This window comes from Melitaea cinxia, chromosome 26, assembly GCF_905220565.1.
Source record: "Melitaea cinxia chromosome 26, ilMelCinx1.1, whole genome shotgun sequence".
Classification (NCBI taxonomy): domain Eukaryota; kingdom Metazoa; phylum Arthropoda; class Insecta; order Lepidoptera; family Nymphalidae; genus Melitaea; species Melitaea cinxia.
In genome coordinates this window covers 2,741,341-2,802,288 of record NC_059419.1, presented here as the reverse complement: position 1 = coordinate 2,802,288, position 60,948 = coordinate 2,741,341, and the positions used below count along the sequence as shown (strand labels likewise).

At 33.5% G+C, this 60,948-nt stretch overlaps 1 protein-coding gene across 1 annotated transcript; it reads right to left on the bottom strand.

The window, feature by feature from the left end:
• Positions 1-835: 835 nt before the first annotated feature.
• Positions 836-25,690, bottom strand: LOC123666405 (forkhead box protein P1). The gene is made up of 16 exons (XM_045600499.1): positions 25,670-25,690; positions 17,278-17,366; positions 16,101-16,203; positions 15,261-15,467; positions 14,679-14,790; positions 14,308-14,424; positions 13,821-13,929; positions 12,913-13,085; positions 12,054-12,131; positions 10,495-10,571; positions 9,607-9,708; positions 8,197-8,330; positions 3,069-3,144; positions 2,742-2,833; positions 1,520-1,668; positions 836-990 (listed from the first exon to the last, which is right to left on the bottom strand). Exons 1-16 carry the CDS (start codon positions 25,688-25,690, stop codon positions 836-838), a joined length of 1,794 nt encoding a protein of 597 aa, XP_045456455.1.
• Positions 25,691-60,948: the final 35,258 nt, after the last annotated feature.

Below are 60,948 nucleotides of genomic sequence, written 5' to 3'. Positions count from 1 at the left end.
CTATGCGTATTTATATTTATGTACCAATAAATCCTATGACAGATCGATATCACTACTTATTGTTCTTATTTGTTTATTACAAATAATGATTATACAATTTTAAATATTGATATGGACCTTTTAAGGTTAACTATCGTTGATTGGTTGATAACTCATCAAACGTTACAACTAACGCTTACCACTAATCTCTAACAATTCGAAATATTTAACTTTAGCTATTCAATTAAACCTTAATCATTAAAAAAAAATAAAAAAAATAAAACATTAAAACTATAATACTTCAAAAATCCCGTTAAAACCGGGCAAATAAGAATAAAACTGAAAAAAAATATATTTGGTTATTCCTAAATCGCTTTTATACTTTTAATTATAAAAATCCAACAGTGAACACATTAAAACACCGTCCGCTAACTTGAAATAGAGCTAAACCCGTAAATATAAATTGTATTATATACTGTGATATTACTCGCTACGCTACACTATCGATTACGCGAAATACGTCCATATTGTAATAACCACAAAAATCACTTCGTATTGCTATAAATTCAGTTCATAATATCTCCATCACCGTTCATAATTTCTCATCAACTTTCATCACCGTTCAGAAATTTGAACGATTATTAAACGATCGATTTTGAAACCGATCGTTGTTTACGAATATTATTCGTATCATTACAAACGGTGATAATAAACCGTTTAAAATAAAAATAGTATCACTTAAGATGTTTCACGGTTCATAATTCGATCGAAACGATTTTGTATATTTCAGCCTCTTGCAAATTCTTTGTTTAGGTTGTCTAGACTTATTTTTAAGTCAGAATTATTTGGGTTTTGTTTATTTCTCAGATCTCTGTTCGTTGAGGGATAGATTCTCAGCTTCGTCCTTGATATGAGACATAGAGGCACGGTATCGATCCTCTGAACGATAGTCATCATATGGACTCGTTTCACTGGAGCGGTTGCTAGACGATTCCTTATTGTTTTGGTAATCTCCTGGGGACAAATAATTAATTAATACTTGCTTTATATTATGAATTTGGTTGTTGAATGTGTCCAATCTAAGGAATAAGGCTTAAGTGTGAGACAAGAAAGAGATATCAGTGGTAGATCAACAAGAACATAATAAAAACTACAATTTTAAATAGGAATAAGGTAGTTAGTAAACAAACGTATAGCCTACCTAGTGGTAAGCTATAACCGTAGCTTATAGACGTCTGCAATACCAGAAGTATCGAAATCCTGTATCTGCTCAAATATATATATCCTGCTCAAAATCTGGAGCAGTCCAACTGGGGTAGTACCTCGACCTTCAGACGATAATACTGCTTTCAAGCAGTGTTGTGTTCATGTGGTAAGTACGGTGACCAGGGATCTTGGAGTGAGGGGGGGGGGTTCGGTAGCTTGGTAGCGCATCGTAAGATGCTTCTTGTGTTGCAGACGTCTATAAGCTACGGTAATCGCTTACCATCAGGTGAGCCGTACGCTTGTTTGCCGACACATTTGTATAAAAATGTATTACCTTTATTAGAGTAATCTGAAGCTTGCATCTCATTCTTCAGATTATATAAGTTGGGCTTGATATCCTGTGCGTCGTTAGCGCTCAGATCTTCAGCCTTAACGTCGTGAGACGAACTGCTGGTTCCATAACCGTTCATTATCGGTGGCCGACTGTGACTAGAGATGTGAAGATTATTAATAAATAGAAAAATGTATAAAATATAATACAAAAATATAGCTAGGTAAAAGCAAGAGGCATTAATTTTAACTAAATGATACAATATCTTAGATAATTGAAGAAAAAAACAGTAAAATAATATGAGAGCAGTTGTTTTAATATTTTTTTTTAATTTAATTGTAAACTTAATTTGTGCTGTGTGGCTACGGCACTAAAGAATTTAGCCACCCCCTCTCTTCCCGTGGGTGTCGTAAGAGGCGACTAAGGGATAACAAGGTTCCACAACCACCTTGGAAGTTAAGAAGCCGACCGATGGCGGGATAACCATTCAACTGCTGGCTTTGAAATACACAGGCCGAAGACGGGCAGCAGCGTCTTCGGTGCGACAAAGCCAGCGGTCACCAATTCGCCTGCCCAGCGTGACTATGGGCAAAACACATGAGTTCACGTTGTTTTTGGCGTAAACTTGTGGAGGCCTATGTCCAGCAGTGGACTGTATAGGCTGTAATGATGATGAAACTTAATTTGTGTCCAAGATCAAGGAGCTATTTAAAAAATCTATAATGCATAAAATGTTTTAAAATGAGAACAGCTTTTGTAGCACAAAGCAAAATAAACAATATAAAAACACTAAACATAATTGAAATAATTTTGTCATTATTGTTTCCAACAAAAGAAATATTTTCCTTAATACTGATTCAATATCAAACGAAAATTTTTATGCAATAAGGAAATATTTTAAAATGTGCAAAAAAGAATAATCTTTCAATCCCAAATTTATTTTCTTCAGTAGACAATACGATGTCTACCCCACTATATGACACTTTTTTTATGATAATTTATTTAACCGGAAAAGTCTCTTCTAGGGATAAGTCCACATTTGCCATCAACCATACATGTAATTTTCTGTACACCAGTATTAGTGTATTAAAGTATATAATTATAAGAAATGGCTTCATGCGATAAGGCCGCCTTTTGTACTCTTTCTTATTTTAGTAATTTATTTCAATTTCCTTTTCTGGTATGCAATGGGGAATATATTATTATTAATAACAATGAGCAGTACCTGTAGTCTTCGTGTGAAGATGGATATTCCTCACTTTGCATCATATGATCATCACTGGACATATACGACAGGTTGCAATCTTCCATCATACCCTGGAATTGGATTCCAAACTATTATTTTTAATATTGAAACAATCCATTCCATTGATTCCATTATTATACAGATAAACATATCTACATCCGTCAAAAGAAAAAAATACTTTTGTTTAATTTGTAATAACTTTTACTTAAGAAAGTAATGTGGGTTTAGAAATTATGTTTTAACTGTGTTAAAGTTTGGAAATTCGCAAAAATATAGTTTTTTATGTGAAATTTTTAGTGTTCATACCTGAATATTCCTTTTTAACGCTTCATTGTAACTGTGAGGACTCGTCATCATGGGCGGACTTTGAGCTCCCAAAAACCTGCCGTAAGAATAATTAATATAGCAATCGTAAATAAATAAAAATATATATTTCAATTAAATTCACTGATGTACTTTTTATATAGAAATTTTAATTTTAAAAAACAAAAAATAAATGTATATCATACCCGGCCATCAGACCTTTGAAAACATTTTTCGAAATAAAAATTTTAGTGTCGTCTGTACTAGTGTAAAAATTGTGAAGTGTAGAATTTGGAAGATATGAAACCAATTAGTCTGTTTGTGTAAATTATGTTAGAGTCGTTCAATGATGAGTGTGTGTGTGTGTATAAAGATAAAAGATAAAAAGATAATAAAAGAGATAAAAAAAGCAAGCATATAGAAAAAAATATATGATAAAAATTCACTAAAACTAGCATGCGACGAAAGTGCACTTGCAAAAGCGAAGCAAATACTTACCTTGATAGGGAAACATGCGAGAAAAACATTGGGATAGCGATATTATCACAAGACGTTAACCTTACTTGGATATCCAACGACGATCTTCTTTAAAATTTAAATTCAATATACATGCATGTAATGATTTCCATTGAAATAAACATGATGAATAATCATTTGACGTTTTAATAATACGCAAAAATCAAAAATGTATCAGTGGTACAGCAAAATATTATGATTAAAGCTAATTAATAATATCATTAAACTGTGATGTTAAAAATATATCGCAAAACAATCGAGTTACAGCTTAGCAATCTAATTCTATGTCTGTGCTTATGTATCGATAAAAACAAGACACATAATATACATCTAAATGGTAACGTATACGATGATATATAAACACACACAGCTATATTCACTAATTTGTATAAACATGTGGATCTAGTTACATACTAACATGACATAGTTTGTTCTAAGCTTTAACATGACATCGTTATGATCAGACATCGAAACTAAACGAAGCGGAAAATCATCACATATTCGTGATAATTTTATCTTCGGTTTTATAATTCACATACATGAATAACTATTTGGACGCGATCGTCCAACGATTGTCGCCAGAATAACTCATGTCTAAATTGATTCCGTTTTTAACATAAATATAACACCGTTGACTGACTTATATACTTCGTATATATAAATTTAAGCGAGATGATTTAAAGTTTAATCACTATCTGTTCGAGATTCAGTATGATTTTCTTTTGAAAAGTAACATTTCATTTTAACACTCTCAGAGACTTGGATTTTTCATCCCGCTTTTGTACCGTGCTGAATAAACGAATTGTCTAAAATGGCGATATTACACGGTGCAACCAAACTGATTCATTTTGATTGAAAGATCGACACGAAAGTATTTATGATGAAAAAGAAATTTATGATTTACGATGAAAACAGAATTTAAAACTTTTTAAAAATTACCTTAAAACAGCATTAACTTAAACTTCTAGAAGACGGTTTAGTTAATGCGATAAGAGATGTTTATCTCTTGTTTTTCATTGAATGACGGTCGTCAAAAGTAATATAGAGTAAGACTAAGTAAAGTAAGTAAGAGTAGTATTGTTTAGTGATTGTAGTCATACGCGAGTCGTCGATGGTTCAATTTGGTTGTTCCGCGACAGCTGTGCAATATCGCCGCAACATTGCCGCAGTGTCGTTGGACGGTCGCAACTCGTATGCGCGGCCCTTACTGTGGGGGGGTGGGTCCCGGCGAGGGCTCATACTTCCTGGGCCGGCCGCGGCTCAGGTGCCGTCTCTTCACGAATTCCGCGTCATCCACCATCCAGAACGAGCCGAAGTCATCCTCGTAGCGCACGAAACATTTGTGCAGTGACAGGTTCGTCCGGATCGCGTTCTATAATTCATCTATGTTTAGCACATGTAAGGAAAACATTGTGTCCAACCGCTCGATACTTGTAGCGATGTGCTCCGATCGTACGACACGTTCGGCTGTGTTCGGACACGTTTGGTCGCGTTTGGACAGGTACGGCCGCGTTCAGAGGCGATCGGAGCACATTAGATCGTCGTCGAAATGTCGATAACATGCAGGACCCAAGGTGAGAAAACCCGGGAAAGGAAGTGGTAGGAGCGAGGTTAATAGGCAAGCCAGAAAAATATTATTAATCGTTGCGCTGAAATCCACGAACACACACATAACGAACCCTAAATACAAATATTACAATCACGTATTGTAACGTCGTAAGCGATATCGTGAACGATGTGTCGGTTACAGCGTTACTTACAAATTCAAAATTAACTACACAAATAATTACAAAATTTAAAAATCTGAAACGAGAAAAACGTTTATTTACACAATAAGAGTTAAATACATAACTAGATTAGATAGAAAATATTAAGAAGAGATTAATATGTTTAGTATATTCTGTATAAGTGTGAAATGTTCACTGTATTTAATTTAGTAAAATTTTAGTTTTCAATCAATAATTATTGATAAATTATGTTGTAATTTATAAAGCTTGTGTTTTGATAATTTTATTGAAATAATTTGTAACGTTCAAAATATTTAAAATTCTATTTTATATATTTCACAGACCAGTAAAAATGTGACAATTTGCTTTTTATATTTATGATATTAGCAGTGTCGGTAACTTAATTAGTTCACGGTCGATACAGTACTCATTTGAAATTACAATGTAATTTTTTTATTCAAATGATATGAAAAAAAAAGAATAATAGTCTTTTTTTATAGATGTGTTAAGTTTCTAAATTGTTTTTGTTAAAATTCACTTTTTACTGTGTGTATGTATTATATTAAAAATATTTTAATTTTGTTTTCTAAAATCATGAAATGAACAATCAAATGTGTTTTTAAAGTCGATTGTAAGTTGTTTGTAGTGTAATTTTTTGTATAGCATGTCTCAGTTATGAAATAGAGACAAATAAAGTGCATATATAAAGAGTAAAGTGTCTCTTATATTATGTGAGTGAGCAATTGCTGAACAGTAAAATATTAATTTTCATATATTTTTATTTTTAGATTTCTGAAATTAAATCCGAATATCTAATAATTACGAGAATAGCAAAAGGTTTCGTATAAGTAAACAGGTACAAGCGTATATATTTAAATATAATTGTATTAGTAGTAAATGTAACGTTTGAGTGAAGTCAAATATGAAGTAATGTTAATATGAAGTTTGTATGGTAGAGTTCCGTGTGAGTCTTTTGTGTAATATTGAAGTATATTTTAAGTGTATCTTTGTTTTAGTATATTTAGTTTTTAAATGTAAATTTAACGTCCTGCGCTGGCAGTATTTGTAAAGGTGTGGACTGAAAAGCAGCTAGCAGTTGTAAGCCGGGTCTACGATATTTTCACCATTTTTTTTAAATCTCTGTAAATTAGACTTTATGAAATATTTTTATTCTTTATGCTTGGTGTATAAACGTCTTTATTATTATTATTTATTGTAGTACGCAATGTAAATGTTGGGTTGTTCTGTACTTGTGTCAGTGTATTTTTAGTAATTTCGTGTTAAATTGAATATGACTGCAATGTGTACACGTATAAATGATAATAATGTTGAGTGTGTTTCGAGTTAAGCGAGAGATAACATCAGTTGAATGCATGTGTAGTGTACAGTGTGTCATGATACGTGTAGTTTATAAGCAGGTATGAAATGGAACGTAAGAATATGTTCAGTGTAATTTTTTTGTATGAAGCACAAAGCTTCGACGTCGAGTATGGTAATTTTAACGGGAGGAGTATATGACAACTGTAATGTAAATTGTGGTAAGTGTTCTTATGTGTGTATGTGATATGAAAAGTTGCAATTCAATCAAGAATTTAAATATATAAGTGAATATGGATTTGTGTGAATAGTCAAATTTGTCATTGTGTAAGAAGTGAGTAGAGTGTGTTTTTGTAAATCGAGTTTGTGTTAGTAGTAGTTTGTGTGTGTAAGAAACAAGAAGAAGGTATCTATGTATGTAAATAGTAAGTAGTCTTTGTGTGAACAATAAGTTGAGTGTATTTGTGTATGTAAATAATAAGTAGAGTATGATTGTGTATGTAAAGAATAATTAGAGTGTGATTATGTATGTAAATAATAAGTAGAGTGTGATTATGTATGTAAATAATAAGTAGAGTGTAATTGTGTATGTAAATAAGAATTAGGGTGAGTTTGTTTGTGTAAATAATAAGTTCAGTAAGTAAATTTTGTGTATCTTCATGTATTAAGTAGAATATATGTATGTATGTATAGAGTGTGTGTAAATAGTATGTTTCTCCAAAGGTAAGTATTTTGCGTAAAGTGTTTAGTAAGTAAGCTGTGTATCTTTATGTGTCAAGTACAATATGTGTGTAAGACGTAAGTAGAATGTATCTGTTGAAAAAATAAGCAGACGGTTTGTTAATAATAAGTAAAGTGTCTATAAATAGTATGTTTCTCCAAAGGTAAGTATTTTGTGTAAAGTGTTTAGTAAGTAAGCTGTGTATCTTTATGTGTCATGTGCAATGTGTGTGTAAGGAGCGAATAGGATGTATACGTGAGTAGACAGTAAAGTGTGCGTGTGGAGCAGCAGGTGGAGCAGTAGTGTAGAGAGCAGTGAGTAGAGTGCGTTTGTACGAGTGAGCGGGATGCGAGTGCGTCTTTGTGTGTCAAGTGAAATGTGTGTGTAAGGAACGAATAGCATGTATACGTGGGTAGATAGTAAAGTGTGTTCATGTGAGCAGCAGGTGGAGTAGTAGTGTAGAGAGCAGTGAGTAGAGTGCGCTTGTACGAGTGAGCGGGATGCGAGTGCGTCTTTGTGTGTCAAGTGAAATGTGTGTGTAAGGAGCGAATAGGATGTATACGTGAGTAGACAGTAAAGTGTGAGTGTGTTCGCGTGAACAGCAGGTGGAGTAGTAGTGTAGAGAGTAGTGAGTAGAGTGCGCTTGTACGAGTGCGCGGGATGCGAGTGCGTCTTTGTGTGTCAAGTGAAATGTGTGTGTAAGGAGCGAATAGGATGTACACGTGAATGGATAGTGAAGTGTGTGAATAGGATGTACACGTGAGTAGACAGTAACGTGTGAGTGTGTCGGTGTGAGCAGCAGGTGCAGCAGTAGTGTGCAGCAGTAGTGTGGAGTGCGCCGCGGCAGTACCCGTGCGGCGCGTGCGCGGCGCGCTGCGGCCGGCGCTTGTAGAACTCCACCTCGTCCACCGTCCACACCGCGCCCTTCACGTTCTCCACGCGCATGAAGCACTTGTGCAGCGACAGGTTGTGGCGCACCGCGTTCTGTGCGCACTCATCCACTTTATACCCGCTCGGCCGGACTGGCGCTACTTGCGCTACTACTACCGGCCAACTGCAGTCGGCCTCGCTAGGCTTGGTAGTTTAGATGTAGCTTAGTGCTACAGTTTACCGTGAGAATAAAAATTATCCCGTATTTCGTAAAAATTGTTATTTGAATGAAATACCACTAATTGTATTTAAGCAAGCCTAGCTAGGCGAGACTCTACTTGTGGCACTTCCGGCCAGCTGCAGTCGGCCTCGCTAGGCTTGGTACAGCTTAGTGCTACAGCTTACGTCGTGATTTATACCGCGAAAATAAAAATTATCCCGTATTTCGTAAAAACTGTTATTTGAATGAAATAGCACTAATTGTATTTAATCCAGCCTAGCTAGGTGAGACTCAGCTCGATTGCCGGCCTAGTTATAAATAAAAAAAGACTAGACGTTATTATGACTAGGCCGTAGGTGTAGCTTAATGCTACGGTTCATGTTACGTGGATGGAAATTTGAAAACTTTGCTCCGACGTATTGAATTTTCTTTTATTCAAAATCTTTATTTGTCAAGCAATTTTCTAAACTTAAAATACATATGTATTTTTTATTATGATTGAATAGCAATATACGAGTTTACAAGAATATAATAAATAATAATACATTTATATATTGGTTGAATTTTCAGTTTTCATTGACTTAAGATGTTCTTAAATACGCCTTTATAGCTTTAATGTATTGTAGTGTGACTGTTGGCCCCAATTTTGATTCCAGTGTATAAATTGTATTTCACAAATAAATACTATTTTGTAGTATATTTTTTGAAACTAATATTGTTTAATATGGAACCGTTCATTTAAATAATCATAAATTACTTTAAGAGATGTATCGATTATTTTTATATTATAAAAGTAGAAAAGAAGTATTTATATTCCAGTTGTAAATATACGAATGACTTTCAAAAAAATCTGAAATATTTTATACGTTTATTGTAATAATTAAGGTTAGGTAAGACGTGATAATATAACAAATTTCTATTAAAAAAAAATTACCTTTAAATTGTTAATAATTATACTTGACAACCTTTTTTTAACTAACAGTTCTTATAGCACAATTCAATGTTTAAAGCTTGTATTGTATTTACTAAAATATATTGTCAACTAACTACAATTTACCTTATAATTCTGCAGCGATGTACAATTAATTTTTTCACAATATTAATACAGAAACATTTATGGGAAATTTATTTGTTTTACCATTTTTTTTGTAATTAATTTGATAATCTTACCTTCCAAGTAGCTGCGTTGCGCCTAAAGTAGCAGAAAGTTGACTGGAACCAGTTGTAGATCTCGTTCAATGTAAGCTGCTTGTCCGGCGATTCTATTATAGCCTGGAAATTTATTTTATGTTAGAAGGCATTTAGAAATACGCCTTTTTAGCCGAATTCAAACAAAGAGATTTTTTTTTTTAATTTTCGCTGATTATATGTTAACGTTTGATGTTTTTGTTTATTGTAATTTTGAATATTTTTCATGGGTTTACCAAATCGACACACTTGTTATAGGCTATAATAGTACCTAATTACACACCATTTTAAAATGATTTACATCGATCACTTAAACATACAGGTAGTAATGTACAGAGGCTGTGTGTGTTTTTTTTCTTAATGAGTTTCATAGAAACATCTCATCTTAGAAGAAATTCTGAAACATACATTCAAACACTCAAAGCGTAGCGGTTTAGCCACTAAACCGGATTCAAGAGATGAGGTCTTACCTGACAGAGACGTGAATAGGCTTTAGAATAGACAGTTCAAAATTAAAGCGTCCAAACGAAGATTAAGAAAAGATCTGGTGTAATTATGCGTGTGCCTGAATATCGACGGTCACGGGTTCGATTTCTGCTCGGAGTGGATATTTGTGTGTATATAAATTTTATTTCCGGTCTGACTGTTAGTCCTTGTGGGTCTCCCCACCGTGCCTCGGAGAGCACGTTAAGCCGCCGGTCCGGTTGTTATCATGTATAACTGATAGTGATCGTTGCTTATAGTAGGGAATATATCCGCTAACCCGCATTGGAGCAACGTGGTGGATTAAGCTCTGAGGCCTATGCCCAGCAGTGAGATATTACAGGCTGAAGCGTAACAAAGACAAATTGAACAATATTTTATTTATACCTGTCGGATGAGTGAAGCGTATGTAAACGGTGGCCGGACATCAGCGGTCTTATAGAATTCGCGATTGCGTTGGATCTCTAAAAATATAATTAATTATTATATAAAAAATAATAATTTAATTGTAAAAGTCACGGTCAGCTCATTTACGCCAGAAATATAGATAATGAGTATTTATATCTATTGTTATCTATATATATTTTTGGTGATTATATTTTTAAACTACAGTTTTCCTTAAATTTATATTATAATTTATTTTGATGGACCAATAAACGTCATAGTAATTAATTATTTCGTTAAACAGACGTTATTTCGACATATTTAAAATTATAAATTCAATTCCGTTTGTTTGACTAAATTAAAAATATATATTTATTATTATAGTGCAAAAACGGCGTAATTCACAAGTTAAAGAACATTGAAACAATAAGAATGAATATTATTAACTTTAATATAAATTAGTTTTCCTATACATGTCCTTTGTTTTTAAATACGTTTTCTGAATATATGTTTACCTTGTTGAACATCTAATCCAGCTCTCTCGAGCATATAAGGAAGACCTTAAGACAGAATTAGGTTTGAATTTTAGTTCACCAAATTAGATGGATACGGTTTGATATAGAACACTTAGAAACATTACAAAACAAAGAACAGAACACTGCAGAAATAATAAGAAAATATAAAAAAAGCGCGTTTTCCTAAAGAGTATCCTAGGCAACACAGTGTCTTTCTGACACTGTCTAAATCGTCTGCAAGACGGATTAAAGCCAATAATAATAATAAACGAGTGTTCTTTAGACCACACGACTGAAGTAAAACTTCTTTAGTTGCCCTTACAGTATGATGATGATGATGATGATGATGATGACAGTAATATACGATACGTAACTCTGTCTCTTTCTATGTTCACTAACTTATATCGGCCTCGCCCGATCACACTTTTCGTAACGCTTTCGTTACGTATTCACTTACTCTCCAAGTCGAGTGTGCGTAAATAATAATAATAATAATAATTTTATTTCAGACAAAGTCCATACAATCAAACAGCATAATACAAACATAATTAATGAAGAAACAGAGAAATAAAAGAAAACAAAAATAAACATATGAAAAAATAAAACATAGGATATTTATATCAAAATACACACACATATACAACATTCATAACCGATTAAATAAAATTCATGTCAATAATTTAGTAATGCCAGTAATAAGACAACCTCTTAAATTAAGTAAAGAAGTTTTACTACAAAAATAATAATATTGTGATTGTGCACTAGAGCGCTCTTATAGATCTCAATCAAGTTTTCTTCCATTGTTTTATTTGTTTCTTTTGTGGTGGAGTTACAGTTATTAGTTGGTGCATAAGCACATTAAAAAAACTAAATACGAATATTATGTAAACTTAAAAAACAATTTAAACATGATGATATAACAGAAAACTTTAATATAGGAAATGTGAAAGAATAAGGAAATCAGGAAAATCGTGGACACGTTGTAAGCGGAAATGGACAAAACATTGGAACGTTTTAATTTAAAAAAAAAAAAAAAACAAGAATTACCTCCAGCGATGGCAACACCGGATTTGTCCGATACACGGCGTCTCACCGGACCGGGGGATGCACCTTCACTTGCTGGGCCTGGAAGAAAAATTTACAAGAATAATTTATATTACTGATTTAGTCCAAGTGTTTGATTATATGGATGAGCATGTTCTGAAGACACTTTTAATATTATGTCATTTTTTAAACTTTTAAATATCTCTTATAGAGTAGTGCAATTATTGTCACCTTCCATAAATTTGACAAATAAAATTTGTGGCAACATCTGGAGTTCCAAATATTGACAGTCTGACCCTATCTATTGTCATTTGGTACCTTAGTTACCGGTACTTTTGGATGTTCGAATTTTAGTAAATTTGAAATTTTCACGTTTTGGCTGTCTCGTGCGGTATTATCGCGTCAAGTCCACGAATGTGCAAATTCCACAATATGAGGGTGAATACACACAGGTGCAGGTTCCAAAATATGAGGGAGAATACACACAGGTGCAGGTTCCACAATATGAGGCAGAATACACTCAGGTGCAGGTTCCACAATATGAGGGAGAATACATTTAGGTGCAGGTTCCACAATATGAGGGTGAATACACTCAGGTGCAGGTTCCACAATATCAGGGAGAATACACTGAGGTGCAGGTTCCACAATATGAGGGAGAATACACTGAGGTGCAGGTTCCACAATATGAAGGAGTACCCCCCACCTGCAGCTGGTGCGCGCCACTCACCGTGCGGCAGCTTGGCGTGGTGCGCGTCCCGCGCGGCGTGCAGGTGGCGCATCATGGCGGCGAGGCGGTCGCGCTCGCGCCGCAGCTGCAGCTCCAGCTGCGCCCCCACCTGCACCTGCTGCGTGCGCCACTCACCGTGCGGCAGCTTGGCGTGGTGCGCGTCCCGCGCGGCGTGCAGGTGGCGCATCATGGCGGCGAGGCGGTCGCGCTCGCGCCGCAGCTGCAGCTCCAGCTGCGCCACCACCTGCATCTGCACGCGCGCCTGCGCCGCGGACCGGTCGTCCAGCGTGTGCGCGCCTTCCAGGTGCCTGTCGGGGTCGAGGCTCATTCATATTAATGTTACATTGTTTTGTTTTTAATTTTATGCTCAAGTCAGCTAATTCTTTTTTAATTGTAGTTTAATTTTTTTTTTATTCCTTCTGCTTTTTGTCTCGTTTACTATGTCTAATGAATTGGGTTATGCCTGTAATATTAGATGTAAGAAATAAAATAAAATAAATAAATAAATAAGTATTTAACTCCTATTCGTAGTTTAGTCTGACGATGCGTTGGTGTCGCGGTCACAAAACTGGCTGCTTCTTCTGCTGTTCGATCCCCGCACAAATGACGAACATTCTAATATGATACACAGGAGAAAATTCTACTTGGGCCGTTGAGTATAAGTCGTTAATTATAGATATTATTGTTGTCCTATTTCTTGAGTACAATTCCGATCTGTACTGCGTCCAGTCAACGGCCACATTTGACATTTTGCGTTGTTTAGTTTTACTTGACGCAAATCATCAATCAAGTAGCGATAACAATTTAAGATTAATTTTGAATTTTTGGCTCATTTTAGATTCATAAAATTCATAAATAAAATAATCAAAGAAGTAGAAAAATTTTTTACGACTATAACTGAAGAGAACAAAATTAAAATACGCCTACCCTAAAAAACTTTGTCGAATTCATCGGATTTCATATTTTGTTACTCAAATATGCTTCAAATGTTTTTATTTAATAAATCAAAAAATCAAATTGAAAAGTGTCAAACGTATACTTACTTAAGGAAAGCTTGGAAATCTTCAGCCAGAGCATCACATCCGGGCCATTTGCAGACGCCGCGCCCGAACAATGGGTGCTCTTCTATTTCACTACCCCAGAGCATTAAACCTTAAATATATTTTTAGAGTCAAAGTGTGATCAAGCCAAATCGTAAAATAAAACGATTAAAAAATAAGTTCTACAGTTAAATCAATGTAATAAACCAATCTAACCAGCAATATCTTAAGGTTTGTTATATTAATTTGAGAAACAACTATTGGAAAATCTATATTCTCGATTCTAGTAAAACAATAAGACACTGCAATAAGAGTAACCGTAGTGAAAAAAAAAATCTACTCAAATTGATATTTGACTCAGATGATCTGGTACCTACTATAGCTGATGTAGGTCAGGATCTCTGATAGATCAAATGAAGAATGTACAATGTTAGTAAATCATAACTCGACTCTCGAATCTGATAATGTAGTGTTACTTGTAAAGATATACCTGGAGGAGCATTAGGTGGGACCGTCAGAGGTGCATGCATGAGGTATTGTCTCTGCACCGCCTGCAATTGTTGAACTAGTTGCTGTTGTTGGGCACCTATTTGTTGTTGTAGAGAGCCTGTGCAAACAATCAAGTAGACAACATTATAGCGAGTCAGTCAGTTAATGCTGTAGAGCCTATGCTATCAAGCAAGCCAATATTATAGCTAGACATTCTATCCTGTGTGATCAAGGAAATAGTCATCAATATGGTCAGTTAATCAAATAAACTGTCAACCAATCGAAATTATCAATCAGAAAAAAAATCAATCTCATGACGAGAGATTTTTAAAAATAACGGTAGTGTGTAGTTACGTATTTCAAGATAATTACCAGGAGAACTGTCGGGTGGCTGCAGATGGGACTGTGAGAGCAAATTCAAATTGATCTGATCTTGCAGTCGTGATTGTTCCAGCTGCCGTTTCGCAGCTTCCGACGACATATGCTGGATGGAACAAACCATGTACTTCATGAACAGTTCGAAATATCGGATATTATATTTTTTAATTATTTTATTTTATTTTATTTTATGGTATATATATGTTTTATATGGTAAAAGTATTGGAAACTCTTGTTATTCATTTTAATTTACAGTATTTTAACTGTTTTATTTTTATTGTTCACTTAGCTCTGTTTCTGATAGCAGTGTATTTTTGATTCTTAAAAAGACCTAAGCAAGTTTAGTATTGGCTTTATTTATCAGACATGGGTATGCAACAGCATTTTAAATATTATTCTTTTTTAATTTATTAATATCATTAAATAGTTGCATAATGATTACACCTAAGATTAACATGATAAGAGATTACTAAAATTGTTAAAATCGACCAGAATTATGTCGATGGTCGAACACCAATCCACTATAAGACGATCGTAATAGAAGATTCGAAAGCTTATTTATTCCTAAGATCTCACCTGCTTCTGCATATGATGCTGATGAAACAGACGTTGCTTCATTAACGCCTGCAACTGGGAGTGTTGGTCCAATAGTTGCATTGCGAGAAGATCAGGTGCAACAAGTGGGAGGGGCGATCGTGGTGGAGCACTGCTGCTTCCAGCTGGAGATACTGGCGCTGGACTGGATTGGGCCGAACCTCCAGTTGGCGAAGTCGGGGCTGATGCCTATGGGAAGGTTATTATAGTATTCAAATTCTAAAACAGAATTCCACGATATCTAGAATTCTCTAGAAATTAGTTGTTTTGTTAAAAAGTTGCTGCTTACAATTAATGTAGTAGTGATTTGATAGAAGAACTTGATAACCCCTATTTTAAACCGAAATGTAATCGATTACTTATCGATACCTACCTTATTTATTTTAGGTATAACGTATTATTCGAACCTTCGATACGACTTTCGAATGATAATATATTTTTTGGTGTAAATAATTTAAACCTGGAAAACAAATATAGATTTCAAGTAATGCACTAATCCATTCTCATACTTCATTGGTATACCTATGTATGTGTTTTGACATAGAAACTAAGGATAAGTTTATTTTTAACTAATTTCAAAAGAGATTCTTTATATATTGATCTCCATCTATTTTGACGTGTGTTTATCTTTAACATATGTACACCAATTTAAAATAAATTGTTTCGTTGGAATAGTCATGTATGGTCCCCCACTCTTAAAAAACCTTAAAGATGTGAAACTCTGGAGGATCAGGAAAACTCTTCAGATTAAGGAGGTAAAATCCCAAAAATGAATTTCTTGGAAGTCAGTTTCTTTTAATGATTTTCAATGGGATTACTTACGCGTGCGAGTGAGAGCGGCTCATTGCTGGGCGGCGGGGAGCGTCGCGGCGGCGAGCTGCGCCGGCGACGCCGCGCGTCCGCCCCCCATCTGCCGGTCTCCTCCCTACGACCACACAGTAAAAAAATCTTATAACATACACACACGATCATCTATTCCTACGGTAAGCAGCTTAATGTCTGTGTTATAGGTAACAGCCAACTGTTACAGCTACATTTTTTTCGATGAATATACATAGAAATGATACATACATAAATAAAAATAAATATGACACCCAGACTCAGGTGGGAATCGAACCGAAAACCTCTGGAGCAGAAAGTAGAGCAATAAATATACTTTTTAAACTAAAATTAGAAATGGTTAACAAATGCTGTAGGTTCATATACACCAGTATATGGTAACCACCAGGGACGAAAGCTTTATATGCTCTATAAAACACGACGGGGGCACCCACACACGGACCACCTAAACGACTGCTTGCATTTTAGGAGGACTACACACACCACTTCCCCAGAATGATCACCATCAATAATTGATTTATTAAAAAAAAGTATACGAAGAGCAAAGAGAGACCATTCTACCACTATGTTAGATCACCTGCAGATAATTCTGGTCACAAATGAAGCAACGCAATATCGTTATAATTCATACCTATTTATATAACAGTCTAAGAATCTTTTATTTGCGCCCATTTTGCATAAAAGTAAGTTATGAAGTCCATATAAATAAAAATTAATGTCTAGATAAACTTGTATTTTACTTTTTTACTGTCCGATATATTCACGAAAAAAAATATCAACACTTCAGCCTATCGCAGTCCACTGCTGGACCTCCCCAAGTTCGCACCAAAAATGAGCTCGCGTGAGCTCATGTGTGTTGCCCATAGTCACCACGCTGGGAAAGCGGGTTGGTGACCGCAGGGCTGGATTTGTCGCACCGAAGACGCTGCTGCCCGTCTTTGGCCTGTGTATTTCAAAGCCAGCAGTTGGATGGTTATCCCGCCATTGATCGGCTTTAACAGTGCCAAGGTGGTAGAGGAACTGTGTTACCCCTTATTCGCTTCTTACGACACCCACGGGAAGAGAGGCATTCATTCTTTACTGCCATAACCACACAGTATAAAAAATATGGTAGTACAAAATACCTAGGGTCCGTTGGGAAGATAAATAAAATTGTAACCTGTCTAAGCAGCGGTCCAGCTCGAATGCGTTGAGTGGCGGCGGCTTGGCTGCACCACCCGGGCTAGAGTTCAGTGCCGGCTCCGGACCCTGGAAACAATAAGATTAAATAATCGCTAGAACCACACGTCTTCTAAGCTATTTTTAAGTTATAATTTTTATTAATTCGGCCTATTCCTGCTGCTGGGTATAAGCCTTGCTCTACATCTAAGAGAAAGTTCGGAGTTTAATCCAGCACGATACGCCACTGATATCAGGTGTACAATGTACATGATAACAACCGGGACCGACGGCTTAACGTTCTCCCCGAGGCACGGTGGGGACACCCACAAGGACCAACAATCAGACCGGAAATTAATATTTGTATAAACACAAATATCCACTCCGAGCGGGCATCGAACCCGCGACTGTCAGTGTCTAGACATCGCGAACACAGCACACGCACCATTACACCAGATCAATCTTAATATTAATATATAATTTGGTAAATACAATTATGTACTTAATTATTCCGCAGTATTACAACACTGACCTCGTGACCTTAGCTTAAAATACACCAATGAATTAAAATGAACTACTGTCATCTAATTATACTTTTTACGATTCGTTTTATTATTCTTGACGTATACAAGAATTCAGTGTCGCTCGCCCAAACAAATATATTTATAATAATTATACTCGTAATATAGACTTCAATTATATCACCTGTTGTAAATTCTAGTTATATTTATTAAGGTTGTCACCTGTGTGTTATTTCTATAGTTGTATTAATATTATTAAGCGGAAGCTTTGTTCGATTGAACGCAATATTGTCAGGAAGTATTGGTTTGATTTGTAAAAATATTTATAACATTACTACCAATTCTTATGTGTTCTTGCTACTGGAGGAGAGCACCAATGAACGATATTACAAAACGAGGTTTTATTGCTTTTAATTTTTCGAAATCATTTATTTTATATTTCGAAATTATTTATTTTATAAACGAGCTTACTTCCGAATATTTTCCGTGTGTAGGATTGTGGAATACTAGTTTTGACTAGTTTTAAAAATTACTTACTGATATATGACATTTCTATGTTTAAAATTAAATGGCAGCCCTATAATAAGTAATAAGAAAAAAGTATAGTTAATATGTTATTGAAGCGGGCAGCGAGACATAAACATGTTTGCACTATGAGCTCACTGTTTTGATGGCTTGTGTAAACATGGACTAGCAAGTGTTCAGTGTAAACTATTTTATGCGACCATTTTTAATAATAATACACGTATATGTTATATATCAATTACATAGTAGTAGAAGATATTAAATCTTGTATAATTTGTTTGAGCGTGTTATGAGGTTATCAACCCCAAGTCGCAACGACTATTAAATAATTAGTAAAAAAACGGTTCAACTTTAACATCACTTGCACACAAAAGATTTCCGATCAATGTTATTTGGATCGATTTTTTTTTGAGTTCCAATATCAAAACCTATTAAAAATTGAAAACTATATCTTAATTCTAAGCTTATGCTTCTATATAGGGGGGGGGGGGGGTTAGAAATTATTCGGTGTTACTTTTCAGTACAATGTCCAAAAAGACAATAACCGCCATATTAAAAAAGTCTGGCAGAGATTTAGTAGCAGTTAGGATCCGTAGATTTTGACAGCTATGAAACCTGAAGTCAAGTAAAGACCAAACCCAAAAATCACCCGCCCTGAGTAGTGGTGCGTGTGCCATGTCGGCGCTTATACACCGGCACTAAGCGGATTCGTTTTCCGCTCGAGATTGATATTATTTTACAAATATTTCTTTCTGGTTTGGGTGTCTGTTCTTGTGAGTATTCCCACCGTACCTTGGAGAGCATGCCAAGTTGTCGGTCCCGGTTGTTATCATAAAAACCCAATAGCGATTGTTACTCATAGTAGGAAGTAAATCCGTCAACCCGCAGTGGAGGAGTGTGACGGATTAAGCTACAATCCTTATAAAATTCACCCAACTAATGCGTAGTGTCAAACTAATGATTTCACTAAAACAGTCGTGATAGTGCTATCTGTGCTATCCAATAATAGGTCATTCTGCTGACCATGGGACGATTCTCCATCAAGAAGAAGAGTTAACACTTAATTATCTTGCATCAGTTTTTTTCGAATGGTTCAAGTTTTTTCAACAATATTCTCCATAATTTAGTATGAGAGGAACTTTAAGAAAATTTAGTGCACAAAAAACTACGTGCTAAACCGTCTGTTTGTGATGGTATGTTCAAGTCTTTTATCTATAAGGTCATTTGGAGTCACAAATATTAGAAATCTATATAAAAATTTGCATATGTTGTAGACGTAAATACTGGAAATGGACATAAACGCTTGTCAGCCTGTAACATCCTACTGCTGGGCATAGACCTCTTTTCCTGTAGGAGAAGGATCAGAGCTTAACCACGTTGCTCCAATGCGGGTTGCAACCGGATACAAAAGATATACTTATAATGTAGAGACTACAACTAAAAGTTTCTCTGTGCAACAAGGGTATTTAAAAGTGCACCATAATTTTCTTAAAGTGTAAAGCCGTGGTAAATTGATGGATTTAGAGGGCGCCCATGTTCAGCTGTGGAGTAAGGCCGATGAATGGATGTATAAAGGTCAGTTTTTACTTAACTTTTTGGAATACTATAAGAAATGAGCCTTATTACTTCCAAATAGGTTTGGATGTGTGATATGTCAAAAATTCATAAGTTGATAATTTATGTAGTTCGAATAAAAAGTTACCTAATTAATTGATAATATTTAATTTCATGCAATATACAGTGAATATGTATGTAAATTTTCTTTCGTCTTATCAAAATAATTATATTAATAGGTACACGTAACAGTAATTGTTTGTGTTATAAAATACTTTTTTTTACCCTGTTCATTTCTAACTTTATGGTATTTGTTGATACAGAGCGATAGAGTATAGACGATACTCGATAAATAGTTTAGTGAAAATTATAAATATCTTATCACTACGGTTCTAAAGATTCGAAAATCGGAAGATAGAACGAAGGGTCATGTCTTATTAATCAGGATCATCATCATCATTACAGCCCATACAGTCCACTGCTGCACATAGGCCTTCACAAGTTTACGCCAACAATAACGTGAACTCATGTGTTTTGCCCACAGTCACCACGCTGGGCAGGCGGATTGGTGACCGCAGTACTGGCTTTGTCGCACCGAAGACGCTGCTGCCCGTCTTCGGCCTGTGTATTTCAAAGCCAGCAGTTGGATGGTTATCCCGCCACCGGTCGGCTTTTTAAGTTCCAAGGTGGTAGCGGAACTGTGTTATCCCTTAGTCGCCTCTTACGATACCCACTTAATCAGGATGCAAACATGGTTTTCACCAGCATTTTTGTATAGTTTGATTATGATTGTATGAAGCTGATAGGTGGTGAAGCAGCATGAGGTGAATCACGCATATCTATATCTAATTTATGTCTGCTGAATCCTCTTTTGCCGGTATAGTCGTTGTAACTTACAGACTAACTGAAGCCGGGAGAGCACTACACTACTATAGTTATATGACGTATTCGAAACTAGGAAGCGAAGGTTCTAGGTCTTCTTACGAATCCAAAGAACATCGTTTATCTATGAGACTTGCAACGATTATCTAATATTTTTCAACGAACATGCAAATTTAATTTATTTTATATATACGCTTCAGCCTGTAATATCCCACTACTGGGCATAGGCGTCTCTCCCCATATAGGAGAAGGATCAGAGCTTAATCCACCACGCTGCTCCAATGCGGGTTGCCGAATATATTCCCTGCTATGAGTAACAATCGCTATCAGGTGTACATGATTACAACCGGGATCGAGGGCTTAATGTGCTCTCCGAGGCACAGTGGGGAGATCCACAAGGACTGCACAAACACCCAGACCACGGCAGATACCTGTATAGCCAATACAAATGTTTGTCATGTGTAGGGATCGAACCCGCAACCGCCAGCACAACAGGTACAATCCATGGCTGTAACCGATGCGCCAACGCGACGTCGCGAATATTAATTAACTAAATTAACTTATTTATGTAACTTAATTAATTATTTAACTAAATTAACTTATTTTGATATAATTATAACACTTATGTACTTTATTTTACTCGCGTGTATACTTTATACGAAATAATTTTACAGTTGTGTTTATTAACTTGGCTGTAGACACAACAAGGAAACATACAGTAACATAACGCTATTGTTGGTTTTTTTTTTGGAAATTCCACAACAACGGTCTTGAAATTAACGTTTTATTGTTTTTGGAACATTACATAGGTATAAATAAATTACATTTTTGGTAGGAAATTATACATGAAAATAGCGATGTGGAGTTAAATTTGTTAGACATCTCCATTCGTTAAACTAGCATTAATATTTAATAGTTATGGCTAATGTTCCTTTCTGTTATGAGCCATATTTTAATGTACAGCGTAGAAGGCTCCATGCTTATGCTACTTCAAAATGTAGTAGTTACAAATTAATCTTTAAATAAATAAACAAACGCTTCAAATTCAACGGCCGGCGGGCCCCCGTAGAATTTTCTCCTTTTTCCGGAAACACACAGAATACACAAGCAGAACCGCATAGCCACGTAAAACATTTATATGGCCAATACAAATGTCTATCGCGAGCAGGAATCGAACCCCCAAAATTACCACGTAATTGGGGAAGATGGATGAATGGGTTTTCTCAAATAATCGTATAGCACGTAAAGGAAATGATTGTCATCATAGGCACCTGACAAAGATCTTTCCTTAACCATGGTAGAGAGTACATAGGCATATAAATGCCAACTGTCGGTGCCACAGTGTGGTAAATTAAACTCCGACCCATTCTCAAAAAACACATACACACACACATCAGCTTATCGCAGTCTACTGCTGGACATAGGCATCCACAAGTTTGCGCCGAAAATGGCGCGAGCTCATGTGTTTTGCCCATATTCACCACGCTGAGCAGGCAGGTTGGTGGCCGCAGGGCTGGCTTTGTTGCACCGAAGACGCTGCTGCCCGTCTTCGGCCTGTGTATTACAAAGCCAGCAGTTGAATGGATATCCCGCCATCGGTCGGCTTTTTAAGTTCCAAGGTGGGTAGTGCAACTATGTTATGCCTTAGTCGCCTCTTACGACACCCACGGGAAGAGAGGGGGTGGTTATATTCTTAATGCTGTAACCACACAGCTATAACAAAAAACCACTCGCGATAAACAATAAAATGCGAGATATTTTTAAAAAATTACCGAGCAACTATGAGCCCGTGGATGTTATACAAAAAAAAAAATTCTCCTTTAGGTAGGAAACCTTTGCCCAACATTGGGAAGTTTAGAGGTTGATTCAATATAGTTAAATATTACTTGACGCTCTCGAGGCGTCACGGGTTCATGCGTTAACGATCCCGTGGCGCTCTATTATGATGACGATCACTGACTTGTAGTAACTCACTACCCAGTCTGGCACGTTCTGACTTTCTGTTTTGGGAGCCCCTTGGTCGCCGTCTGAAGGTGGGGTTAATGCGTAATAGCATTTCCCAGCGTAAAATTGTAAATAAATTATTACTTGACCTTCATTAAAACATAGTAGGTACAATATTATATAGTAAGTTTTAATTTTAGATAAATTATAAAACTGTTTTATTTCTGGTTTTTTCGCGTGCGCTCGTGAGTTTGATCCCGGCTCATTACAAACATTTATATAGACCATACAAATGTTAGTCGTGGTTTGGGCGTTCGTACTTGTGTATTGTGTTTCCGGACTCCCGAAACATGGGAAAATCATACTGGGAGGCGTTGAGTGTAAAGCGTTTACTACTATTATTTAATACTAGCTGTGCCCGGGACTACGTCTGCGTGGAATTTAACAAAAAAGTTATTGTTCGGTTATATAGTAAATAAATTTCTTAAATAAAAGTAGCATAATTTACATCACATATCTGCCAGTGAAAGTCCCGTCAAAATCGGTCCAGCCGTTTAGGAGATGAGCCGGAATACACAGACAGACAGACAGACAGACAGACAGGTAAACATTATAAAAAATGTTATGTCGGTATATGTACCGTATCGTATATCCACATGCATTTAGGTACGTTATTTTAATGTTACAAACAGACACACAAATTTTATTTGTTGATATAGATTCTGAGAAATATTATCTCTACAACGGGATTAATATTTAAATAATATTATAAAAATATCAATAACAATCTCGATATTGTTTGTGTGACACACGATATCAGGGCAGCACGCACGTTTCAAGCGACGTTTAATAAACAAATACAATTTGCTTACACCGTACTCGCTCCTATGTCACGTAGGTCACAAATAACTTAACGTGATTTTATATTGAATTCATTTTTCTAAGAAGAAATTTTTACGTGAAATTTTAATTTCGCTTATATCGTGGATTTCTTTTACGGAAGTGTAAACAATTGGTTATTTGGTCATCTAGATGTTGTTTTTCTTTTCAATATGCATTTACTCAGTATCTGATTTTGGACAAATGCATATTTCCGCTTTTATACGTCTTACTGTTTATTTATTTATTCTTTATTGTACACCACAACTACATTTTAAACAATAAACACATAAAAAGCATTTACAGACTGTGAAGTACAATGGGCGGACTTACGGCTATTTAGCCATTTCTTCCAGACAACCCAACTGTTACTGTTAGCTTGTAAAGAATGTTTTTAACATTAATGGCCGCCTTTTGTACAATTTTTGTTAAGGCGATATAGCATTAACTAATTAATAAACGAACGATTGAGTCTTATACTTAATTTACAGAAATTTTGTATTTAATTATTTCAAGACGTTACTCATAACTGTATTTATAATGCTCAACTAATGAGCCCCTTGTCTATCAACCTGAATATCTGACAGTTACAGATAAAGTGATTAGTGAAGTTTAATGTTCAGAAAAATATATCATAAACTGTATCTGTCAGATATCGTCATACGTTTGATAGCTTTATCAGTAACTGGTAAAATAAGCCCTAAACTGACCAATGACTTGTGTATAAAGAGCACCACAAAAATAAAGCGCTGGAAACGTCATCAAAAAGATGATAATGCGTTAATGTATCTACTATGACATCCTGTTATGACAAAATAACAAGCAAGTCTAGACATACATGGCACATGCATATTATTCTATACTTCACAGAAGATGTCTTTGCCAAGCGGAATATTAGGAAGCTTTCAGAATATTGCACTATGCCCTGTCAAATCTGACTCATTTTTTCAGAAATTTTTTCATTTACTTTCAAATCACTATATCAGTACAGGGTGCATTTTTGTACGTGAATAAGCAAATGTTTTTTTTTTTAAATATTGATTTAAATAAAATGTTCGATTAGTTTTACAATATGAATATTTAAATATTTATAAAATGAATTATTCATTTAAAAAGGAATGAAGTGTATTGTATAATTTTGGTAGGGGAGCCATACCGAGGATTTTGGGAGTGACTCGAGCGCGTCAGAATAACATAATGTATACTAGCACTTCGTGCAGCACTTCAACCATACTTGAGCCCTTTATATAGAAAGCCTTAGTCAATCTATCAGATCTATTAAAAAAATGATTGTTAGAAAAACTCAAGTGTGTCAGATTATTATGCTTTACAGACGCTTCATCTTGATGTTCTCGTCGTACTGACCCGAAATCTGACAATTATGTAGAGAAAATCCCTTAATCTGATGGCCTAAAAAAATCTTTCTATTTGCACGGTCACACCAAATCGGCAGATTAATATTTTCTGATATAGGAAACACGTAGGGCGTATGGTTCTTTTTAGGATCTAATCTTCACAATTAAATAGGCTCCCTAGTGGCCTTCGCTACTATAACTACCTTAAGGTTTTGGAACAGGGAAATTTTTTGTTAAAAAAAGTTTAAAATACTATATTTAAAAATCTAATTAGGAAATCTATTAATAGTAGAGTTCAAAAGTCTATTAAAATTGGAAAAATCGGTTGGTAACAAAATGAACATTTTAATTTTATGATAAAAGATATTTCAAATTGCGATAAGGAAAATAATGATTCTTTTTTTTAATAATTTAACTAGTATTTATTTTTAAGTACCTAGTATTACCAACTGCACGTATAGAGCTATTACTAAAGACTAAACACACCTTATAATATATATATATATATATATATATATATATATATATGTGTGTGTGTGTGTGTGTGTGTGTGTGTCGTATACGTCTACATTGTACTTATCATAAAAGCAATACTTCTACAATAATAACGGCTCACCATCATTAATAAGAGCTAATCAAATCCTAGAAGTGAACCAAATCTTACCTGTCTCACACTTCTACTTCCACATAACACGGCTTAGAAGTAATTACAACTAGAAGTTAAATGACTCACCTGTCTCACAGCGTACAACATCGCGGTTTCTTCTAAATTCTAGAATTAATTATTATCAGTAACACACGACACCGCACACTATATAAACTAGCGATAAATCTAATTGACTGACGCTATATCAGTCATAATAGATTTGTTTATATTTGTGATTATTATAAACTTGTTTATTCCCATAATATATATTTATATATTTAATGAATTAACTGTAAAATTATAATAATGTTAGCGCTTTCGTGTTGGATACGTGATGTAAATAATATTTAAATATTTGTTTAAGAGGGGATGTACATTCGTGATGTTTTTTTATTTATTTGCTTTAATTATTATTATTATATAGTACTCAATATGGTTCTATTTTTATAATGATAGCTTTTAATGCCCGAGCTTCTTTTCTAGAATTTTAATTTAATTTTGTTTTTAAATTTTAATTATTTATTTATATTTCTATAAAATAGTCGATTGACTGTTTATTATAATTTATTTATTTATTTATAAATTAGAGTTAACAATGTATTGATACCAATAATCCAGTAAGATTAGATAATAATATACGAGTATATAAATACTGCAGTTGCACTTAAACATAAATATAAACTATGTGGTTTACCTATAATAATTTACCGTTAGTAAGGCTCGTAAATATATATCAAAAGGTAAATAAGGCGTTTGTTTCACAGTTAAATTAATTTCAGCACATAAAACTGGAAGCATACCCTTAAAAGCGTCCGCCCGCCCTCTCATGAGCGGCTCGTGGGGCGTCGCTTTTCAGAGACACGCCTACCCGCTGAAAAGGGAATGGCTGGATGTCTACACAATATTGTTGGCTCGTACTACGTTCTACTATTGAAATAAACTAATACTTCATCAATTTAATGTTATGTTATTTTTAAAAACCATTGGGATTTTTTTAATAACGAATCAAATATATTAATTTTTCGGTGTTCATTTTTTTATTTATATTTTGTTAGCGGTTATATAACCGCTAACAAAATATATAAATCTATAAAATGTATAATTAAAATTTTATAAATATGTAAATGTTTTAGTTTTATTGTCTAGTGTTTAGACATGCATTGTATTCGTAAAAATTACTTATCCATTTATACATTGCTAATTATATTAGCTATAACTATGATAAGCGTTCGTTGTTTTGTTCAGTTTTTAATATTTGAATTCGCTATATTCATAGATTTTTTCAACAAATTACGAAAAATATTTATTACGAATTACAAAACAAAATAGAAAACAAAATTATGAAAATTTTAAGCGTCTTTATATTTGTGACAGTCAATGTTCAGTGTGTATAGAGAAGGTCTTTACCGAGAAAAAAAATTGATTGTCTGTATAGTTGATTTACGGACGATAGTTTAACGTGACAACGTCATAACAAAATATCTTCTCGGACGCATAGGCCAATCGAATGGGAGGGAAATGGATGCGGCGCAAGCGTACAATGAGCGTAACGGGACAATGAATCATCCTTTTTCGTGCATGCAGCCGGCGTTCATCGATTTATAAGACACTGTCAAGTCAAAAAATAGATAAAAAAATATCTTAAAGACGTATAACAATATGTCTGTTACCTAATAAATGTTTTCAATATAATTTTAGAATAATTGCCGAGTTACTTAGTCTGTTTCGTAATTATTTAATGTATAATGTTTATTATAAATTTTTCAAGGTAAAATAATGTAAAAATTTTGTGTCGAATAACAATCACATAGTGACTGATATTGTAAGGTAAAATACTTTCTTTTTTTACTTTTTAATGGGCAATCCCAATGTACTAGACCGAATTAAGAATTATTACAAGAGCGAGTGGTAACAAGACAAGTGTTACATCCTAGATATTAAACAATTTTAATTTGAAATTCAAACTAATCTACTATTTAATACCCATTCTATCATATGAGCGCTATCATTGCATCGGATGGTGCAGCATGCCGCGATGAGGAGACAATCCGAAAAAGCGATGGTTTGAAATTATTTTCATTTGTACAAATTTGATTATTGGTAATTTCCAGCTGTTTAGCTATTGTTGATTAATTCAAATGCGTTTTGATATTAGTTTGGATTCATTTAGCTAACTGTAACTTTACACCAAATAAAGGATATATTTTTTTACAGCAGTTACTTCGAAAAACCTGGCAATGGGATATGTTGTAACACTTTCATGGGGCATGTTGTAACACATACTTTAAATAGATTTTGGTGGTGCTATCAATTTTAGAATGAGTCAATACTAAAAAGAAATATAAAACCGTCTTCCTAAAGCCGAGTTGTGTACGAATTCGCATCTGTTGAACTCTAAGAACATAAAACTACTGACGGGAAGTTGCAAATATTTTAATTTTTGTTGTGTCTAGATCTGTGAAAAAAAAAAGAAGAGTGACAAATCTTTAACGACCGGCTTTGGCAAACTCAGATTGTATTTTGAAGGAAAAAATAGACTATCAGACTACTTGCCACCTTGTTATATCTGCTTTGGAAGTCAGAAAGTGGGCATACCACTGTGATATTACGATTAAAGTGATAAATTTACCTCTGTGATGTCGTGAAAATTAATCAGTTGAACCTGATCGGTTCAAAAACTTTATGCCATAAACCGATAACTATATCTCAGAACGCCTGAAGCTCTGAACCGCCGTTTCTACCGTTTTGCGGAATCTTGTGTATGTTATTTAGAAAGAACATGTTTTCCGTTAGTTTCATAATATTTTCCACCAACAATTAAGCTTTCATATCCAAGACATGAAAATTGTTACAAATAGCCCCCCACTTACTAATAGAGTCTAGGATCATTTCGTTAAAAATCCCGTTTTTAACGAAATGATCCTACGCTTATGCATTTCTTACCACCCCTCTACAACACACTTCAGCCTATTGCAGTCCACTACTGGACATAGGCCTCCACAAGTTCGCGCCAAAAACAGCGTGAACTCATGTGTGTGTGCTCACTGCTCTATAAGTCGTAATTATTATGGCACCCATACAATGATAACTAGTTCTGTGTAATATTATTATGACAATATTTTTAATCTATACCAAGCAATACCTATTATTAATATTATTTAGCTTGAAGAGCTTGATTGAACGCTAATTTGAGCAACTACTTTTTCGAATTGGAAAATTCTATTTGTGTTGGATAGTCTATATAATATTTAAGTAATTTTATTCTCAAACTGACACGAGTAAAACCGCAGGATACTGCCATGTAAAATTAACTTTATTTATCGTAAAGCCGACCGATGGCGGGATAACCATCCAACTGCTGGCTTTAAAATACACAGACTGAAGACGGGCAGCAGCGTCTTCGGTGTGACAAAGCCAGCCCTGCGGTCACCAAACCACGTGCCCAGTGTGGTGACTATAGGCAACACACATGAGTTCACGCCATTTTTGGCATGAACTTGTCTGAACTGATGATGATGATCGTCTCGAAGAAATCATTGTTTCTTGAAACTTATTGGTATAATTTCATTTTAAATATAAAATCAGCACACTGATATAAATTTTACAATATAAATGAAACAAAACAATTAATTTTTCATGATGAACGCTCAACAGAAGATCTCTAATATGTTGTTCAAGTAGCTTATGATTTAATTATAGACCGCCGTAAGATAGATGACTCAGGATATAATATATTATCCCTTAGGTTATCCCTTGGTTATTTTTGTTTTAGAAGTGTAGTACTTAGTCTTAATATGTGTTGCGTTTATTTTTTTATTATTTATATTGAATCAAATAAATTATATTGTGTAACATAAACAATTTATTTTCATTATTTATCGTTGTGTCCATTTGTTACAAGTATTCTTTGACGGTTCGCAGGAAAGTGGACATAAGGTGTGCACATATACATGACTTTCTTCAACCTTATGTCCACTTTCCTGCAAACCGTCAAAGAATATAAACAATTTATATTATTAGTGTAACTTTGATTAACTGAACTGTTTATAAACTGTAATTATGTACGCATTTCTATTTTTCAATTCTATAAACGTAAAAATCAATATTTAGAAAGTATTGGTTTTATTATTAAAATATATTTTAATGTTTTTAAAATATTTATCAAATGTTTAGGATTACAGAGTAACCTGTAATATTATTAATAACTAGCTGCCCGGACAGACTTCGTTCTGTCAAAAGTTAATAGTAAAAATTAATAATAAAAAAATATTTTTTTAGTATTAAATCATACAAAAAAAATAAATAGCCGAATTGGTCAAGCCATTCTCGAGTTATGCGCTTAGCAACATTCATTTTTATTTATATAGATAGATAAAGACACAATTTTTTTACGTTCTTCTTTTGCAAGTTTTTTGAAGATTTCTTTACTGAAAAATCTACATTCGGAATCGGTGGTAGTTTTATGGCCAGTTTCAATACTCTATCTATCTCTAAATTTGCTTACTAGCGATAGATTTTTGACACAATTTATATGGAGTTAACGTCAAAATTCTATCTCTAGTAAGCAAATTTAGAGATAGATAGAGTATTGAAACTGGCCATTACAAAATCAAAATCAAAACAAAGCTTTATTCAAATAGGCTTTAAAAGCATCTACGACTCGTCATCTTAAAATTTGATTTGTAAAATGACGATTCAAAAGTGGTTTTGAAGCCTAATTCATCATCATCATTATCGTTTCAGCTTATCGCAGTCCACTGCTGGACATAGGTTTCCACAAGTTTGCGCTAAAAATGGAGAGTATTAAACTTTATTTTATTTTTACTTTTTTGTATTTTACTTTATCAATAATATTTGAAGTCAATGATGTAAATTCAGTATTTTAATAGTTTTAATTAGTTTTTAAGCGACTTCAAAAAAGGAGGAGGTATTTACTCGACTATTTTTGTCGATACAGCTACAGCAAACACAATTATTATGAGTCTTTTTGAGTAATGTAGCTATTTACTCGTATTTTATGTATGTTTAAAAGTCATGTGTCGCTTATTTTCAAACTGGCTGTGAACATTTTAATTTAAAACAACACATAATTTAGTAAAATAAATATTTGTTTCGTAACATTATAATTTTTGACGTAAAACCTTATTAATTTTTTTTCTCGCAAAATTATAACAATTTTTTCTAATAATAAAACAAAGAGTTTCATTAACGTACATTTGTACGTAAATAAATTATCACGTTGTTAACGAATAAACAATAGTAACAACATCTAGAATGTTTAAATTATTAATTAAAAAAATTGTGTTCCCACATATTTATAGAATTTAGACGTTAGGTAAAAAATTATTTGTGACAACAAGAAGGTAATTAATGCAAATTTGATTTTTTTTATTATTATATAATTCCCACTTTGTGGTTTAACATAGTTATGTCCGACTTCTGAGCAAAGTTCTCTTCTATAGTAATGAAGTGTTGGACCATAACCAGTAAGTCTACGCTACTAGTTGTCTAATACATGTACTTCTTTTAGACTTATCCGAAACATGCAACTTTCTCCATGGATATATTTGTCCCTTGTACATTTATATTATTTAGAAAATTTTATTTGAAAAAGTTGGTTGTTTCACGTCATATAGATAAGATTTCTGATAGCTCATCAGTAACCTATATGCCTGATAAACAACAACTTAGAAATATGTTTCAGATAAAGTACAGTTTGACAATGAAAGAAAAAAACAAGGTCAGCAACCTCTATAACCTCTGAAATTGGCGCTTAGGTGACAGGTATTGAAATGTAATATTAGTTCTCAGAGGTAGCCTCAGTTTGAATACAAGAGTAAAAAATTTAAACACAGAGGAAGAAATCTTAAATTCAGTGCCCAACCCTCCTCACATTTACTTCACTTTGTCCAACAGTGGGCTATTTACGAACTGATTCAGTTGCCATATTTTAATTAATAAAATTCAAAAATTCGCAGACGAGTGTCACAAATCTGCATAAACTTAAACTAGAATAATTAGCTTACGTTAGATAAAGTGGTCACTTAAAACTAGTAACGTTGGTATTGTATTCTATATATGAAACAATAATGAATCGTCGACGTGTGTGTAACAGCGTATGTGTGTGTGTGTGTCAACTTCCGAACGATTGCATGAAAGTGGATAATTCTTTTTTTATTCGTATTTGTCAAGACAAGATTTACATTCAGGAAAACTTAAATAATGATCGATATATTTATAAAAATAAAAAATGGTGGTACAAATTTCATCTAGCTGAGAACTCATTCAGTACTAAATATAATAAAATGTTTACGGGATTGTTTCACCGATTGCTAATAAAGCTTATCTTGCATTTAAGTTACTGATAAGCGTAATGAGTAGTAAGTTAACTACAAAACAATTTTTTTTTCATTCACTAGTTGTTCTAATACATGTGTTGAAATTTCTTCTGAAACAAGCAGTTTATATTTTTTTTTAATAACTAGGTCGACAAACAAGCGTACGGTTCACCGATGATTTGATGATAAACATCATAAGGTAATCACCTTAGTTTCTAGACGTCTGCAACACCAGCATTGCAAGCGCGTTGCCGACTCTATCCCCAATCCCCCCAGGAGCTCTGGCCACCTTACTCACCAACAGAAACACAACACTGCAACAATATTGTTTAGCTGTGATCTTCTGTAAGGTCGAGGTACTACCCCAGTCGGGCTGCTCCAGATTTTAAGCAGGAAATTTCCTGCTGTGCCCTACCTCAGTTTTATTTACGATAAATTTATTCCTTATTACTTTTTAATTTAATTTTTATACACACAGGTAGCTAATAGAAACGGCTAATAAATAATATCATAATAATCTTAGATGAAGTAGTTTGGAGGTGAAAAAGGAAACTTTTATCTGTTGGATGTCGTTATACATCAGATAGATTTATCTGCAGAGTGAAATTGGCCTGAAACTTCTATATAGATTTTTTAAATCTCGTATAGGCGAATATTTAAATTATTTATTATTATTCCACTGAATGTCACTCCGCCCGCCCAATACATAATAGATACATATATTACAATAACTACTTATATAGATAATATAGTAAATTTACTTATACTTACATATATAAATATAAGCGGGTGGAATAATAATAATAATAATAATATTATTATTATTATTATTATTTATACTTTATTGTACACCACAACTAAATTTTAAACAATAAACACATTAAAAAAAACATTTACAGACTGAAGTACAATGGGCGGACTTATGGCTATTTAGCCATTTCTTCCAGATAACCCAAACATTTTTTACAACATTTTATACATTTATTTATAATTAAACTAGAATTCGATGGTTATAAAGAATGATATGTTATCCGTGGCCTTAAGGAACATACAAAAAAATAAATTAGCTGAATTGGTCGAGCCATTCTCGAGTTATGCGCTTAGCAACATTTATTTTTATTTGTATGGATTATTTTTCATTATAGGAATCATAGTATATTTTCTGTAAGGATTTTATGTGCCCAAGAAAAAAAAATAGCACAAATGGAGAAACAGCATTTGTTTGGAACTCTTTGACACCCTTTTTAAAGGTTCCGTACAGGCTTAAAAGTTATACGCAAATATTATACATGCGAGCGTATTAAATTTTTTAAAAGAAAAACGCTACAAAATTTATCATAAAAAATTGTCTTAAAGTCAGTCGTCTGTTCCACATTCTCTAATTTATGTATGATATAATTTGTATATGTATATACGAGTATAATTATGTGTAATTAATGAAGTGTATTGCTTAATGATATTTATGTGTATATTGTGGTTGTTTCATTTTTTTTTTGTACTTTATTAATTATTTTAAGCTATTCTGATAATTATGATATGTCTACGTCTCTTGCTATTTTCTAATAGGAGATAGAAGTCGATAGATAAAATAGATAATTTTATGTTTTTATTAGACTATTAATTTTAACAATTTTAAAACAGTAACGGTGTAGTTTTTGGCCGATTTTGAACACCATCTACATTTCGTATCCGTACGTAGTCTCAGTATTAAGTAATTGCTTGTAAAAAACGATGATTTAAAAATCATTTTGAAACCTTTTTAAATTATTATCGATTTATATATAGTTTGAACTTAACTTTTGTAACTATTTAAATTTTTTATCTTAGTTCAAATATACTATTTAAATTTCATCTAAGTAAAATACTTAAAAGACAAGTATAAAATAAAGTACGATTTAAAAATATTAATAAAAGTCAATTAAATTTCGAATCTATTTTGAAAATTATTTCAAAATTCGAACATAATTTAAGCGACGAACGAAAATTCGGGCGGGAAAATCGGTGCTCATCAGCTGTTAAGGACAGCGCTTTTCAGCGGCTGTTCTGATTGGTCGCCCGCTTATAAGCGACGACGCGATTGGTTCACGGCGCACATGAGCGACAATCCACGTGCTCATAAGTTCCTGGGAGTTCAAACTTATTTCCGCGAAATTACGAGTTTTTTTTTTACATTAACTATTTTAAGGATTTGCATTTTGATTTTTTGTGTGTATTAAATTTGATTATAATTTTCTGGATTGTGAAATAAAGTAATTATGAATTATTAAGTTTTGATTTACTTACGAATACACTCCTCGGGTGGAAATGATTTTATAAAGCAAATAAATAAAATATCACCAATACAATTGCAATCCGGAAAAACTTTTTCAAAAACGATAATAAAAAAATACAAGTAAATTAAAACAAACAAAACAATACTTTAAATAAATAAATATATTTTAAACAAAATAAATAAAAAACACAATATCCAACACTAAACAGCGACAAAAACTACCACTCATGAGTTCCTGCACAAAATGCAGTTACCGATGCAAATTATTTACACTGCAGTTAAATGCATACACAATACAATATACTAAAAAAACTCGTTCACTGTATTAAATATCTTCGTAAGCTTTAATATCAATTAAAATAATATATTTGTTAAACCGGCGCGCCTCTAAACAATACACAACAGTCGTCGACGGCGGCAACAACAATGCTAGGTCGAAATAAGCAAGAAATATTTAACTACCGAAGCGGGGAGGGGCGGTGGCTGGCCCTCAGTATTGGTGCTATGGCTGTGGTAGTTATAGTTTACGTGATACACAGCTCAAATACAAATAATATAAACATTACCACTGCGCATGCGCGCTGCGAGCAGACAGGGACGAAGCGACAGCAAATTTACTCGCCAGCGATATTTCAACGGACGTGTTCTTACACGAAATCTTAAAGATTGCATCTAGATTTATTACAGAAACTAGATATCTTCTAGTTGTTATCCTAAATCGCTTTTTTTATAGATTAATTTGCATATTTCTGACAGGGGCCGCGGTCGGCGCGTTGTACGCATGCGCGGAACGGGGAGAGCGAAATGTTATTGACGATGCAAAATATTTATTTTTTGGCGCAACGCAGCTCCTGGCTGTAACGGAAACGCTGCCATTTTGAATTTCGGAGGCTGTGTCGGAAATATTCAAATTTAAGTTTTTCATATTTTGAATTTTACACTTATTATTTATAAACCATATAATAAAATAAACTAAGTTTATTTGATAAAAAATAAAAAAATGGTTGTAGTAAATATCTGCTTAACAAGCCTAAAGGGAATCCACAAAGGCTTTATTTCAATTAATACCTGATATTCAATTAATACGCATGCGCGTGGCGTCATTTACACCGTCTGTAAAAAAATATATTTAAATATGAAATAATATTTAAATTAATTTATCATTGTAAAAAATTATGTGAGGTTTTTATCTAATCATAATAACATCACGTTCTGATACGAAAATAAACGTGTTCAATTACTTCTTGGCATTTTTCAGATGTTTTATTTATTGTTCGTTGGTTTCCTTAGTAAGCACTTATTGATTGTTTATTTGTAATGTTCCGCTATTGTTCAGTAATAAAGAACAATTATTATGCAATAAATAGAACGGGAATCGAATCCACAACCGCTATCGTAACAGTCACTTCCTTGTACCTAATGCAATTTGTTTTAACACCCCTTTTTTATTTAAATAACTTTGTAAACGTCCAATTTCAGAGCGAAGACAAGGAGAGATGGTAGAGGTAATAAAATTATATCAAAGTAGAATTTTACAGCACTATTGTGGCAAAAAACTTACGATTCTTCTGAAGGTCATCAGTTGCCATAACTTAAAATGCTTACAAAACTAGACACCATAAGTTGATGACTCTACCGTTGTTGTCGTTGAGTGTATCCAGGAGCTCATCACAGGAACGCAATACTACTTGGGAGTAGCATTATTTCGTTGTGATTTTCTGTAAGGTTGGGGTACTCTACAATTGCACTGGGAAGGTTTTGTGTTGGATATTTCTTTACACTTCAGCCTGTAATATCCAACTACTGGGCATAGGCCTCTTTCCCCATGTAGGAGAAGGACCAGAGCTTAATCCACCACGCTGCTCCAATGCGGGTTGGCGGATATATTCTCTGCTATGAGTAACGATCGCTATCAGGTGTACATATATATTTCCTATTGAGCTCTGTCTAAACTGCTGAATTAATAATTTCGTTACTTGAGATTTAATTTATTTTTTTAATATACTGCGCGTTATCCGTGGTCTTTTACTGGTTACCCGATCTTAAATTAAACAAAAAAAAATTACAACCAAAAATTCGACAGAATTGCCCCGTTCATTATGGAGACAGCAAAAATGTACGTGAAAAATACCTCTTTATTGATTGTGACACTAGAATCAGGTAATAAATTTTTAGTGGACTGGTAGTGGATATAAAACTCACCTTAGCATGTGCTCCATCCATACTAACATCATCTTTCATACATCTACCCATACATACAAAACTACTTTCTTAATCAAATATATTTTGCCAATCATCAGTATTAGTGACTCTACAAACGTTTCTTTATCAAATATCCCTTTTCTACTTACAAAAGCGCATATACAAATCTAACATATAAAATATAAAACTACCCTATAAAATATGATCGCAATCAAAAGCCTACGGTGTCAGAGCAGTTCGGGAGAGATAGGACATTGACATTTTTATTGGGCGATGATTTAAGAGTTATCGATTGCGTCGCCGGTTCTCATCCGGGAGAATTTTGAATTTAGAAGTTCGATCTACTGACACTAGTTACTAGTCTAGACTTGACGAATTATCAACACTATTGAGGTTACACGCGGGTCGCGTATCAAGGGCGTTGCTTCTCGTGCTCGCTACTGAATTTTTCATATTTGTAAAAGCTTTCGATTATGATTTTATGAAATATGTATTTATTACTTAATATGGATATATATTTTTATATTTTTGATATTATATTGTATGATTTATTTAGATAAAAAATAGCATAGTTGCATTTTAATTTTTTTTTTAACTTACTGATTTCGAAATGCAGCGTTCAAAATTTATTTCTCTATTTTTGAAATTAAAATCATTTTTCAGTATAACATATATTACACCATAATATGAACGTTACAGACACACAGAAAAAAGGTCTTTAAAACTGTCTTTTAAACATCGTTTAGCAAAAAAATGCTTAAAAGTGCTAGAGTTTAAACAGTAAAAAACATTAATTAATCGTGAACTACGTTTGAAGGCTGAAGGTAGCTTATAAGCGGAAGGCGTGACTCCGCCTTCTGTACAGTGACGCCCAGCTACGCTATAAAGCGACGCCCCTAGAGCCTTAAAATCTATCCGTACTAATAATAAAAACGCTTATATCTGTCTGTCCATGTATATATTCTTTATTGCACTTAAAATTTCATTAAGTTAATTTTAGGTAGCAAGTGCAGACTTATTTCTAGAAGAGATTGCATCCAGCCTGTGATAGTGAGAACTAATGTAAAAACTAAAAACGTGCAGTAGGTAATGTAGATAATATACTTGAATGAAAATAAATAGCTACAGACGAATTAAGATTTAAAATTTCTAGCTTAAACTACTATATTATTTGTGGCGACATTTAAAAAGAAGACAATTCTGTATAGACAAGATTCAGGATAAAACCGGTTAAAACCAGTTTTTGGAAAAGTGGATTTTTTTTTCACAAAATGTGAACGAATGAACGAAGGTAATGGTTAAATATTATATATTGTGGTTAAAAATTATTAAATTTGTATGTCTTTGTGTTTGTGCCCATACAATAGTCTGACTCACACATCAACAAAAACTGATTTTTGTTATATTTCTGTGTTGTTTGTATTGCACAGAATAAAAATATATTAATAATAAACTTGAGTTTTTTTTTTAATATTAAATGAAATCAATTATCGTTTGCAGTGTTAGAAATTTAATTTATTTATTTATTTTATTCTATGTTTTAATAAAAATAATGATATTTTTTGTCAATAGTGTGTGTAGGTGTGCGTATGCGTGCGCGTGTGTGTTTTTATTTTTAAAATGATTTGAAGGTCATTCTATAATCGATATTGAAATCACACTATTTTTTTTTCATTTATTCCAGACTGTCTGTGTTTTGATCTTGTATCGCGCCGAAACTATTGAATTATTTTGAATGAAATTTAGCAGTTTTGGCTACCTGATCACACTACGCTAGGACCCTGCGTATTTTTTGTGAATAAATCTGAATAATATCGAATGCATCTAATCATTATGTAGAGATTTTTATGATGGAATCAAAATTTAATTTTGTAATCGTGAACGAAATAACGGATAAAGCTTATATGTATGTATTTATTTATTTATACTTTATTGTACACCACAACTACATTTTAAACAATAAACACATTTAAAGAAAACATTTACAGACTGTGAAGTACAATAATAATGGGCGGACTTATGGCTATTTAGCCATTTCTTCCAGACAACCCAATATATGTAACCATATATGTACTACAATTATGAAACAAATTTTATTTATATTCTTATTTTATGACTTTAAATTCACATTTAGAATTAAATTCTATAATTGTTTTTGTTAGGGCGTAAGTAAAGCCGCAGGTTTTAATTACTATCATCTTTATTTTATTATTTGGTACATATTGACGATCTTATCGCTGCTAGATGACACGAACCACTGCTCACAAATTTCGACCATTCTTTTTTTGCATAAAAAAAAACTAAAAAATAAATAAACTAGTACTATAGTAAATAAATATTTTTATAGCATTCATAATTTCTTTCAATTTATGTAATAAAATTCAAGAACGATAATAAACTGGGTTGTCTGGAAGAAATAGCTAATTAGCCATGAGTCCGCCCATTGTACTTCACTGTCTGTAACTATCTTTATGCTTTGTTTATATATATTTGTGGTGTACAATAAAGTATAAAATAAATAAATAAATAAACTGTATTGAACAATCGTCTCTCGGACCATATTCATTGAAGGCAGCGAATCGTTCCAGCCAGCGAGGAACAATAAAAGCTGAGACAAGCAATTCGTATCTATACTAGTTATGGCTAGGTCTGAGCACTAGGTTTATAGCTTGAATAATGTACTGGGTTTTGTCTGGTATCGTACGATACTAGAATACCCACGCGTTTTCAGCTACATTAATTTTCTTTATGTGGTAAGTTTCGTGAAATGTATAAAAGCTCTTTTAATAAACTGGCTGGAAATTTCAGAAGCAGTTTATTTAGTGTGTAAAATAAAAGCCTCACAATGCCAACGCCAACTGTTAAAAATATAGTTAAAATTTTGAACTGGCTTTATTTAAACAGTTGTAGCATAATTACATAGTATAAAACAAAGTCGCTTCCCGCTGTCTGTATGCTTAGATCTTTAAAACTACGCAACGGATTTTGATGCGGTTTCTTTTGTAAATAGAGTGATTCCAGAGGTAGGAAGAGGAACACTGATAGTTTTTGCAACCGTGCGAAGCCAGGGCACGTTGCTAGTATAGTATATTTACGATATCGTATTTTAAAAATGTATTAATAAAAAATACTATTAAATAAAGTTCCTAACATATATGACGCCTTAGAAAAGTGAACATTTAAAAGAAAAATTAAAAGTTCGATTATAAATCAATGATAATTATTTATAAACAAATTTTAAATTATTATATATTTAACTAGATACGGATAACTAGATACTCTTTGCCGTTTAAATACTTGTCTCAAGTATGTAATTAACCGTATTCTACTGAAACACTAAGTAAATGTCCTACTGATGAACAAAGGAGATTGCTTCCAAGAAGGTTTTAAACCTTTTTTTAGCCGTACAAGTTTCTTTTTCGTTCATGTTTTTTCTTGTTACAGCTGAGTAAGGCGAATGTAAAGTAGAAGTAAGTTTTTGAGGTAATAGGCTATATATATAATATAAAAATTCACATAGGCAAGGTACGTAGAAATTAAGCTGTATCAAAAAATGAAGATAGAACCTACCATATATGATGGGTCGTCTATAAAATAGTATAAATATTTGTAAACGTCCCACTGTTGGGCAAAAATGTGGAATACCCTTCCGGCTTCCGTTTTTCCAAATAATTACAACTTGGGTATTTTCAAATCAAGAGTGAATAGGCATCTTCTAGGCAAGCGCGCACTATCTTAGGCTGCATCTTCACTTACCATCAGCTGAGATCGCAGTCAAGCGCTAGTCTATATATTAAAAAAAAAGAGCTGTAAAACAACGTATTTCAAAATTACCAACTTTTCAAATAAGTAGAAAAACTGTATATTTTTTCATTTTCTAGTAAATATCAAAATGACAAAAGATTAAAAATGAAGTGTAGTGAATAGCAAATTGCGTTTGTCGTATATGTTATATACCCAAAAACTTCTAAGATGCTTAACTAATAAGATGCTAACTTCTATAAGATGCTTGTGTCTTCACCCACTTTTCCTTCCCTATCGAGTTAATTATATAATATATACCAGTACTTGAAAACTCAACGCTGTTGGCACAGATTCCAAGCGTAGGTCATAATCGTTTCTCCATAGAATTAATTACCTACATACCTAAAAAGTAATTACTATAGTTATAAAAACATAATTTCAATATTCAAATATAATAACTCATAAACACACCGAGCTTAATTCAGTAAAGTTTGTTTTTGTGTCATAAAAAAAGTGCTTAGCTAGCCGCCATTTTGACAGACCGTTAGATTTAGTGTTCCCATAAAATCTCAACGTTTTATTGACTTAATAAAGATTAGAAAAGAGTTGTTAACATTCATGTTATCCTAGTCATCTTTTATTTTATTGATAGATCTATTATACATATATAATAAAAATATTATAGATTAAGGTCTGTTAGTAAAACAAGTAACATTTTCCTAGTTAATTCCATCTTAGGTCCATTACTGTCCATATCTATATAATAATACGTGAAGCTAAAACTTTGTAACCCCTTTTACGAAATTTGCGCGAACGGAGGAGTATGAAATTTCGTACACTTATAGTTTATATAGTGAAGGAGTGCAGAGTGCTAATATTTTTTTTGAATTATACATAAAAAATATATTAAAACAAAAAAAAAACATTACAAATACTACCATGTATTTGACACACACGCATATATAATTATATATTATTTTTAACCGACTTCCAAAAAAGGAGGAGGTTCTCAATTCGACTGTATTTTTTTTTTTTTTTATGTATGTTACATCAGAACTTTTGACCGGGTGGACCGATTTCGACAAATTTTGTTTTAATCGAAAGGTGGTGTGTGCCAATTGGTCCCATTTAAATTTATTTGAGATCTAACAACTACTTTTCGAGTTATATCTAATAATGCGTTTTTACTTGACGCTTTTTTCGTGGTCCTACGTTGTATTATACCGCATAACTTTCTACCGGATGTACCGATTTTGATTATTCTTTTTTTGTTGGAAAGGGGATATCCCTAGTTTGGTACCGTGATAAGGAAACCAGGATCTGATGGTGGGATCCCAGAGAAATCGAGGGAAACTCTCGAAAATCCGTAATAACTTTTTACGGGGTCTACCGATTTTAATAATTTTTTATTTAATCGAAAGCTGATGTTTATCATATGGTCACATATAAATTTTATCGAGATCTGATAACTACTTTTTGAGTAATCTTTGATAACGCGTAGTTGCTTGACTATTTTTTCGTCGATCTACGTTGTATTACTTGTCGATGTAATTGAAGTCGGTTTTTTTTTTTCGTTTGCGAGCAAACATAATGTTTATTGTTAAAGTCTGTGGGTTAAATCATGGTCGAATTTCGATCACCGGGCGACCACTAGTTAAATGAAATTCATTAATTAAATTATATTTATAATAAAAAGCTTTATTAATTTCAAAAAGTATTTGAACATAAGAAGATGAATAAAAGTACCTTATCTTATTAAAAATTGAACGTACACGATTTTTATACCAACATATTAATACATAAGAAAGTGTAAAAAATAGTAGGAATTGAAAAAACATAATTATTTACATTACTAGAAAGAATTTATTACATTAATAGTATCTAATATGTTTTTTAATTCGATTTTTTTTTGTTATTTTTACCCAATGGATATTAAGAGATAACATCTCGTCAAACTCTTCCTATTTTGGAAAACTATTCAAGCGAATAAATAAAAGAATAAGATTATTATTACTGTTCTTTATGTAGGTACTCTACTAGAATAATCTATATAAATAAAACTGAATGTTGCTAAGCACATAACTCGAGAATGGCTCGACCAATTCGGGTATTTTATTTTTTTGTATGTTCCATTAGGGACACGGAAGGTTTTGATACTCAAAAAAAAAAAAAAAAAATATATATATATATATACACTTGATTTTTACTATGAACTTTTGTCAGAATGAAGTCTGTCCGGGCAGCTAGTATATTATATAAAATTAACTCGTACAGATCTTTTTCGTAATCGTACAGATTTAGTAAAATTTAAATAACTTAAAGTTCAATAGTTAAAATATTCAAGCTTTCGTGTGTGAAATTGTTACTTGACCAAATATGCTTATGATGATTTTCTCAAAAAAAAAAACCATCTATTCTATTTTAGGAAATAAGGTTTTACTCGTATTTACATTTAAGTAGTTGCACGAAAAATTCAAATGTATTTTTTTACCCGGCTGCAAAGGAAGGGTTATATAACTATGACGGCAAACAAGCTTACGGCTCATTTGATGATCAACGATTACCGTAGCTTGTAGACTCCTGCAACACCAGAAGCATCGTAAGAGCGTTGCCGACCGTACTCCCGTTTCACAACAGGAGCTCTGGTCACCTTACTCAGCAGAGGAACACAACACTGCTTGAAAGTAGTATTACTTTGTAATTAAAGATAAATAGTTATGCATAACGTACTTTCGATTAATTCGTTTAGTAATAAGAAAACTTATTTTCTTGTTTTCGGTAATAACAATAAGCTTGGCTAAGAGGTCTGTAAAGAGCGAATCCTTTTAAAGTTGACTACTAACGTGTTGTAGATAATAAAATTTGAAATAAAATATTATTATAAATATAATAACCGATCTAGTGTACCTAGTGGTGCGTGTGCCGTGTACGCGCCTAACACCAGCGGTTTGCGGGTTCCTATCCCGCCCGGGATAGATATTTGTATTAGTACAAATCTTTCTTCCCGGTTTTTATGTCTGTACTTGTGGGTCTCCCCACCGTGCCTCGGAGAAAACGTTAAGGTGTGGTCCTGTTTGTTATCATATATACCTGATAACAATCGTTTCCGCAGTGCAGCACCGTGATGGATTAAAATTCGATTCGGCCTATGCCCAGCAGTGGGATGCTAACGTTTTCTTACAGCGAAAGCTTTACATTATTTAAATATCTATTAAATTTCCAGCACTAAATGGCAATTGTTATTAATACGTCATTCGAAAAAAATATTTAATTTAAACTATAAAAGTTTTCATATCAATTATATAGAGCGAAGTTGTCTCGATCGTTAGTGCCAGGATACTGCCAATATTCAAGCTAAGGTATTAGTGCCAAATACTTGCCAAGTGCTCAGTTCATTAGTGCCAATAAGTGTTCATAGATAGCGGTAGCTCCGTAGCTCGTATGAGCACTGAATTTTTATTTGAGCTGTGATTATTACAGACTAGCTATTGACCGCAATTTTATTCATATTTTTTGTTAATTTGGTTGTTTCGGCTGTGCTTATATATATATATATATATATATATATATATATACTAGCTTTTCCCGCGACTTCGTCCGTTAAAGTTAAAGTCCGTTTAGTTAATTGTTGTTCAGTTTGCAGTAACAAAATAAATAAATTTCTAAAATAAAAGTAGTCTTATCTACTACTTATTACATCAGATATCTACTAATGAAAGTCCTGTCAAAATCGGTTCAGTAGTTCCAGAGATTAGCCGGAACAAACAGATATTAGTCTAGACCAAAATTGTAAAAAATGTTATTTTTGGTATATGTACCGTGTATCCATATGCATTTAGAAAAAGCGGTTATTTTAATAATACAAACAGACACTTCAACTTTGTATAGACGTATAGATATATTTGTATATAGATGTTATTATCTTATTATGAATTACTTAACTTAATTGACGCTGTGTATAAAACCGAACGTTTGTTAAAGAAATTCTGTAAAACAGAAGCGTTGGAGCATAAATCGTCTAATCTAAGGGTTTAGATGAACAGATTTATAACCATTAATGGTTTATATCCATCGTAAGTAGGTTAAGTAAAATAAATTTTCATATAATGTCACTTTTTAAATCTATATTTTAAGAGTTTTCTCGGCTAATGTATGAAAGAGACCGTCTGTTGAAATCATCTGTTTCCATTGCCAATCCCCACCAATCGCAATATACGCCTAGTCTCATCTAGATTATCGATTAGCCATACACTATTAAAATATCCAATATTACTGGCAAAGTGCTTAAAACGTTTCGTTCATAACTTTCGTTCCGACCACACTCCGCTAAGATATATATATCACCTATAGTAAAGTATTGCAATTGACAATAGCCATTACTATATGGGTCACTTTTTTTTCTAGAGTTTAATTTTAAATCTCAAATATTTATATCGTCCTGTGTTTTTTTCTTAAACATCCCTTAATTCTTTTCAATATTTACGAAACATCTTTGTTCCTAAGCCCCGAGGGCTGCCTCCCTTGTTTGAACCTCAGATCACCTTTTTATATCTCTATTAACCTTTTCTAAGTATTTTTTTTTGTAAATGAAACTGTTTTAAAATATATTCTATGAGTATTACAATAAGGTTTAATATTAGAAGTATCAAAAAGTCTTTAAAATATATGATTGTCTCTTTTGTAATTAGAGTGCCGTACTTGTGTTTTAAAATGTAAAATACTATACATGTAGTCGTTACTTAATAGTACACCACAAATATATTACAAACAAAGCATAAACTAACTAATATAACTATTGTTTTAAAACTTATTCCCAATAGGGAAAGGACAATTTCACACTATTTACATATATGGTTTCGAAAAACCTTTTTAGTTTATACCCGTTTGTTTGAGGCGACAAACAGACGGTTGTCGGGTTGTCGGACTATAGTCCATACAGCCTAATCTGAATTTGTAAGTTTCATTCCGGTATAACACAAGGCCGGAGCCAAGTCTGAAGTCTGTCAATAATAAAATAAATATTGAAACTGACCATAAATCTTTAACCACTACTTTAGATATAGAACCTTAAACATACCCCGCTAAGCGTTTCTTAACCTTAACGTTAGATGGAGCTGAAATACAAAAATCTTGTTTTTAATTATTATTACATCTTAACATATTATTAATACGGTTTACTTTGTTTACGGTAAACTTGTTTTTTTTTTAATTTACGGTTTTTTAATATCTTTAAAATGTGGAAAATATTTTGTTCACGTTGTTTCAATGAAATGTTCAAATATCATCGAAATTCGTTGTATATTTTTATGGTATGTTTCAGTAGTTGCTGATAAAGTTGATCTGATGCATAAGTTATTGATGGGTTTTATATAAAGGAGGTTCAACAAGCCCTTAGGAACTGTTTCACCTCAACAAAAAAATTACAACTTTTGGATTACGATGTTGCGAATAAAAAAATCTGAAAGTTAAACTTGAGCATTCTGGTGTAAAATAAAAGTATATGATACAGTTTGATTTGTTGGATACCGTTATAGGTCAGATAAATTCATCACCATTCCGAAAACCAAGACATTAACATAATTGTTTTCCGTTTTCATTTCCTAAAGTCACGTGACTACGTGCTACGAAGGTCTACGAAATGTGTAGAGTTGCACCATGTTAATTAAAAAAAAACTCCACTAGTTTATATGTTTCCTTTTTTTTCTTCTCTATTTTTTTTATCTCTACATCTAATTTTAACAGTAAAAAATATCATTTTTTTAATATACGCTTTGCCTATCACGCGAGACTGAATAAAAACTTCTTCCCCTTCTCAGTTTTATTTGATTTTCAACGAATTCATTATACTGAATAAGTCAAAATGTATTTAGAAATCACGAATATATAAAGATTTTGTATCACATCTATATATGTTCCTATATATTGTGAGTTGACTAAAACTAGGAACAGGGCTTAAGTCACTGCGGAGAGTAAGCTATAGTGACATTATAATAAAATATACTTTTATTTTATATGATATTATTACTTTTATTTTATATGATAATTCTTAGTACTAAGGTAATTATTAAGAGTAAAAGTCATAGTTCAATATACTCGTACATATAATTTAACTCAAGTAGTCCAGTGGGTGAAGCATATGGATCGAAACGAGGTCACGAACTCATGACCCAAACCTAGGCTATATTTTTTTAATATAAGTCTGGACATACTATCGCTTCAGCCTGTAATATCCCACTACTAGGCATAGGCCTCTTTCCCCATGTAGGAGAAGGATCAGAGCTTAATCCACCACGCTGCTCCAATGCGGGTTGGCGGATATATTCCCTACTATGAGTAATGATCGCTATCAGGTGTACATGATAACAACCGGGACCGACGGCTTCACGTGCTCTCCGAGGCACGGTGGGGAGACCCACTAGGACTGCACAAACACCCAGACCACGGCCAACACCTCTATGGCCAATACAAATGTTTGTCATGTGCGGGGATCGAACCCGCAACCGCCAACGCAACAGGTACAATCCATGACTGTGAACGCTGCGACAACGCGGCGTCACAGTCATGGATTGTACATACTATGAATCATTTATTTAATATTTATATTATAACACTAGATTTGGGATTCGGTTTTACCCACGTTAATTAAAGAAAAAAGAGGTACTAAAATATTATATAGCCTTAGTTTTGACCCATTTGAGAAAGGCTGGCCATACAAAAAAGCTCGATATATGGGTGCCACGTGAATTCACTGAAAAAAAAAACTTATTGGACCGTGTACTCATAGCGATTTTCTTTTAAGACATAATGATATCCAATATTTATGGTTATTATTTTTACTCACCAGGACTGGTAGTTGCACCATTGGTCTCTGAAAAAATAAAAAATAAATGTTACTAAACTATTTAAAATTATAAAAAATGTGCTTATGATAATAAACATAAGAACGAATTTTCCTATTTTCGATTAAAATATCGTAGATTTTTTTTAATAACTGCTTCTCTCGTCCTCATTATTATTATTTTTTATTTAACTACACTATTAATACAAACAGCGTCGTCTGTTTCTAATTATACAAATTTTTGTATAAATAAATAATTTTGATAAGTGATTCGAAGAAACAACCCCCTCGGGAGGAATCAAGGTCAGTGCAGAAATTTTTAAAGTGCAACTTAATTAGGCGCATAAGGGTAAACTTTTTACGGATGAAACGGCAACGTTTTTGACGATGGCGCTGGAATAGAAATCTAACTAAAGCTTTAGATTTGTATAAATATATTAGTTTGCCAAACAAATTTCACTTCTGACATGTGTACTTTGTACGCACGCACTATTTTATCAAAGTCGGTATACCCAGTGAAAGGTAAGACAAAAAAAAATACAGTCGAATTGATAACCTCCTCTTTTTTCGAAGTCGGCTTAAAACAAATGACCGTGTGAATATATTCAACATATTTTTAATTATGTCCGTTTCCATTATGTATTCCATATGTATTTTATAGATTATAAATATAAATTTAAGCTATAAATATAAGAACTTAACATAAAAACGATATCCTTCAGACACGTATATTAAGACATACCAAGCAAAAATATATATTAAGCACATTATTTAAACGCTTCGGTTTGTTTAAAATATAAATACACATATAATGTATGTATGTAAATATAAATACATATATAATGCCGAATTAGAATTATATTATATTAGGCTAACTACGCCGCGCTTAAGCAGAGAAACCATAAACGTCACAAAAAAAAATCTTTTTATTTTATTTTATTAATGTATCGTATTTCTTATTCGTTCAAATTCATTGAATTCAATCCTTTTGTTGGACAGAAAAACAAACGAAAAATGGCGAAAAACTGGTTTTTACTTTTTTATTTCATTTTTAAAATGTCACCTTTTCATGGTGTCAAAACAAGCCAGTTAGAAAGAATACAAGCAAAAAGATTTCATTGCAAATTTTATACGCGATTTCACGACCTATTATAGTAGTAATAAAATGAAAAAATCCGTTTTAATTCTTATTATTTGCAGGTACATATATTCTTTTTGTGTTTTTGTTTATTAGAGATAAAAATTTGATACAAATCGTATGAATTTTATGTCAAAAAAAAACTAAATTATTTATACTTAGATAGACTATAAGAATAATTATTTAACTTTTGATTGTGAAGATTTTTGTTTGTATAAAAAATATTATCTACGCGCGCGCAACTGCGGTCAAGGAAATAGGTTCAAAGTTTTTTTTTTGTAATGACCTCGTTTGCAAATTTATTTTGTTTTGTTCTTCGATTTATATTATTTATAAATAAAATATATTATTTTAATGACGTCTACGTAACCTCGAATGAATATGCAATATGCTGAATTTTTTTTTTGTAAAATTCGTTTTTTTTTTATAAACTCCACAGAACTGAAACATCCGATCGCTTGTTTTGTTTTTTGTGTTGAATTTAATGTTTATCTACCCACACTTTTGTTAATGGAAATCAGTAAAGTATGGTAACAGACAGCCAGACCAAATTTATAAAAAATGTTATTTTGGTATATGTACCGTGTACACATACATCTGAATCTAGTAAAAAGCGGTTAATTTAATATTTACAAACAGACACTCCAATTTTATTCATCTGTAAAGATTACTGTTCAATTTTTATATTATCCTGTAAGTGGATATGTACGTACATACGTAAAAATAAATAAAACCTTATAGTTAACAGGAAAAGGAAGCATACAATTAAGTTATATAATTTCACAAAATATTGTAAATGGTTCTTATCACTGTTTAGCGATTTCTTCCTTAAAAAAGCAATGTAATTAATAATAAAATAATAATTATACAATATGTATTTTAAACACGAATTTATAGTATTTTTAAGCGAGTACAAAAAATTATCAAACAAAATATTTATTATTTTTTTGCATTATTAAATATTTAGAATAACATTTCAAAATAACACGTGTTTGATTTCCTAATGTTTACGCGAATCTCATTCATTATAATCCAACAACTTTTACCGTGGTCACAGGAGGACTGTCCTGTTGTTGTAAAGTATCCGAAACGTTCGGCGTGTAAAAAACCCAATAAACCGCGATAAAATCCGAAAAAATTGTTTCTTTATAACAAGTATTTGAACTTGAAGTGGAAAAGGTGGTCTTATCACCAATAGTGATTTCTCAATATACGATAACCACCAAAATACACTGACGTATTGTACAAATTCCGCTATAGAAGTAGTCAAATGGCTACATCTAATGTATGTCTTGCTGTGTGGTTACGGCAATGAAGAATATAGCCACCCCCTCTCTTCCCGTGGGTGTCGTAAGAGGCGACTAAGGGATAACACAGTTCCACTACCACCTTGGAACTTAAAAAGCCGACCGGTGGCGAGATAACCATCCAACTGCTGGCTTTGAAATACACAGGCCGTAGACGGGCCGCAGCGTCTTCGGGTGCGACAAAGCCAGCCCTACGGTCACCAACCCGCCTGCCCAGCGTGGTGACTACGGGCAACACACATGAGTTCACACCATTTTTGGCATGAACTCGTGGATTCCTATGTCCAGCAGTGGACTGTGATAGGCTGAAATGATGTATGTATATACTGTTACGCTCTTTCAGGTATGCTTAACACACAAGAAAATGTTTTTCATATAGCGGAGGCTTTATATCTAGTATATAAAATTCTCGTGTCACAATTTTAGTTAACATACTCCTCCGCTGGACCGATTTTTATGAAATTTTGTGTGCATATCGGGTAGAATAGAGAATTGGCCATCTATTTTTTATACGACTAAGTTATAAAGGGAGGGATTAGGGGTTAATGACATATATAGCAAAACAAAGTAAGCGGGATCAGCTAGTATTCATATACAATTTTAACTGACTTTAAAAAAGGAGAATGTTCTAATTTCGACTGCCTTTTTTTTATTTTTCATTTTAAGAGTATTAATACCTTATAACTTTTTACTGAATGGAGCGATTTAGATTATCTTTTTTTCAGTCGAGATCTGGCGAGTACTTTTTGGGTGATCTCTAATTGTGCGTATTTGACTGTTTTCCCGAATGTCTACGTTGTATTACTTGTCAATGTAATTGAAGTCAGTAATTTTTTCAAGCAAACACAATATTTTGTTTACAACAACCGACAAAAACACTAGAAATGTTTAATCGATTTCAATATAATAAGTAAAAGTTTCATATAGGCCTCGAGGCGTAGGCTTTAAAATAACACTATCTTCACCGTGACCGTACAGTAGTGCTAAATATGTATAAAACAAAAACTCAATAAATGAAAGCAAACTTATTATAATTTTAATTTTTTTTTTTATGTCACTAGGTCGGCAAACAAGCGTACGGCTCACCTGATGGTAAGCGATTACCGTAGCTTATAGACATCTGCAACACCAGAAGCATCGCAAGCGCGTTGCCGACCCAATCCCCAATCCCCCCAGGAGCTCTGGTCACCTTACTCACCAACAGGAACACAATACTGCTTGAAAACAGTATTATTTAGCTGTGATCTTCAGTAAGGTCGAGGTACTACCCCAGTCGGGTTGCTCCATATTTTGAGCAGGAAATTCCTGCTGTGCCCTACCTCAGCCTTTAGAAAATGATTTTAAACTCTGAAATCCAAGTGTTTGCCCTTCATAAAACACAAGGCAAGTACAGCCGCGTAGCACGTCGTGTTTATCAACTAAATCAATACGGTATTAGCTGGAGGGTAATTTATGTCATTTGTGTAGCCATTATCAATGCACATATCGCTGATATAAATGTGTAAGCATACCAGTATTATTACCAGGTTCAGAAGCTATAAAAGATTCGTGCAGTAACGGTAGCGACCTGGCATATAATAACTATAGTACCCGGGTGACCGAGCTAAGCTCGGTATTTTTACGAATTACATATTGATAAAATATGAATAATATTTTTCGATTTTACCGACATAATAATAAAAAATAAGAACAGTCTATTTAAATAAAAAATAACGAGTGCAATTAGAAAAAGAAAAAGAAAAAATAATTGATCAGGGACATGAGGATTTGAACCATGATCTTCTAGGTTGATCCCGAGCGGCCGATTTCCCACCGAGCTATTGCAACTACATTGACTTATGCGAAATTTACCTTCTTATTCTAACGATATTTTTTTGAATTCCTAAAAACAGGGATAAAACGACATTTCCTGAAAATGAATCCTAGCTAGATAGATTTATCTCCCCCGAAACCCCCTAAATACTAAATTTTATGAAAATCGTTGGAGCCGTTTCCGAGATTCAAATTCTATATATATATACAAGAATTGCTCGTTTAATAGTATAAGATATTATAAGTAATTATATTATGTTTTTATATTAACATATATAAATATTAACATATATTTAGTTTCTATCTGATATCGGCGTTTTCGTCTATCTAGTTATAATTACGACTCATCCATCCGCCTTATATATTATACATAAACTAAGATACATAGAATAAGATATATAAAATAATTCATAGAATAAGCAAGAGACGCAAACTCAGCGTCTGGTCGGCCCCCCCCTGCATCCGCTGGGCCCAAGACTGTAGTAGTTAAGACAGAGACATTAAAGCCTCCAAATCGGTTACATGTCTTTCATTTTATTTTATTTAAATTAAGTTAGTTAGTAGTAAATTAGTATAAATTGTTTCCAAACGCTCCGAAACCAAAAGTATCTATACTTGTGTCATAAAGCAGAAAAGTTTGTTTGTTTGTTTAAACGCACTAATCTCTGGCGCTACTGATTCGAACTGAAAAATTCTCGTTGTGTTGGATAGTCGATTTCCCGAGGTAGGCTATATAGGTCGTATAATATTTTAGTAACTTTTTTCTTAAAATAACGCGGGTGAAATCGCGGGTAATGGCGAATAATCCAATAAGCGAATAATTCCAAGGAAACCGTACTGATTTTAGTATTGCTTTACATTATTATCTATTACACACTCTTCATTCCAAAAAGGATAAGTAGAATAAAAAACCTCCTCAATCAAAAACTTTAATTAAAATTTAATTGAACTAGGTTGAATGTCCTTTGCTGGGCAAAGACACACTTTCTATAGGAGAAAATTTCGAACTTAATCCGCCATGCCCCATGCGTTTTGGCGGACAATTTCCCTACTATATCTATCGGGTTTCTATAATAACATTTGAGGTCGATGGCTTAACGTGTAGTCCGAGATACAGTTGAGATATAGACAAGGAAATAAATATTTTCACAAATACAAATATGTGAGCGGGAATCTATCCGATATTAAAAATAAAACTTTTCTAACTCTTAGTTATCCTCTCAGATAAGCCTAAGTAAAACTATCACATGTGTAACATTTAATCTTATTAAGAGGTGCCGAGCTAGTAATATAAATAAATAATAATAATAATGTTAGAGACAGCGACAAACTTGGTCATTGGTGTAAAAACAGAGTTTGAGCAAAAATTGTTGTTACATCAGGTAAGTACAATTTTTGTACGAGTTAGTTTTTAATTAGCGATAATTACTAAGATATCTATTTAAATTATAACTACAGTGAGGGGTTTATCATAACGTGCATAATAATGCTTAAGGTGACTAGCGTTTTAAGTTGTTGATAAGGATTAATACTGTTCGTCTAAATTGTTCTCAAATTACTGTACGAGATCACGTCTTTTAAGTGAAATAAGTAATTGTAATGGGTTTGAGCAGCAGTTCTTAAAAGATATTCCTACGCCTTTATGAACTTTTCTGTAGGTCTTAAAATAAGGAACAATTCCATCATGCATTGTTTTGTTATATCTCAAAGGGATTGTGCAACGTTAACGACGAAACCTTCCAGGCGATTTGATTTAACAATTATCGTAATTTTTTTATACAACTGACCGGCAAACAAGTATACATCTCACCTGATGGAGCATTACCGTAGCTTATAGACGCTTGTGTAGAACACAACTGAGAACACTCAACGAAACATTTATTACTCACTTCAACTATATAGTTATTCATTCACAGTACACACTTTTAACTACATTGAATACGGTATGACACTAATCACTAATACGCCACTTATCGAGCAGCGACGCTAGCACAATAATTAAACAATAACTGCTTTTTCACTTACAAATTATCATATTTATAGGACTAAAATCCCGCCAATACATGACAAAGATGGCGACTGACCAATCAGAAAATTAGTATTAACTATTCGGAATATGGTGTCTCCATCTTATACTCCTTCCGGTATTTCAACAAATAAAAATCAGAATAAGAGCGATACAATCTTATAAAATTACTAGCTGACTCGGCAAACGTTGGTTTGTCCGCTAAACGCTATTTAAAAATAGTGGTCGGTGGTATAAGGGTGGAAATTTAGGGTTGTATGTATTTTTCAACGCCAAATCATAATAAAATATAGAATAAATAATTTATCAAAAAATTAAAAAAAAATAGGGCTGGACTACCCTTAACATTTTGGGGGATAAAAAATAGATATTGTTCGATTCTCAGACCTACCCAATATACACACAAAATTTCATGAGAATCGGTCAAGCCGTTTCGGAGGAGTTTAACTACAAACACTGCGACACGAGAATTTTATATATTAGATTAGAAGCTCACATTTAAATGATAACAGTATCTATTGTGTAGAACTACCCTGCAAAACAGATAACAAAGATAGTGACTGACTAACCGTAAATTAATAGGTATTAACCATTCGGAAGATGGCGTCACCATCTTTGTACTGTTCCGGTATTAAGCGAATAAACAATAAGAGTAATATCTACACAAAATCCAATATTTTAATAATTTTCAGAATAACAAATTTAAATGCTAACATCTGCAACACCAGAAGCATCGAAAGAGCGTTACCGACCCTACCCCCAATCCCTCCGAAGAGCCCTGGTTACCTCACTCACCGCAGGAACGTAACACTGCTTTAAAGCACTATTATTACCCCTGAGGTATTAATATATTTAGAAAAAAAAAAACTAACTTATATAGAATATATTGACTAGCTTTGGGTCATGAGTTCGTGACCTCGTCTCGATCCATATGCTTCACCCACTGGACTACTTGAGATGAATTATGTGAATATTGTAGTATAATATGATATTAGGCTGAGATCTTCTGTAAGGTCGGGGTACTTCCCCGTTCGGGCTGCTCCAGGTTTTGAACAGATATTTCCCGCTGTGCCCTACCTCAGATTAACCGACTTACACGAAACCTTAACAAAAATGCAATTGAACCTCTTTCATGAATGCCTCTGATTGTTAGTGAAAACTGCACTGTACTAAAGATTATAGCCACCACTTCTCTTCCCGTGGGTGTCGTAAGAGGCGACTAAGGGATAACACAGTTCCACTACCATTTTGGAACTTAAAAAGCCGCCCGGTGGCGGGATAACCATCCAACTGCTGACTTTGAAATACACAGGCCGAAGACGGGCAGCAGCGTCTTCGGAGCGACAAAGCCAGTACTGTAGTAGCCACTGCGGTCACCAACTCGCCTGCCCAGCGAGGTGACTATGGGCAAAACACATGAGTTCACGTTATTTTGGCGTAAACTTGTGAAGGACTATGTCCAACAATGGACTGTATAGGTTGTAATGATGATGATCTGGAGTGGGGTAGTATGCATAGTCGTACATGCACATGTATGCGCATTCCTGTGTGTGTGTATGTGTGTGTTTTTAATCAATTTTTCTTGTTTTAAAAAACAAGCTTGTACGGATTGTTTTGTGTCTCGATTCCATTCGCTTACAGTTTACGTTATGATCAAATTGATATTTTTAAAATATTTTACATAACTTTCGTAAATATTGCTTAAAATTTTATTGCGTTTTATTTCCTCGATTAAAGTGAAGTGTGTTGTGAAAATAATAATTCATGTAAAAACTTAAGAACTGTGTGGATCTATCATAATTTTATTACTTAAGGTTTCTCCAACTTTCACCTTTATCAGACATAGCTTGGTGTACAGAAAGTTATAATAAACTGTTTGTATACTACCAGGATGCTCCCCAGGGTTCTGGCTACCTTGTTCACTGGACACTGGGAACAAAACACAAAACTACTTGATGGCAGTATTGTTTCATTGCCATTGTTGTTTTATATATTAAATGGTTAAGATTCTTTAGCGTACACCAGGAGCAATAGAAACGATTTATCCTGTTATATCCCAAAAGCTGAGCAAAGGGCTCTTTCCCCGTGTAGGAGAGGACCAGAGCTGAATCCACCACGCTGCTCGACTGGTGGTTGGCGGATATATTCCCTACTATAAGTAACGATCGCTATCAGGTGTATATGACAATAACAGAGACCGGCAGCTTAACGTGTACCACGAAGCACGGCGGGGAGACCCACAAGGACAAACAACCAGACCGGAAACAAATATTTCCATAAATACAAATATCCATTCCAAGCGGGAATCGAATCTGCGACAGCCGGTGTTTAGTCGCCTTCGACACAGCACATACCATTACACCAGAGCAGTCGTCAAAGAGCGTTACAAGTGCGTAGCCAATCCTATCCCCCTGCTCTGCTCCGGAGCTCAGGCTACACTCAACAGACCACACACGTCATTTTATGTGAATAAGATAAATACCAAACGTACGTAACTACAATCTATATATAGTTGTTTAAACACTTAACATAATTATTAAATACGATTAAAAAAACGCAATTAAATTCTACTCACAACTAGGTGTATAAAAATTTATAGCAGTAAATAAATTAAATTTTTAAATTATATTTTCATTGCAAAAATAAATATATTATTTATTTTTTGTATCAAAATATAAACTTTAAAAATAATTAATATCCAACATTATCACGTTACAAACAATAGTCACATAAATAATAGCAAATATGGCAAACAAATATTTTAATTTTTGTTTAAATGTCAAAGGCGCTGAGAATATTTTCTGTCTAAGCTACGTATGACATATTCTGTCAGCAGTTATCATCATCATCACTTCGGCCTATCGCAGTCCACCGCTGGACATAGAACTCCGCAAGAACTCGTGTTTGTTGTCCATAGTCACCACGCTGGGCAGGCGGGTTGGTGACCGCAGGGCTGGGTTTGTCGCACCGAAGATGCTGCTGTCCGTCTTCAGCCTGTGTATTTCAAAGTCAGCAGTTGGATGGTTATCCCGCCATCGGTCGGCTTTTTAAGTTCTAAGGTGGTAGTGGAACTATGTTATCCCTCGCCTCTTACGACACCCACGGGAAGAGAGGGGGTGGCTACATTCTATACTGCCGTAACAACACAGCAGGCAGCAGTTATACACACTTATAACTTGCAACAGCAGAGCGACAACAATAAGTAGACCAGAATTTTCTGTACATAATTGCGGTTGAAAAACGGTAGCCCTGATGTAGTAGCCCTATATCTAGTATGTGTAGTTTGATTTAGTAAAAATCCAAGTAGATCTAAAACTTGTAAAACCACTTATTTCTTTTTATATTTTGAATGTTTTTTGAAGAAGAGTTAATAAGTCGTTTTATAGTACAATTTATATCTATGGAACTCTATTGGTACGCTTCAGCCTGTAATATCCCACTACTGGGCATAGGCCTCTTCCCCCATGTAGGAGAAGGGTCAGAGCTTAATCCACCACGCTGCTCCAATGCGGGTTGGCGGATATATTCCCTACTATGAGTAACGATCGCTATCAGGTGTACATGATAACAACCGGGACCGACGGCTTAACGTGCTCTCCGAGGCACGGTGGGGAGACCCACAAGGACTGCACAAACAACCAGAACACGGCAAACACCTGTATGGCCAATACAAATGTTTGTCATGTACGGAGATTGAACCCGCAACCGCCAGCGCAACAGGTACAATCCATGGGTGTAACCGCTGCGCCAACGCAGCGTCAACTCTATTGAGGCTGTTTCAATGTTTGCATCAGCAAATGACCAATCACTCATCATCATCATCATCACTTCAGCCTATCGCAGTCCAATGCTGGACATAGACCTCCACAAGTTTGCGCCAAAAATGGCGTGAACTCATGTGTTTTGCCCATAGTCACCACGCTGGGCAGGCGGGTTGGTGACCGCGGGGCTGGCTTTGTCGCTCCGAAGACCAATCATAATATGTCGCAATCATGTCGCAAGAAGTGACCAATAGTAATAGCTAACATGTTAATACATGTATGGTTAAGTAATATATTATTTTTATATAATTTCTATGCAATCGAACGTTCAATATCTGCGCGATTATCGCTATTATTACAACGATATCCTAAATAAGATAGAAATCTAACTGGGATGTTACTGGTGATAAGGGCGCTATAATAATACAAGTAAAAAAATGTTTTTCTCGCAAATCGCCTCGTCACAGTGACGTCGACGGATCAGTGAAAATTTCTTTAGAAAAGCTTCCTTTATCGTTAGAATATTTTTTATCTTATTACAAAGTACCTATTTTTTACGATATTGAATCTTACAAATGACGAAAATTCACTTAATTTGTTTTGATGTGAACTTCCATCTAATCCCACTTTTATAAAAGTGAATTTTGGTCTGTATGGATTAATATTTTTTATTTGTTCACGCATCTACGTGATCTAGCTGAAGATCTAGAATAACACATACGCCACTTTTTATCATTACAATCCTATAGGATCGGAAATTGAAACCGCAAGGTGCACCTAATATTATATATACGAAAATTTTTGGGATTCTTTTAACTTATGTAATAAAATTCAAAAACGATCGCTTCAGCCTGTAATATCCCACTGCTGGCATAGGCCTCTTTCCCTATGTAGAATAAATAGCTCCAATGCGGGGTGGCGGATATATTCCCTACTATGAGTAACGATCGCTATCAGGTGTACATGATAATAACTGGGACCAACAACTTAACGTGCACCGAGGCATGGTGGGCAGACGCACAGACTAACAACCAGACCGGAAATAAATATTTGTATAAACACAAATATCCTTTCCGAGCGGAACCGAACCCGCGACTGTCGGTATTTAGGCGCGGCCGACACGGCACACGCACAATTACACCAGTGCCGTCGTCAAAGAGATGAAGAAACGTAATTATCATAGATATTATATTATACTTTAAAAAAAAACATAAATTAATTATTTACTAAACATATCCGCCACAGCGTACAAAAAAAAGAGAACTTTTATTATAAATAAAGCATTTTTTCTGTACAAGATATAAAAAAAAATTCGCCACTACACGTGTATCCAAACTAGCTTCAAGGTCGACTAGTAATTATTATATTTTGCCTTTAAATAAACATCCAGGAAGTTAAAGTTTTTAAACGCAAAAACGAGTTTTTATTTACGCGATAAACATTCGAATCACTAATTGATAAGAATTTTAAACATTTTAGATACCATCCGTTTTTAATTCGTTTGACTTTAAAGGCTTTTTTTTTAATTTTCGAAGACGCTTATGTTAATGTATAGATAGCCTTAGTTTTACTAGTGTTTAGTCGCTTGTCATATATTTATGTTTATTTCACAGCTGAGTATCATAGCGTGTAATTTTATAGCCTGTATTATAACACCTAATATATTATATAACAAAAATAAATCATATAATCGAAACTAGTAGGTACGAAGTTTAGCTCATTGAAATATATAATAAATGCTACGACTGCTTTACAATAACAGTGTAAATAATTTTCAATTGTTAATTTTACTTCAATGAATCATTTTATAATCTAACTAATTAATCGCGATTTTATTCGTAATTCTTCTAATGAAGATGAGGACTTTAAAAATAATTAATAACGACAGCTTTAGATGTAACAGGATTCTGTACACTTAGGGTTTCAGAGACATACTGAAAAAATAAAGCATTAATGATTAACATTATATGCACTCCGTTTTGCATCTTTTCCTTTTCCACAGAGTAGTAGCGCCTAATTTCGGGGTGATAACTATTTAGTGTTCTAGCTCGAAGTAAATATTATACGCAATATCATTAATATTCATTCACTCATTCATTTATTTTAACGTCATGCGCGGTCAGACTATAATAGGAATAGAAATCAGTGTATTTTTTGTCTACACAGACGAGAGATTGCTATCCGTAAAATTTATAAATTGTCTTCAATGTACAGAATTTGTCTTATTACATTATAATTATAATTATAAACTTGTAACTGTACAGTCTAAAATGTAATTTAAATTTCAATTATTTTATACTCTAATGCAATAAAACATTCTACAAAAAGTTCAGTACAGTTTAACTCTATAAATAAAATCATGAATATGTATAATAATACTCGTACCTTGTATCTTTATTAAATCATCTTTCTTTTCAGTGGCTTTTAGATTTGTTTGTTTATTTGTTATGTCTTTATAGTTCCAAATTCAAATCACGTATAAAATATTAGCATATTGTTAATCCAGAAACACATCAGTAAATGTTTATAAAAGAATAGTAAAGCTGAAACAATGAACACACATGACACATGAGATACGATAATTTAGCTTTATTATTTTAAGCAAATGTTTCAAAAAATACAAATTAAAATTGAAATAGAAGTATTTTTTTATCATCAAAATGATTACAAATATTGCGATTGCAGATATTATATTACATATAAATATATGCATAGTAAATACTCGTAGTTTTTTTATTTTTTTTATTTCCATATTTAAAGTATTTAATAATCGTAAGAAATCAAATTGTATAGGAAAATGTTAATTTTGTCAATCAGTTTTGTTGATTGAATAATACATTATTAACCTGTTATTTTTAACCTTGCTCTATTGACACGATCTAAAAATAAATAATTAAATAAATCTTAATTTAAAAATATGTGAACACATACCGCGTCATCTATGTAGTCATCATCATCGTCCCGTTGAAGACACATCCAGGAACTACAAACTGTGATAGTTCTTTCGTCACTTCACTTTTATTGTCTTTATAATGATTGAATGATTTGTGAGCAAGTACAGCGCCTTGCGGTACCCCTCGCCTAAGCTCGTGAAGTAACTGAAGCGATACGCCTTCTTATGTTTTGAATACAATCTGTAACAGTACAGAAAAACAATAATAAACTTTGCTGCCAGTAGCAACGACTTGGAAGTACGTAAAACTAGGGATATATATGATATATTGATCGAATACTGTTCATAAATCGACTTTATTTCGTTGTATTAGAGTTTGTTCTTATTTAAAACATTTAGGCAGATGTTCGTGGTTGTTTTATGGGGTACCGGTTAATTTTTTTTTCATGTTTGTGTAAACAGATCTTTTTGAATTACGGATCAATTGTAAACTATCAAATGATAATATTAGTTTTAAGAAGAATTTTTAAATTATTTCATGGCTACCTTTTTTAAGCTATTCATATTGTTTTTTAGTTTGATAGAAGACCGCCCTTTATACCTTAATTCAATATAGTTTGTGCCAATTTACGTCTATGAATTTATATTTACTAGAATTCAGGCACTGAAACTCACAGAAGAATGAAACGTCATGTAAATTAGGGTTGTTATTACTTGTTATTGCATTTCATTCGTGTCCCAATTAATCAATGATGTTTATGGCGTTTGTTTGATTGTTTTTTTATCTTTATATTTCATGCAAGAATTTACCAATTTTATATTACAGCACATTTTTTTAAAGATTAACCGTGGAGTTTCTTGTTGATTCTTTTTTGCTAACTCGGAATGTATTCCGAATCGGTGGTAGCTTTACTTTTGACGATAATTTGAATTTTTAATTTGTAAAATTCTAAAGTTATTTTGATTTTGGGATTTTTGATCAACTATTTACTTTAAAAATACATAAATCCATTGTCATTAGAAGAGAGGTTTAAG

Bases quoted from the DNA above. Each gene is read 5' to 3' on its own strand.
- LOC123666405 (XM_045600499.1), bottom strand. From the start codon at position 25,690: ATGTTGTACGCTGTGAGACAG. The intron at 13,086-13,820 runs GTAAGTATACGT...CGACCCCGACAG, and splicing joins GATTTCCAAGCTTTCCTTAA to GCACCTGGAAGGCGCGCACA. The intron at 10,572-12,053 runs GTAATTCTTGTT...TTATATTTTTAG, and splicing joins CGGTGTTGCCATCGCTGGAG to AGATCCAACGCAATCGCGAA.